This window comes from Rhipicephalus microplus, chromosome X, assembly GCF_043290135.1.
Source record: "Rhipicephalus microplus isolate Deutch F79 chromosome X, USDA_Rmic, whole genome shotgun sequence".
In the NCBI taxonomy this organism is placed as follows: Eukaryota; Metazoa; Arthropoda; class Arachnida; order Ixodida; family Ixodidae; genus Rhipicephalus; species Rhipicephalus microplus.
Window position 1 is genome coordinate 253981039 of NC_134710.1, and position 72089 is coordinate 254053127.

The window sequence follows — 72089 nt, forward strand, 5'->3', positions numbered from 1 at the left end:
TGGATCACCTCTTCATAACTACGAATAAAACGAGTGATATCAAAGTTCTGTTGTGTGTATTTGACTCAAGCCTATGGTATGAAACACACCATGTCTAAGGGTGTCTGTGCTGAATATTGTGGATTACTGAATAAAACGTGCTAGTAATCTGCTGAGCACATACGTGATTTGTTGGTTACAAACAGCTGCTCGATTGGCCTTAAGATGGCTTCAGTAGGCATATTTTGTGGCGCTCAATTTTTTTCATTTATGCTGTCATCATTTGCCATCAGCACATCTTATGCAACATCCCCATCTGCATAACAAAATACAGAAAGCACAACCCATGGATTTTTAAATGTTTTCATGAGTTCAAATAAATATCTTGGAACTTTGCTTGGCATATACAAATTCACTTTCTCTACCGTGCCAATTACGTCGCTTACAAGGACTCAAATAAAAAAAATCACAGCTTTGTCATAAAGGCGAAGTAATGAACGCAATAGCAACAAACTGGAAGATGACGCGCAAAATGGCAAGCAGATTAATACATGTCCTGCGTTTCCCACGCACAAATGATGCATGAAACGAACTCACAGGTACAGATCAACGCGAATAAGTATCTAAGTTGTTACTTCGCTGTGTCTGAAAAGCGCGCCCTTTTCGTAAACACGAGGCTGTGCAATCATTGCTGTGACCTTTGTGCACCCCGTAATTGCAACAGAATCATTCCAGGCAAGCCCAACGCCAGCCAAGAAGTATGATCCTCCCCACTGGGAGATAAGGGCACGCGAGAGATCGTCCACTCCCCTCCTCTCCTCCGCGGGAAAAGTAGGCACAACGAGCTCATTGCGCGATCTTGCTGAAAATGCTGAAAACATAATCCCTTCCCCCCCCCCCCCCCCGAGATTCCCGCCAACATCGGTAAGTGGTAGAAATAAATAGCATTACCCTTTGAGTGTTGAACGAAGTGCCTCTCGGTGGCATAGTGGTTAACGCCTCGCAATTACGACACAGAATTTCCACGTTCGATTCCGTACGCCGGAGTCATTCTCTGGATTTTTTTTTCTTTCTTGCGTTTTCATATACATAGATACGTATACATATACGGTATTTGACGCCGGCGGCAAGTCAAATATATTTGCTATCGCAATAAAACTGTGCATCACTTGTCATTTGCTTCTCCACCGTCCGGGATGCTCATCGATGTGGTGGCCGAGTCCCACACATCGCGTGCACAGCTCTCCCAAGCTGCTGCTGATGGCGTAGCTGCCAAAAGACGCACCCCCTGGCTATTGTCTTTGCGGGGAACAGTTCAGGGCACGTAATAGGCGCTACGTATTGGGTCGGAGATACCCTGCAATAGGATTTCTCTTTCCCCATACTGCTCCTGGGTGCCGAATCTACGGAGACCACGATAAGTTTACGTTGTGACTGAATATTTATAACTTCGTGAGACCCGAGTTATGAATTCGTGCATATTTATAAGTAAACGCATTATTTTGAACAAATGGGCCCATCTAATCGCGGTGAAGAAGTTTTATTCATGTACGGCTTTTGGTACACCCACAAAAGCATGTGAAATATATTGCACACTGGGACCTAATTAATGAAAAAACTATATTCGGGGCAGTCACGTAGCCAAGATTTTTTTTCGGGCGGTGGGAGGCAAGGCCTATATGTTTTAAAAAAGTCTTTCCATGGCGAAAAGGTGTTCGACGGAAATAACACGTTTTCTCACGAGGATAAATTTTTCACGAGGATAAAACAGCGCAAACGAAAATACGAAACACAGGAGCACTCACTTTCTGGGGTTGACGTTGTCCTGTTGCCGAAAACACTCCACCAGTAGGTACACATGTTGTTTAATGGCGCGTATTGTGAGGTCCCATCGCGTGGCGAGACTGACATTCCGAAGAATGTCATCCCATGCCTGGGGGTTGTACGGGCCGGCACTTGTCACTTCGTGAAGGAAGCACAAATCGTCGTCTATTTTAAATCACTTTCAAGGCCTGCGCAACGTCTTGACGATCCCGACAACCCGGACGTGGCGGACGGCATGTCACCTCTGGGGTCAGCCATGTTAAATATGAGCGTGAGTGCATAGTGACCCTCCGCTTTCCACTGAACCAGCTCGTAAGTGCAGTTCCCTCCCGCTCCAGTAGCTCGCTTGCCTCCTTACCGGTGAGTGCATGCGCAGTTGCACTCGCGCTCCTCTTATCCGGTAAGTGGATTGCAAACACGCCAAACTGAAAATTTCAAATATCGCCAAGTTCGCATGGAAGCTCTAAACAGCGTGAATTTGACTTCACTCGCTGCAGTGACCTGGTCCCTTACATTTGAATTCTTAGGAGTCATACCAGTTCGCATGCTAAACTGCTCATCTGCTAGCCTTACACGTTGTGGCATCTCAATTAGTGGATTTCCAATATATTGCTTCACCCTTAGTTTTTTTTATTGTTTTGTAAGCGCTTTACAAAGAAGCTCGCTACGACCAGGGTTGCTGTTAATAGCCACTTCGTGCCAAATTGGCTACCTTGTGACCACGTCTGGCAACGAAAATTGCAGGTTGGATTCGTGTAATTTTTCCTCGACTCTTATTAACTTAAGTTCTGACACAATTAGTAGCCATTTATGTTACAAACTATACTGTTTCCATTTTTTTTCTGTAAGCCAGCGCGCGTGGGCGTTTTCTCCACTAGCCACCAGGGGGGTGCGCATTGAGGTACGCCAATGTGAGACGGGGCGCGCTGGCAAATATGAAGTGGCAATGAAGAGCGCATGTTGATCCACACTTGAATCGCACGCTGGTAATGGTGTCCTCCATCTATGCGGATACTGCATGAAAGTTTCAAAATCTGGTACGTAGAGCGTGTTCTTGTGTGAACCTGACAAAAAATTCATGCATATCTATAAGTGAACGCTGATGATGAGGCGAAGCCATGGGCATCACATCAAGAATTATCCGTGAAATTATTACAAAATGGCGTTGCCGTTTTGTTGCCGCTTCTCGAGCTCGCAGATTGGGGTCGGAATAACGGCGTCGCCAGTTCGCTGCTGCGAGCAGCACTGTACACTCGCTTTCGTCCATGGCGGTTGTCACAGAACGGGCGCTAAAAATGGGCGCGCCGCCAAATTCTTGCGGTAACGCGCGGAAGAGACGCCGGGAGGTCAAAAAAAAAAAGAAAACAAACATCCAAGGCTCCCCGGGCGCGCGCTCTCCCCTTGGAAGCGTGGCTTCGCCGACGAACCTCCTCACCCCACATCGGCGGCCGAGATAGGCCGCGAAAGTTCTTGAACGAAAGGGGCGTGGTCATACCGAGTTGAGTCATCGGCCGCGGAGGGCATTCCAACCGTCTCGCCCGCTTCCCAGCCTTCGCCGCGTATCGCGCCGAAGAAATGACGAGAACCTTCTCGAATGTCGCGCGCAAGGTATTTAACCAAGCAGCCGAGATGAGAGATCAGGAGGAGACGGAAGTTAGCGTCAGAGTGCGTAGGGTATACCGCCGTGTAGTCGGCGAAGGTTTTGTCCGTAAAGACAAAGTGGGAGAAGAAGATGATTTCCACCTGAGGGGTGACGACTCGAGCTACAGGCAAGAGTGTGTGTGTTTACCGCTATCGAGCGAAGACGCGTGGCAACAGCTGCGTGTGGGAAGCTGACGTGTTTCCGGCGGAGAAGTTTGAAGCTTGGAGAGTGGCCGATTGAAGACGCGAGGTTTCCTGGAAGAGAAACTTCGGCGAGGTTTCCTGGAAGAGAAACTTCAGGGGGCAGCGGAACGGCAACAACGCTGGACTTTGAGTGAGTGATTCTCGGAAGAGTATCATTCAGACTTTTGTTCCAAGGACTTTGGACTGAATAGGTTTTCTATCTCTTTAGTCTTTAAGTGTCTTGGTTGTTCAATGCATGCGACTGCATAGTATGTGTACTGTTGTCTGTGTCTGTTGTTCGAGTGTGGCTAATTGTACTGTGTAGTACGTTGTTTGATCGGTGGCATATTGTACTCAGCTATTGTGGAGTAAGCATATTTGTGTATTGTTTTTCTGATCTGCCATTATTGAGAATATAGTTTTGTTTGTTTATCAACTCTCGGCTCTGACTTGCTCTTTGGGCCACAGCCGGCGTCCGCTGGCGCGCCAAAAAGGACCACTTCTAAATTGTCCACGCTATCGTGGGGCGGTTCGGGGGGCCAATACTTCGGCCCTTGGAATTACCCCGGCGATCGCTTCCCTAATTAACGGGACCGGTGTGACAATTAATCTGGCGTCCGCGACAGGACCTTTTGGTGCACAGTGTGTCCAAAGTAGTGAGAAAGAGCCTCGAGTGGTTGATAGTGCTATCGGAACGATTTTGTGTGTTGTTCCGTGTTCTCGTTAACGAGTGCAGGGGAGTGTTCCGATAGACTGATTTAGGCAGATACTTTTTGCACGCGGCAAGGTTTTATTTGCGAGTTGCGAGACAAAATGGATCTCGAAAAGTTAGTCGCTCTTGGTGAGAAGATGGGTCTTTCTGGCGCCGAACTACGGAAGTGGGTCACCCAGAAGAAAAAAGAAGAAAAAGAGAGGGCCAAAGAAGAAAAGGCAGCTGAGCTGGAAAAAGAAAGGCTGGCGGTCGAAAGAGCCAAAGCGGAAAAAGAAGCTGAGTTGGAACGAGAGAGGTTGGCAGCTGAGAGAGCCAAGGAAGAAAAAGCAGCTGAGTTGGAACGAGAGAGGTTGGCAGCTGAGAGAGCCAAGGAAGAAAAGGCAGCTGAGTTGGAGAGAGAAAGGCTGGCCGCTGAAAGGGCGAAGGAAGAAAGAGAACAGCAGTTGAAGTTGGAGCTGGAGAGAGAAAAGCTGGCAGCTGAAAGGGCGAAAGAAGAAAGAGAGGCAAAGGAGCGACAGCTGAAAGAAGAAAGAGAGCAGCAGTTGAAGTTTGAGCTGGAGAGAGAAAAGCTGGCCGCTGAGAGGGCGAGAGAAGAAAGAGAGGCAAAGGAGCGACAGCTGAAAGAAGAAAGAGAGGAAAGGGAACGGCAGCAACAGCACGAGATGGAACTCGAGCGGCTCTGTTTGCAACAGCGAAGCGAAACTCCGGTCCAAGTTAGAGTTGAAAGCAGCGAACGGGAGGACCACGGCTTCCGCTTGAACCCAAGCAAGCTGCTCGTGGCGTTTGATGAAAGGAAGGACGACCTCGACGCGTACCTTCACCGATTCAAGACGATTGCGAAGAGCCAGAATTGGCCGGAACATCAATGGGCAACTGCTTTGAGTACTTGCTTGAGTGGTGAAGCGCTCAGTGTGTACGGTAGGCTGACGCCGACCGATGCAGCCAATTATGCAAAGGTGAAAGCTGCTTTGCTGAAGCGATTTAGATTTACCGTAGAAGGATTCCGGGACAGATTTCGGACAGGAAAGCCAGCTGATGGTGAGACGGCTACGCAGTATGCCGCCCGACTTTCTCATTATTTCGACAGATGAATTGAACTTTCAGGGACAGCGCAGGAGTACGATGAACTTAGAGAGCTCCTAATTAGAGAACAATTTCTTACTAGTTGCCACCCAAGCCTGTCGCTGTACTTGAAAGAGAGGAAGGCTGAGTCACTTGAGGACATGCTTGAATTAGCTGATCAATTCTTGGAAGCGCAAGGTGGAACTAATTTGGCCAAGGTCAAGAATGATTGTCCCGATGATTCGAAGAAATTGGCTCCCGAAGAAAAGAAGCGTGCACCAGAGAGTATTCCGCGATGTTTTCTGTGCAACCGAGTGGGTCATCGCGCGAAAAACTGTCGAACGATCTTTACGAGCCCTACGGCAGTAAAATGCTTTAAGTGTGGTCAGACTGGACACAAAGCAGACGGATGTCAAAACGGAGCGAGTCAAACTCACCAGGTATCCTGTGTGCTAGCAACACCGAAATCCGATGATAATGCCGTCACAGATGGATTCGTAGAGTTGAAAAATGGGAAGAAAATTCCTATTGTGGGTGCTGTAATGTCAAAACAGCCAACCGGTGTCACGAAGGGAATTCCAGCGCTGCCTGGAAAAGTTGCGGGCAAAACGGTTACGGTGTTAAGAGATACCGGCAGTTCCACTGTTATCGTGCGGAGAAATTTGGTACCGGAAAGTGAGTTAACTGGCAAAATAAAACCAGTTTGCCTAATTGACCGTACGGTTCGGATGCTTCCCGAAGCAGAGATTGAGGTGGAAACCCCGTACTTCAGCGGGAAGGTTACCGCTCTATGTATGAAGACCCCCCTTTACGACCTTGTCATCGGAAACATCGACGGGGCGCGAGGACCGAATGATCCGGAATGTTTGGGAGAAGACCCTAAGATAGAGTCCTCGCCAACCCAGCGACCGCGAGATACGAGGGAGGAGCCGCCCGTGACGGATCTCACTAGAGCCCAAGGTGAAGCCGCGGTACAAGAGACCGTAAATGAGAAGATGATCGTGATGAATGAGTTCACGGGCCGAGCAACTGGACTTACGTCGGCACGACCCCAACCGACCGACAGTGTAAAGGAGACGGAGTTGGCCAGCCGGGCAAAATGTAGAGACATGATCAAGCTGGTAAATAAACAGACAGGACCCATTGAATGTTATGACCCGTTAACGGTGTCGGAAGTGACAACGATGGCTGAGACGCTGCCTCAGATACCATCGTTGGAAGGGGCTCACCGGAACAAAACGAGCACAAACAATAAGAAGAGATCAAGAGAGCACCGCAAGAAAGGACGCAAGCGCAGCTCGAAGAACACAGGATAGATGCTGAGGTCGAATCAGAATGTGTTTGGCAGTGCTGAGTGTCATATGTTGTGTTAATGTTGTGTTATCCTGTGTCACAAGTGTCGAAGTGTTGTGCTGTGATGTGATGTATAGTGTTGTATATTTGTTGTAATGAGAGAACTTTGTACATTTGTATTATTGGGAATGTGTGGTGGAGTGTTGTACTCATGTGCCAGTGGTTATATTTCATGTGTTGTGTAGTTGAATTACAATGTACAATTGTATTGAGTGAACTATTGCGAATGTGACGTGTCATGAGCGACGGACTATGTTACAGTCTTTGAGTGTGTGGGGACTGTTCGCGCTCGTTTGTGTGGTTCTGAATATTATGAGATAATATTCTTTTAGTGGGGGGCAGTGTCACAGAACGAGCGCTAAAAATGGGCGCGCCGCCAAATTCTTGCGGTAACGCGCGGAAGAAACGCCGGGAGGTCAAAAAAAAAGAAAACAAACATCCAAGGCTCCCCGGGCGCGCGCTCTCCCCTTGGAAGCGTGGCTTCGCCGACGAACCTCCTCACCCCACATCGGCGGCCGAGATAGGCCGCGAAAGTTCTAGAACGAAAGGGGCGTGGTCATACCGAGTTGAGTCATCGGCCGCGGAGGGCATTCCAACCGTCTCGCCCGCTTCCCAGCCTTCGCCCGCGTATCGCGCCGACGAAATGACGAGAACCTTCTCGAATGTCGCGCGCAAGGTATTTAACCGAGCAGCCGAGAGGAGAGATCAGGAGGAGACGGAAGTTAGCGCCAGAGTGCGTAGGGTATACCGCCGTGTAGTCGGCGAAGGTTTTGTCCGTAAAGACAAAGTGGGAGAAGAAGATGATTTCCACCTGAGGGGTGACGACTCGAGCTACAGGCAAGAGTGTGTGTGTTTACCGCTATCGAGCGAAGACGCGTGGCAACAGCTGCGTGTGGGAAGCCGACGTGTTTCCGGCGGAGAAGTTTGAAGCTTGGAGAGTGGCCGATTGAAGACGTGAGGCTTCCTGGAAGAGAAACTTCGGCGAGGTTTCCTGGAAGAGAAACTTCAGGGGGCAGCGGAACGGCAACAACGCTGGACTTTGAGTGAGTGATTCTCGGAAGAGTATCATTCAGACTTTTGTTCCAAGGACTTTGGACTGAATAGGTTTTCTATCTCTTTAGTCTTTAAGTGTCTTGGTTGTTCAATGCATGCGACTGCATAGTATGTGTACTGTTGTCTGTGTCCGTTGTTCGAGTGTGGCTAATTGTACTCTGTAGTACGTTGTTTGATCGGTGGCATATTTTACTCAGCTATTGTGGAGTGAGCATATTTGTGTATTGTTTTTCTGATCTGCCATTATTGAGAATATAGTTTTGTTTGTTTATCAACTCTCGGCTCTGACTTGCTCTTTGGGCCACAGCCGGCGTCCGCTGGCGCGCCAAAAAGGACCACTTCTAAATTGTCCACGCTTTCGTGGTGCGGTTCGGGGAACCGATACTTCGGCTCTTGGAATTAGCCCGGCGATCGCCTCCCTAATCAACGGGACCTGTGTGTGACAGCGGTCGTGAGACTGCGCAGAGCTCCCGCCTTTATCAGCAACCCCTTGGTGGTATTGTGAATGAGTCTCTACCTCCAGTAGACAACGCTTCTGGTGGTCTTGTTACGTTTTTAACTTCAATATAGTTTGCTGCTGGTATTGCCACTTTGTCGCTTCTATAGTGTGCTGGCCTTTTGTTTTGTTCGGTTAACAGCCTTTTACTTTGAACTTGTTAACCATTTTGTTCGGTCATATGCTTCAATGGACTGATTGTTTATTGTCGATGTTTTTACGGTGTTGTGGGTTTCTATTTTGCTTGTTTTGGTTAACAGACTTTCATTAACGTCTTTGTTGTTCACAGATATTTTGGTTGATTCACACGCAACTGCGCTATATCTGATGTAGACGGTGGTGGTTTGCGGAGAGGCACCGTGGGTTCTGAAGTTACTTCACTCCTAAAAGAGATACCTCAATAAAATCAAGCTGGGCTGCTCCCCTTTAACTTCATTTCACTATCTAAAGCTAGTGTGGTATTACAGAAACCTTGTTAATTAAAATCAGGCCGCGGTTTCAAGAAACTAATAAACGTTTTTTGTTACCGCTGACTTCTTAGCTGCGATATCCAAAGGTTATTCTTTATCTAGCCTGTTCACCCTTCCGCATAAAATACATTAAGGTGCACTAAAATTATTATATTTCATTTATTACTTTGCAAATCTTCTTCGGCTTCAAGACCAAGCAGTGCAGGGAAAATGTGCTCTTGTTTCATCAATTACCTCACAGCGCAAAGACATTGCAGTGAGAAAAGGACAGGAGGAGTGGTTACAACACGGAATAAAATACACCTTTGTTCACGCTGTGCCTTTGCTTTTCAGTCAAAGTTTTCCATTAGTTAGTGGTTCACATTAGAAATGAGTTAGCATACTTGCTTGTGTTTGCAGTGTACTGTGGAATCGTGCAGTCATAATCAATATACTTTGAGGTGTAGGTAATGAGGTTTCCCCGGAAAACTTTTCTTTTTAATTCCCGTTGATTGTAGTACCTTGAAAATAAAAAAAATGAATATCAGTTAATTACGATGGCTAGAAAACGGTTACTATAGCTGAGCTGTCACTGAAGAGCAGCTTTGCCACTCTCACTTCATTTCGTAGCGCCCCAAGACGAGCATGTTAGCTTTGTTTTGCATTCGCTCCAGTGCATCGGTCAATGTTATTTTGACGGAGGGCCATGCATCAGAGTCATTCTGTAAAATTCACCAAAGGCAGCTAAATTAAGTCTTAAGTTTTAAATCTTCATGCGATCGTCTCAAATTACTTCGAATTTCTCGGTTGCTCAAATCGGTGTATTTCATTCATTGGTCGACAAAGTAACTGTACTAACAATACAATTTCTGTTAAATTAGACTAAAAATTTGACAGTGACTCTAAATTTAATGGCTACTTTAGCTACTTTCAGGTTGAGTTCTGCCTCAATTTCAAATCCACCCAGCCGCAACCCTGCCTACGACCGAAAGAGGTACTATTGGCAAACAATCAAACAATTGACGAATAGAAAAACGCATAGATCAACGCGAAAAGAAGAGATAATAAAGCGTGTTAGCGATAAATTATAACTATTGCAGAAAATGGCTTTATTCCAACAGGGCATTTTTTCGTAGATGGGCATTTGTTCACTCAAACAGTTCTTTTACGGACGTAGACGTTTAAATTATGGGCACAATAATAAACCCATAAGCCTGGACTAGACAGATGTCCATCAGCTCAGCTGTCCCTTTAGTGTTTCGCCAAAAGTGCAAGCTATAATAATTTTTTATGTAATATGCTTGGCCGAGGCCCTGGGACCATACCGTGTGCTTCGTCAAGTGACACTTGTTATCTATTAAGGTGGCCCCGTCAGTCCGCCTTCGTCGTGTTATACTATAAAGAAACAAACACAACAGACAATTTGCTTACTGATGTCACGTTAACCATCGAACAATACGACAAAAAGAAAGGTAACGTGAACTTTATGTATAGACACTACTTAACACAGGTAAACTACCATAATATCTCACCTCAAAAAGCACCAGTTTAACGAATATTTCAGAATAGCAAACTTTTAGAGTATGCCCGGTTGTTTTCCTATGCTTTCTAGGCAAAACATTTGAGTGAAATGAAATCCTGAACAGTAAATATTCAGCTGAAAGAACTTGACCTGCGCACCCGGCTCATAATTTAGAAAGAAGTTTTGCACTCTGCAGCACTGGCACAGCGGGCTCGAACCAACTCTTAATCGACCATTTATCAGTGGCAGTGCAACAGAGCTCCTACACACAGCACCACCGAGGCAAAGCGGCCGTGTAGGAGTCGAATTCAACAGACAGTAACGCAGTGTAAGCGACACTGCACGTTGAATATCGCGCGCAATACGCTAGGGGTCATTCGTCAGCGCCTCATGGACGTTGTGTCCCCTCGGCTGTTGGGCGCTATCTGTTGCTCATGCGCACTTCCAGAATGCCAAATTTCTAGCTATTGTTCATGAGGAACTTTTTTCCATGTGTCTTTGCCATACGACTGAATTAATTTTCAAAAGGTGTCAACAAATGTATTCCCACAAACACAAGTGCACGAAGCAATTTTTTTGTAACTGAGAGACAATAAAGTGGCCCCTGCGCTCAATAGTTAGCTTTGGCCAACTGTACATACAGATAGGAGGCCTGCGAATCTGTGGTGTTTTCGTTGCTTTTCACTGTGCCGCATCTGTTGCTAGGTATGTAAGTAAGACCTGTTGTGGTACAAATCAATCTGGTGCTTTTTTTCTCATTATTCCCCCGAAAGAAAAAAAATTGGGTTCATTGAATTCTGAAAAATTGGTTCATTGAATTCTGAAAAATTGAATTCTGAAGTCTCCATTCAGGCACCCCAAAATCTTGAGTCAACAGAGAGTCAATAGACAGCCATGAAGGCATCACGCCGCTTGTGGCCACAACGGTTCCCATGTCGTAATCAATGTGATACAACGTGGAAGGCGCAATTTTCAAGCCTTTTATATACGTGACAATCTCCTATGCGACGAAATCAGAACATCCGCACTGATTGAAGCCAGTGGTCGAGCGGCTTCTCTAGGCGCCGGAAACCCGCGCCTGAACAAATGTCACGACTGCCAGGCGCACGAAGTGTTATTGACCTGAGGGAGGGTCCTTCCTACTGAGAATTATCGAGCGCCCTATGTGGCGGTCTTTCAGTCCGCAAGGGAATCTCCGTCTGCACTCGGTTCAATTAAGGGTATGGTTAGAACATGGAAATGAATATTGTTGCAGAATTACTGTATGCTACCAACCTCAAATTATTAAATAACGATACTGCTCTTCTGCACATTGTACATATAGAGGCCATATCTGGGGTTTTAATCTTTTTTATCGTATATAAGAAGGATGCCAAGCAATTTTTTAAATATCGTAACATAACTTTTATAGCAGGAGTTGCTGGGAAACTTCAGGGGGTGTATCGTTTGGTGCATTTTTGCACAATATTTTGGGTTGGTTTTGCAATTGAAAGTAGGATAGAAACTTATGCAAAGAAAACAAACCGTTATTTTCTGAGATCTCCAGGCAAGGAAATACGGCATTATAAAATGTCGATCTCATAGCACAGTTGTATCATCAACGGGAGATTATACGCAATAGCAAGGCTGAGCTGTTGAACGTGTTTTCATATACAGGTGAAAACAGAACAAGTATGTCTTGCAATGTCACATAAGCACATAAAAAGCTAAAAATACTAAAAGAGAAACACAACAGCCCATGACTCTCCACCAGGCACATTTGTCTAGCCTTCATTGTTCCTCTATCCTTAATGCTGCTGATCTTCGTTACCATGTCGACATATTTCAGTATGCAGCGTACAGTAGTCAGCAAGCTTAACAGGATCGCTCTGCTACGTATTCTGAAGCAGTTTGAATGAAGTGAAAGTCCCTTAGCTTTAGGTTGTGTGGCCGAGATGTTACCCATGCATGCCGCCCTACTAAACATGCATACCGAAGTATTATCTCGGCATCAGCGCCCAGCCCTTCGCGGCTGCCATCAGTCAAAGCGGTCCAGGTCATGCGTCGGAGCGTTCGCGTTAGGCTTGGTGACGACTCTACATAAGGATGTGCAGTCATGTGCATTCAGACAAGAGTTGAGACAAACGAAAGGACTAGTACAAGGGCACTTGTGTACCGATCATTGGGTGCCTGTTTTATGGACCCCAGGAGACAAAAAGTATAGTTATTCATATTCCTTCGTTATGATGGTTACAGCAAGTAAAAAGTTACTGGAACATGAACGTTACAACTATTTTATATAAATGCTTAGACATATAGCCTACACGAAATGAGGCCCATCAGAGATACCATTGCTCCAAGTTTATCAGTCCTTTTTCATGGGCTACCTGGGATACACACCTTGCATATTATGACCATCCTTCGTCTGTCTTGCCAGCGTACATTGAAAAACATGCAAACCGAAGCGTAGAGAATATGTCTCGGGCTCCCACGCTGCACTCGAAGAAAGGGAGTCATTGCTCAAGCACGTATATCTCTCTTATATAATTATTCTTTTCTTGCGAGCCCTTCCTCTTTCCTAACACGCGGAGTAGGGAGCCAGAAAATTCATTCAGGCCGCATTATTTTCTCTGGTTTATAAGAAATCTTTCGTATCAAAAGCCACACACAATGCCCTACTACTGTATTGGGGGCCCTGGAATGAATTGTATTTGTGCCCCCTGGGACTATTAGGTGGTCGAACGAAACCTGCCCTTCAATAGTCCAAAGGGGGAGGTACCATTTCACATAAAAGCAGTATAGCCATTTTTGAAGTTGTATATATTACTAAAATAAGTGACAATAATTTGTATTACATGCATTATTCGCTGCCACGAAGACCCCTCTGAATCCTCGCGCCGACATGCTATGCAATGAAGGTGAGGCAAAGGCAAACTTCCTGCTCCTTGTGGTTGTTCACATGAATGTTTTTCTCTCTCTTAAAGCAAAAACTACATTATTGAAACTTTATCTTACTAACAAAGCATAATTTTCACCTATATATAGGCAATATTTTTACTTGTACCGATACAATGCGAAAATGAAGCCGCGATATGAGTCGAAATGCTTTTTCCCCAACATTGTCACAATATTCGTCCAATGGTATTGTTGCGTTCGCTCCCTAAATGTTTTATAATTTAAGAGAGAAACATATAAAACATAACATGAGAATATATTACTAGCGAAAAAAAAATGTTTTTTTCAATAAAAAATGCTATACCGGAGACGAACGAAGATGGATCAAACATTTTATTGACAAAGTTGTAGGCCGGTTTACAAAACGTCTGATAAGACAGTTTCGTAGTCTGTATCGGTTAAAATTAGTGTTCTTTCGCTAACTACAAAAAGCTTGCGAAAGACAAAAACGACCACGTGACCAACCGGCTGGCGCGCCTACACGCGCCATGATTGTGTAGCTCTCTAACGTTCTGCATACAAATGATAAGATTCCCTATCACCGGTTCATGACAGCGATGAGCCGACACAGCGGTTATCGCTTTTGTGGGTGATAGCAAAACGTGTTCACTGCAAAGCCACCACCATAATTGCGGTCCTGTCGAGACAGCACAATCGGGCAAATACTATGTTTTTTCGTACGTGGAACGTTAGTGAGCACAATAATCATTGTACGCCCTAGCACGTGAGCGGGTTTGTCACGTGGTATTTCTTGTATTTCGCGGGCATTTGTATTTAGCAGAAAAATACTAATAATGACACATATAAAATTCGAAACTGTCTAATCCGATGTTTTGCAAACGGATTTACAACTGTCTCATTGAAATAATTTATCCATGTTCGTTCTTCAAAAAGTAGTGTACTAAACAGACCTAATAAGGCAATATTTTATAACACAAAAATAGGTGACTAACTGGGGCACCCCACAATATATATATATATATATATATATATATATATATATATATATATATATATATATATATATATATATATATATTGTCACAGGTAATGGGTATGAGCCATCAACTGTAGCGTGAAATCGCTTGGAAGTGGAGAAAGAAGGCAATATTGCTTTTGCTTTCTGGTCTGGGGGCGAGCAAGACGTCAATTCCTGGCTGTCTGCAATTTCGTTCGTGGCACTGGTGGAGGTGCTGGGTAAATGCGCCTCGGCTCCGGATTTTCAGCCGACACACCGAGCTACTTGGAGACAGCTACAGCTCCCACGGCAAGAAGCAGTCGCCGCCTGCGAGGACTATCTCCCGAACGCGGTCCTCTCTCTCAAGACGAAATGGCAATCTCGACTACCGACCAGGCCAGTCAAATCAACGGCGCCTATTCTTTTCTCCCGCATGTTTTCATGTGCCGCAAACACCACGCTCATTTCATAGAGACATTTATGAGGATGTTGATGACTGGCTTGACTACTTCGATCGAATTGACAACATCAACGAATGGGATGAAGCTCGCAAGCTGCGGAGAGTTTACTTTGCGATGGAAGACTCTGCGAAAACGTGGTATGAGAATAACGAGGGTTCCTTTGCGACGTGGCAACAGTTCAGCCGACAGTTTCGCGATGCGTACCGCAGCGCCGAAAGGAAAGAGAGAGGGGAGCAGGTCATCTCGTCTCGGAACCAATAACCTAACGAGAGAGTTTTGATGTTTGTCGAGGACATGCTTCGACTCTTCTAGCGTGCCGACCCTGCAATGTGCGAGGAAAAGAAGGTGCGGCATTTAATCCGTGGGGTAAAAGAACAGCTCTTCGCCGGACTCATGCGCAAACCACCGGCGACTGTGACTGAGTTCATAAATAAGGCAACCACAATGGAGCGTACTCGCGAGATCGGTCATCACAGTATGAACGCCACGACGTCATCACTGCTGCATGCTCTATCGGGGCTGACAGCGAGAGGCATGCCCTCGCAGAGTTCATAAGAAGCGTCGTGCGGGACGAGCTGCGCCAACTCCAAGCAGCGGGACTCCAACCACCCGTAAATCCTCTCGCAGACCTAATACGAATTGAGATCCGACAGGTGGTCACCCCACTCACGACAACAAGGCCTGAGGCCCTTGTGCTGACTTATGCGATGGCTCTGCGATCTCCTGCACCACATGTTCCTGATCCCACTATGCGGACAGTGGATCAGGCCAGCCATCGATTCCAGGGCACCTCTTCGACTCCGCCACCCGCCTCAAGGTTTCCGAGTGCACCAACTTATCATCTGTCTGGATCGCGACAGAAAGCCACAAAGGCCAGCGTGTGGCGTACGTCAGATAACCATCCACTCTGCTACCACTGTGGTGAAGCGGGTCCCGTCTACCGCAATTGCCAGTACCGCCAACTTGGTCTCCGTGGCTTTCACCCTGATGCTCGGTGCCCGCGTTACGGTGAGCGTCCCCGTGACATCGAAGCGTACCTTACGGGCCAGCAAGCTCCTCGCCTTGGTCAACGCCCCCAATCACGATAACCATCACCTTGCCGCCCCACGTCACCTAGCATCCACTCCTCATCTTATGCTCCTTTCAGAGGCCAGTAACCGAGTCCCTACAGGGGAAACTAGACACCGAGGCTCCTGGGGCTGAAGCCGCGTCCTAACTAACTGTCAAAGAGCCTCTCTCGATGCAAGGACCCGACAAGGCAAAAACCCGACAAAGACCGTTCTGATTTTTCAATCGTTTCTGAAAGTCATAAGACTGTTTCCGCCACGTCGATAATCACGCCGTCACTGCCCTCGTCGACACCGGCGCCAATTATTCGGTTATAAGCAGCGCCCTGGCATCCCAACTGAGGAAGGTAACTACCCCTTGGCAAGGACCCCCGTTGAGCACGGCAGGGAGCCACCTCGTCACGCCGACTGGAATGTGCACAGCGCGTGTTCGAGTCCGTGCTTCGACGTTCACAGGGTCTTTTCTCGTATTACCTGTGTGCTCTCTTCCACTCATTCTGCGACTAAACTTTCTTCGCAAACACGGCGCAATTATTGACCTACGAGTCTTGCAGGGGCCGTTCGAGGACCCGTTTCATCCTGAACCTGAAAACACCCACTTATCGAAGGCTGCTCTACGTGTATCCTCTGAATCTGTTACTCTGCCTCCCCGAAGCAGCCTCCTAATTAGCGTTGAATGTGACCAATACGTCCGCGATGCTGTAATTGCGGAAGAAAATTTGTCCTTACTTTTTCTACCACAAATCTGCGTTGCCCGAGGTATTGTTCAGCCCAGCAGGAAGCAGGCTTGCCTGTTAGTCACGAACTTCAGCGAGGAGTATCGCCATCTCAAGAAACACACTGCAATCACATACCTTGAGGATATTGCCGACGTCCCTGGTCCCTCAACATTATCTGCCCTTTTGTCGTGCGATCTTTCCAAACACACTGCTATCGCATACCTTGAGGATATTGCCGACGTCCCTGGTCCCTCAACATCATCTGCCCTTTTGTCGTGTGACCATTCCGTCATGACATTTGCAAGCACTCTCGACGCAAACCAGGGTCTACCGTCCGCACAACGGGAACGTCTTTTCAATCTACTTGATTCATTTCGGGACTTCTTCGCTGCGATATCGAAAGTGAACCAAACACCGCTTTCAAGCATCGTATCATCACCGAGCCTACCGAGAGACCCATTCGACAGCACGCCTACAGAGCCTTGTAAAAAGAACAAGACGCCATACGCCAACAGGCCCAGCAGATGCTCTAGGACGATCTCATTCAGCCATCGACCAGTCCCTAGGCATCCCCTGTTGTGTTATTAGAGAAAAAAAGATGGTACCCTGCGATTCTGCGTCGATTATCGAAAGTTGAATAAGATGAATACGAAGAAATACTTGTATCCTTTACCACGAATAGACGACACGCTGGACCGCATTCGCAACGCTCGCTACTTTTCTTCCATGGAACTACGCAGCGGCTATTGGCAAATTTCTGTTGATGAGCGCGGCCGCAAAAAGACCGCCTTCATTACTCCTGACGGACTCAACGAGTTCAAGGTCCTTCCCTTCGGCTTATACTCAGTGCCAGCTACTTTTCAAAGAATGATGGACATGGTTCTTTCTGGGCTAAAATGGCAATCATGTCTTGTCTACATTGACGATGTGGTCATCTTCTCGGACGTGTTTGAGCAGAATGTCCTGTGCTTACATAGATGGCGTTGTATTCGCGTTGAGCACCACTATCACCATCATGGTTGTTCCAGTGGTAGCGCTGGCGGTGACCCCTGGTGGAAGCCAGGCTTTGGTGTCGGGCGAGAGTTGAGCGAGTCTCTTCTGCGCGTGGTGGTTGCCGCGAACGGTTGTCTCTCGCGGTGGGTCTGCCGTGCACGGCACAGCGGCCCACCTGCGGTAGGCCCACGTGGTGAGTGAAGCGTTGGCGACGCCACCTTTTGTGTGCTCTTGTGTTATGTTGTTTGAGTGTTCGGTCATTTTGTGTAATGATGTCTCAGCGTGTCGATAATGATTGATGTATCGATTCGGCGGACGATATTGTTGTTTAAAAGTAGTTTAATAAATGTGTTGTTGTTTGGTTTGTGCCGACCGCGTCTGCTGTGTTCGTTCACTCCAAGAGCGTGGCGTGTCGTTCGCTAATCAAAACCCCACAATATATATATATATATATATATATATATATATATATATATATATATATATATATATATATACACGAAGGAACAAAGGGCTTTTGGTTCCGGTTCAATATTACACGGAAAAGTCAAAACAGACGCGCGTGCGAAGCAGTTTTATGGACGTTTCGCTCAGGGTCCGAGCTTCATCAGAATAAATTGTGTAGCAACATTGTCGTTAATATATACATGTTCATATCAAGCACAGTGAAGAAGCGTTGAGCACAACTGATATATAAGCGTCATCGATGAAAATGTGTGTGAACAGCTCAAGATAATTGCTGATGCAAATGATACAATGTTGGTGCTAAAGTATACACGTGTAAAAAAAGTAAAGTCGGAAAGCTAAAAGCACTAAAATACAAAGGCACAAAAACTTCACAGTTGAACGAACAATGTAAGTACACCTAATATAACTAAATTGATTACAGAGATAAACAACCTAATTTGCCAGCGCATTTAATTAAACCAGACGCGATGGTATTGAACTTGTGAATTAGGAAGGATTCCCTGTCATAATTAGAGCGAAAGCCAGATTCAAGTAACGTAACCTGGAGGTTATTTAAAAAGTGACCGGGGAGATGCACATGTTTTGATATGGGCAAGTGCGGCTACGTGTTAGCGTGAGACTTATGATTTTTAAATCGTACGCGCAAAGGTCCCTCTGTTGGTCCGATATACTGTTTGCGGCATATTGTACATTCAAGCATATAAATTACATTTTTGGTGTCACAGTCAAAGTCACCTTTAATTTTTCAACGAAATGTTGAAGACTTACTGGCGACCTGTTGGGAAGTGCACATATGTGGACATACCTTACAGCGTGGTTTGTGGCAAGTATGAAATCCGATAGCGTTTAGGCGGGCAATCTTAGGTAATAGTGAAGATGATAGTATGTCGTGAAGGTTTCCAACTCGGCGGTACACTGCTCGGGGTGGTTCAGTAAAGATGTGTTTCAGGCGCTCACTTTGCATGATAATGTTATGGTGCTTGTTAAGTGCAGCTGATACACGTGGGACTGATGCACAGTGGGTTAGCACTAGGTTCGTCTGGGATGGCTGAGTAGGTGGCTTCGCGGTACAGAGAAGCGTCATGCTGTCCCATGTATCTGCGCGCTGGATCGCATCGTCAACTAATTGCAGTGGATACTTTTGCTTGAACAAGGCGTTTTTAAGTGTTGCCCAATTTTTTTTTGAAAGTCGGATGGTTAAGAGCAGATTCTTTTGAAGCGTAACGATTGGCTACACGGAATGCTGGTCTTGCAGTGTTTAACGGGGCTGTTGTGCAAATGCAAATATTGTTGTCTATCTGTCGGCTTTCTAGACAGCGTGGTCGACAGTTTCTTGTCTATAACAGAAAAGGTCACATCAAGAAAGTTAATGGTGGACGCAGACTACGCATGAGAAAATAGTATCTATGGGGGGGGGGGGCATTTTTAAAATCTTTTATGAAGGAAGAAGCTCCTGTCCAGCATGTGGCCATATAAGGCCACATGTTGAATCAATCAATGGAGCGTCGTCAATGAAGCGTTTGTAATTAAATGGGTTAAACGTCTACTTTATAAAAAACTTATCTTTCAAGTGGCTCATAAAAATGTTTGCGTAATTTGGACCTATGCGTGTGCCCTTTGACGTTCCACTGAATTGATTGTAGTGTGTATCATCAAATAGGAAGTTAAGATCTAAAATGAGTGTAAGCAAAATTACTAATGTGCTGCTGTCAATCGGTTGCATTTGCAGTGATGTCAAGCATTGCGTATTGCATTTGTCGTTCAAGCCCCAACCTACCGTTTCTGGCATAGTGATTGATTTGTGGGGTTTAACTTCCCAAAATCACCATATGATTATGAGAGACGCCGTAGTGGAGGGCTCCGGAAATTTCGACCACCTGGGGTTTTTTAACGTGCACCCAAATCTGAGCACACGGGCCTCGACATTTCCGCCTCCATCGGAAATGCAGCCGCCGCAGCCGGGATTTGAACCCGCGACCTGCGGGTCAGTAGCCGAGTACCTTAGCTACTAGACCACCGCGGCGGGGCGTTTCTGGCATAGTGCTGTTCAGCGCAATGATTTTTTGTGCTCCTCACTACGCGTAATGTTTTCGTAAATTGCTTCACACGAAAGAAAACTGTCAGGAATGCTTTGCAGCACGTTTGCGAGAAAACTTTTCTAGGCTCAAGAAATTGAGTCACCGCTCGCGTTGTTATGTTTTCGTTGAGCTGCTACATGTATTAAAATTCACTGCATCAGTTAGACTTTGTGAAAAGTGCAGCTATACTCAGTATCGTTGTCCCTGCCGTTCGCAAATAGCTTGACGCGCTAGCGAGAGCAATAGGAGAAAAGTGGTGAATCTAGGGAAATGTTTGCTAGCTAAGCCTACGATGAAACTTTGAGTAAACACTTCTGCCTCGTTAACGGCATGCATGACACCTGGAATTGCTTTGTTTTTGTTGCGGGGCAACTGTTTGTGGCTGTTTTCTTTTTTCGAAAGAGCGATTTAAGGTGTGCAGGAGAAAATTAGTGTGAATGTGGGAAGAAAAACGTAGGCAACAATTTTCTTTTTTCAGTTAATGCCACAGTCAAGGGCTGAGACAACTACTACCGTGTCGCGTTTTGCACTGTATGTGTTTTGTGTGCGTTATTTGCAGTTTTACTCTGCTGCAGTTCTTGTTATATTGTTGCCTACATGTTTATTTATTGTGTGTAACTTTTAATCATTATATAGCAGCTGTATCTTCACGTTTCGCAGTGCAATGAACACTTCTTTTTGCTTGCGTTTATTAAACAATAAGAAAGTGGGCATGAGCTTACTAAGAATATCAGTTGAAAATAAAAGTTTTCGCTCATCCAATGATTCTCATGTTTAAATAAATTGCGTACATATACAAACATTTGCATCGTGTGCTTGCCACTCTAGCGGTGCAGCTTACACGAAGCTCATCGGTGCATATAAACGATGCGCAAAAAATAATAAAAATTAGAGTATAGGCTCAGAGATGAGCACGCACGTAAAAGTGGTCTCGGAGACTGTATAATGATCCTAGACACTAAAAAATGGCCTTTGAGACAGTCTTTTCAGTGGTCTGCCATCTCTGATGCTGCAAAGTTTCACCACAACCGTTTGGTGCGCTACGAACCTAAATCAGCCGCAGGGGCTTATGGAAGTGTCCTTTCTCTATGGTCTAACTTTGTCCTACCTCAGTCGTAACCGGCAGTGTCAGACATGCAGACCGACAGGCAGATGGACGGACGGATTATTGCACGGACGGTCGCATGGACAGATGAACAGTCAGACGCATGGACACACAAACAGTCAAACAAACGGACGCTTGGCCCCAGTCATCATCTTTCACTCCGGGGATATGCTGTGATTTTTTATTTTTCCAATGGTGGAGCGTGCCGCAAACAGTAAAAGGAACATGGTCCTGTACTTTGTCGTACTTTATGAAAGCAAACACGGGAATGCATAGCTGGTGCTCTGCCGTGACCACCTACAGCAACATAAACAGACAGCGAGACAAAACATGTTTGCTTTCGGCGTCATCTAACTGCAAACAAAATAACCACTCACGGCCAAGCGCTGCTGGATTACACTTCTGCTTCGATAAAAGTGACCGGCAATGTTTGCAGCGCATCGTCTGTTGCAAAGAAATCGAGCTTGGGGCACGAGCAGAGTATACGTGCCAAAGCATTGTCTGTCTGCTTACGCGAGTTGCGCATCTGTGAAACTAGCGAAGTATAGGCGAGAGGGATGCACTCAGATGAAGGTGTGGTTTGTCGCTGAACGATACAGAGTGCCACTTAGTGAAACTCTGCATCATCTGAGCTCCATGGATCCACCCTAAAAATCTAATATTTTGATAAGCCACCAAACAATACGTTTTCGAGAATTTGATCCAGTGAACAAAGATGAGATTGTCCATGTTAATATCATTTAGCTTCAGCTATGTTATCTTTCCTGAGTCTTGAATAAATATCTAAATAATATTTTGTTGTGAGACTGGAAAATAACCCTAAGTTGGTTTCAAGGAAAACTCTGAGACTGACCGACCTTGCCTGGTCCTAATTCCAGAATGTTAACATGCCTGTTCGCCCAAGGATATGAGTGTACACGAAGAAGACGATGGTGGTAATGGTGACGAAAATATGTGCAGCCCCCCCCCCCCCTTCCCTGAAAACCGCTGCAAGATTTTGAGGTGAGCGGCAGCGTTGTTATCAGTTTAGTTGGTGGACCAATTTCAAGTCGAGAAATAATAAGAAATAATAGTACAAAAGTATCAGTGACTGTGCTAGTTTACACGAGTAACGAATAGGCTTCAAGAGACTGCGAAAGGAAAAATTCGGGATGATCAACCTGTTGCCTGCTGGCTTGATATTGTCGTGATCCCACCGCTGATCACCAGTTGTTGTGATCCCGGGGTGCTGTGGTAGCGTGGTGTAGCTTCGGGTTGAGGAAACGAGCGCTTACAAGATGGGGATATGAAAAAACAAACAGGTTTATGGCACTAATTACAAATATTTACAGCATGAGGTTAAGAGTTCACAAACCACGAGCGTGGTGGTTAAACCGTTACATGGTTTAGAGCCTTCACAAACTACGAACGTGGTGGTTGAACCTTTACTTGGTCCAGAGCGACGTCCTGCACTCTGCGGCGCCGTTATAAGCCCTGTCGGGCTCCTCCTTCTTCAGTGGAACACCAATCACACATACACACAACAGGTGAGGGGTACGAGCATGCACGGAGCACGTGAACATCCAATTTTGAGTCAAGATCACTGCACTGAAAGGTGGCGCCGGAGGGGCTCTTGCTCGTCGTGTGTGTCACTGGTCGAGGGGTCCCCAGCTTCGGACAGCAGACATCAAACGGTCCGCCAATCTGTCTGCTCAATTAGCAGGGCACTTTGTGGCGGCGGTCGCCGTTTCTTCAAAGGAATACGCTGTCTTTGTTGTCCCCTCTGGAACGGCTTACCGCCTCGTGGCGACGTGACGTCTCATCCGCCGGCTGGCAGGGACAATACCTGGCGGGCATGGCTACCTCTTTGAGGATTAAAAGAGCGCCGCTCCCCCGTCATTTCTGGACGCTGGTTCCGAGAAAACTGGGTTCTAGGCGTGGGAACGCTGCCCGGCCACGCTTCTCAGCGACAGCATGGCGCCTACCGATGGCGGTCGTAACAATATGAATGGATATGGACATACGACCACGCCTTCACCTGAATGCATCTCTCTCGCCTATACATCCCTTGTTTCGTCGAGACGCAACTCACGTAAGCTGAGAGATAGCGCTACTACCAGTATAATGTACTGGCGTACCACGCTTGATCTGTTCGCAGCACACGACACCCTGCAGGCATTGCCGGATGTGCTATCGTAGCGGGAGCGTAATCCAGCAGCGCTTGTGTACCGGCCACGGCCAGTCTGGTCGCAAGCGAGCGCCTTGAGGCCGGCCGTCACTAGTTATTTCATTCGCCGATAGATGTTGCCGAAAGCGAACATGTTTTATACCGCGCTCGGTTGCTGGCGCTGTAGATGGCCGTCTCAGAGCACCGGCAGCGCGCTTCCTTGTTCCCTTTCATATAAGACGACAAAGTACATGCAGCTGAAATACGCCCTAATTGATAGGCGGCCTATATGAAGATGACGATGGCCGCAAAAGTGTCGTTAAAAGATAAAATTTGGGCATTATGGTTTTTTGCGTGGTGTCTTCTTTTGTTTAGGTTATGACAAATATTTTTGAATTGGAAGTAAAAAGTTTCTTGTGAAAGCAGGTTTGGCATGGAGGTTATTTCATGGTGATTCGGAGCGGGATAGCCTAGTCTTTTCGCAGTTATAAATAGTAATAGTGCCGTTTTGCGCAGTTGTATAGACGCCCGTTCCATATGTTTGTTGCATCCCACGATAGAATAAACTTTTTCTATATGCGAGTGCGGTTTTTATCAGCAGGGCCTCAACAAGTGGGAGGCCCACGGGGGACGGCTGTATTCTCTCCCATTGTAGAGTGCGTATAGTGCTTTAAAGCATTCACAATGTATTGTTAAAATGGCTCGATCTCGGCCGAGACAGCATGTGGCTCTCCCCAACGTTTCTAGAATAAAGTCAGTATGAAAGGTCCGCTCACGAGGGGGGCCGCGTGTCGGTAGCGAGAACTAGAGGCGCTTAGTCTCCTGCGGCCGGCGCATGCTGCAGTGATCGGCGAAGGTCTATTCAAAAAGGTCGCGAAAGTTTGGGCAAAAGGCATAAGGGAACCAGCGGTGGAGTTTCTGCAACCACCCTGGCAGTGAGAGTATGCACTTCTAATCTGCTCCCGCAGCCGAGAGTGGCAGCTGTTGGAGGTAGTGCGTGCGCATTGCCGTAAAAAAAAAACGAAAGGGCGCTGGTGGTACTGATGCGTATTCAAATGCAACAACAAATAAAAAAATAAAAAGACGGAGGACGTATAGAGGAAAAGAAGGACCGTAGAAAAAAGAGGCGGTGTTGCATCCACGTGGTCAGGCGAGCAAAATTCTGCTCGCGCTCTTCTGCTAGTGCTGTCGGGCTTGTTTCTAAAGCGAATGGCGCCTGTCTGGTATAATATTTCAATAGTGAAGAAAGCCACCAGTGAAAACCAGGGCCAACCAGTCAAGTTTAAACAGTGTTTTGCAGAAAATCAAACGATTGTAATATGCAAAATATGGCCTATGTAAACTGTGTTTTTTAAGGGGCCCGCTGAGCGTTGACTCGTGCACTTCAGGACTAACAAAGTTTTCATGCGTACATCAATCTGACCACTACCACCAAGCTCCATCTGATGCCACCGCAGGAAATGAATGTTACGATAGGAAGGTATTCTTTTTTTGTCTGTGCAAACAGTTGTGTCTAAAAGAAAACTGCCTTGTCCACAAGACTTGTGCGGGGCCCTGTTCACCTACGCCTCTGAGCTGTTATAGAAGATACTCTCGGAACGAACATTCGATGCAGAGATACCTCTGCTTACCTTAATTTGTGCAAAATACAGGGTTCATATTACGAACAAAACAGCGCACTACTTGAACCTTAGCTTTCTGGAGTCAGCCGAAGCGGTAAGCATTTTTCTCACTGGCTGCCGGGGCTAAGTAACATAGGAAATTATGCATTTATAGAGAAGTATCAAAGATCTTTGATTTTAACTCGTTGTTTAGTTCGCCTAACAACAAAGTTTCAGTTTTTCCGCTTTCTTCTGTCGGCTTAAAATGAAGGTGTCTGTTCATAATTGATTATTGCATGTGCCAAACAAGATATTATTTTGTGATACGCTGTGGTGTGCGTATCAAGATTGCGACGGCTTGGGGTTCTCCAATACGCTCATATATCTTGGGTCAAGGTTGTTCTTTGTATTTCACCCCCGTCTGAATGCGGCTGCCGTGATCAGAAATCTCTCCCACGCCCTGAAAAAGAGCAGCGCGGTACCATACATTTTGTGCTGCCACATTGGTTTGCTTTATCAACGTCTCTGTGCATACTTACCACGGACAGGGCTTGCATAAGGCGCCAGAAAAAAATTATGCCGCAGCTACTACTTCCTCTGTTTTGATTTGTTGTTTATTTACTACAGATGCGGGCAGTGCGGTATCGTTGCCGCACGGTTCTTATCAATAGGGGCATATCAGATGGCACTATAGCTTAGCACAAAATACAGCACGCAATCAGAATGTGATGAAGAGAGAGCCGCCGTCACTGAACAGCACTGTCTATTCGATGCCACATGCATAGACATAGTCCACTCGGCAGAGCTGCTTTTCGTTTTCGAGTGCTCTTTAAGTGTGAGTAGTATTTAGACAAAGTTATATTTCTAAACCACAGTGCAGTATTCCTCGAGTAATGGCTTTTCGAGCTGTTCGTTCCCGAAAGAAGCTCGGCAGCGGCGCACGAGCGTGCTCTCAGAGTGGTACACTGCGGCCGGTTGTCTGTGCGCGAGCAGCTGAGTTTGGGTCGCGTCTCTCCGCCACTTGCTCCTTTTTGGCGCGCCCCTATCCAGCACTGGTCTCCCATGGGATAGGTGGCACGCCGAATAGACAAACTACAGGCCGAAGGCTACTCTCACATAAAGAGCACTCGAAAACGGAAAGCAGCTCTGCCGAGTGGACTGTGTCTATGCATGTGGCATCGAAGGGACAGTGCTGTGAAGTGATGGCGACTCCCTCTTCACCACTTACTGATTGCGCGCTGAATTTTGTGCTAAGCTAGTGCCATCTGATACGCCCCTACTGATAACAACAGTCCGGCAACGATACCGCACTGCCCGCATCTGTAGTAAATAAACAAAAAATCAAAACAGAGGAAGTAGTAGCTGCGGCATAATTTTTTTCTGGCACCTTATGCATGCCCTGTCCGTGGAAAGTATGCACAGAGACGTTGATCAAGCAAACCACTGTGGCAGCATAAAATGTATGGTGCCGCGCTGCCCTTTTTCAGGGCGTGGGAGAGATTTCTGATCACGGCAGCCGCATTTAGACGGGGGTGAAATACAAAGAACAACCATGACCCAAGATATATGAGCGTATTGGAGAACCCCAAGCTTTCGCAATCTTGATACGCACACCACAGCGTATCACAAAATATTATCTTGTTTGGCACACGAAAACCTAGCAATTATCGATGCTGAACAGACACCTTGATTTTAAGCCTACACAGGGAAGCGGAAAAACTGAAACTGTATTGTTAGGCGAACTAAACAACGAGTTAAAATCGAAGACATTTGATACTTCTCTATAAATGCATAATTTCCTATGTTACTTAGCCACGGCAGCCAGTCAGAAAGAAGCTTACCGCATCGGCTGACTCCAGAAAGCTAAGCTTTGAGTATTCCGCTGCTGTATTCGCAACAAGAACTCTGTCTTTAGCACAAACTTAGTTTAACAGAGGCATATTAGCATCGAGTATTCATAGCGAGCGTATATTTTATAGTAGTTCAGAGGCTTAGGTAAACATACCCCCGCATAAATTTTTTGGACAAGGCAGCTTTATCCTTCTATGCCACTGTTAGAAAACTATATACACTACTTACCAGTACCACTCCCATCCCGGGGGGGGGGGGCATCAGATGAAGTTTGGTGATGGTGATCAGATGATAATTTTTACATATGCCGTACGTATGCTGCATAATATGCTAGTGTTATTTCTGGCAAACAGCATACAAATTCGCCTGTTTCGTTTTGGTTTTCACTGGTAGCCGTCTTTATTATCGAATAAACCTAGCAGACAGGCGCAATCTTGTTTAGAAACCAACCTAACACCACAAGACAGGAGAGCGAGAGCAGTACACACTGTGATCGTCTGACCACTTGCGTGCAACGCTGCCTCCTTTCTTATTTATATGATAAAAAAAGAAAAACACACAGAGATACGTCGTGCCTCATTTCTAATTATTGACGCACTTGAATACCAACAGCACCACCAGCGCCTTTTGATGTTGTTTCGGCACTGCGCGCCCGCACCACCTCTACCCGCCGCCACTCTCCCCTTGTGGGAGTGGTTGAGAAGTGCGCGCTTACGCCGCCAGGACACCACGGGAACTGCAGCGCTGGTTACCTATTGCCAGAGAAATAAGCATGGGGAAATATGGGAGCCGCGATTAAAGCTTGTCTATGTGGGAGGGGGGGGGGGCAAACAATATTGAAAAACCAAGAGGAATTCAGAGTCGAAGCAATCGCGATGTTTTACAAATGACATTTCTTCTCCTTAACAATAGTATGGTATGTAATGATCAAATATTTTATGACTGCTTTTATCATTACAGAAAATCTTTTTTATAGCATCCTCTGCCCACGTTATTATTACTCAGTTCAGCCCTTGTACTACATGGAAAGGCACGCAAGGTCAATCTAAATAGGTAGTGAAAGTCGAAGCGAAAAGGGTCTCAGACCCACTGCGACAGACATGAACAACCGCGTAACGGTTGAAGCGCAACTAGGTGAGGAGGGGACAAAGAGCGAAAACAAAAAAATGATATAAACGTTTATTATCAATAATTTTAATTTTATGTGTTACAATAAAATTGTAGATTACTTGAGTAAACCTTTGGTATGGTGGTTGAGCATCCATTTTTTTCGTTTTTTTTTTGTTTCGGCACATGCAAGCAGTCTGGTGACATGGGCCAATGGATTTAGGGGCGTACACAGGCAATACGCTATTGTCTCACAATTGCCTCTGCGAAGTTTTTTGTGCATATTGCAAGTACAGGGCTGTCCTCTCTTATTACGAGCACGGCACCGCGTAGCTTCGCTCCGCGGGCCGCCAGCGCTAGCGGTGCGGCCACGCATCGAAGCTTATCGACACAGGCGCACAAGAGCCTAGAGGCGGTGCTTCGTTTCGATTAAAAGCGCGGGAGCTCACTGTGCCTGTTTTGCCGCGAAACATACTTAAAGCACCTGAAACCACGAGTCCTGCGGGACAGCGGGCTTACCTCAGCCATAGAGTTTCTCAAAATTAACTATAGAGGGCACTCTGACGCTGCGATCGTTCAGTGACCATGGAAATGATGGTTAGTACACACATTTGCCTAGTCTTTGTACTTGTGGGGGGCGAATCGTACTTGCGCCTTCGTTTATTGCTGTGTTTCGGTTTTGTTTTGAAAGAAAGTTTGAAGCCTTTTGGACTTTGTGAGCCGATTCGGAAAGTAAGTCTAAAAAAGTAAAATGATGAAGCGCAACAGCTGAACATTCGCTAATACTTGTTTCGTAAGAAAACAGCTCCAAGTCACACGAACACACACGGAGCCAAAAGCTGGCCAGAAGTACAAATATTAGATTAATGTGTGTACTACCCATGATTCCCATGCTCGCTGAAGCGCCGTGCGTTGCAGCTCCCATAGACACTAGCGCTAGCGTTCCCTCTAGTAAGTAATGTGGGAAACTCTATGACCTCACCGTAACGTGTTGTGTAGTCACCATATTTGAGACGTCAGTGATCTCTCTTGTTTCAGTACCAGATTACCGGTTTAGTGTATACATTGTTGCAAACTGTTTAGTATTGGTTTTGCTTCTTTGTGGTGTTTTAGTTTGGGAGAAAATTTCGCCCCTCAGCGTTGCTCTGAGAAGCTTCTATTACCTGAAAGTATTTACCGAGGCCGGAAATTACGTGTGCACTGGTTTCTGCTTTTCTCCCGCATTTAAACACGGCCTGTGTGGCCGCGATCAAACTTGTGTCTCCCGACTAATTTTAGCGGAGCTGTCGACCAGTAAGCCTCCGCAGCGTGGCATTCCGGAGGCTCTGCACACTCTGCAAGTATCGAAATTCATATGTTCAAGACATTGTTTTTTTCGCCTGCTTTTTCTGAAGCATTAGAATGCTTTACAGTTCAAACAACGTAAAAAATGCAGGCAGTATGATACCAAGTTCATTGCTTGCGTTCCGCGTTTTCTAAAGTTAGCAACTATATGTAGCGATTAGTATCCCTTCTAGCTCCAATTATCGCATTCATTCTATTGGAGATGCTGCTGTATAGGGACCGACAAATGTTGGTATTGGCCTTAATTTGCTCTCACTCTTCCTGCACAATGACCGAAAGTGCATGCGCTGAGACTGCACGGTGTTGTTGGTGGGCCAGTGCAAGCTCAATGTTCTCTCACGCATTTTCAATGATGTTTAAGTCAGGCGACTGTGCAGACCACTTAAGATCTGCCACGTCATGACTCTTTAAATACTAAGAATTTTTCTTAATTATGTATAGTGGAGGTATCATGCTGGAGCATGAAATTGTTCTCTGGGAATGGTCCCCCAACGAGATATGGGAGCAGCACGTAGTCTAAGAGCCTACAATAGGCGTCTTCCGTGAAACAACTTTCAATTCTGACAAGGAGCCCCACTCTTGGAGCGGTAACGGCGTGATGCTAGGACACCAATAAAAATATTCTCACTGAAACAACGTCTTGTGACTTCAGCTTATAAAAGTCTTTAGATCAGGCAGACGGCACAGATAACTTGAGAATCATGTCATCCCTGTGTTCTTATCACCAGGAGATAAAAATGTATGATGCCCATTCGAACCGCAAACGACCCGCTTAGGGTGATCTTGGAAGACCCGAGTGACAGACCAGTGGAACTTTTTGGCCGAGTTTTTTTAAACATGTACAGACAATCAAGGTCGAAAAAAATGAACTGGATGCTGCAGATGCAAGCGCCGTCCAATCAATTTTCCTGTTTGTGTTCCTTAGAGTGGCTTAGGTTTTGGTAACGTGCACGCAGGTGAGACGGTAGGCTTCTTTAGCAGCGGCCCAAAGAATATTGTAAGATATAGTTCAAAAATCTGCTTTTTAACCTATGCTGAAGTCGTGTAAGACACTCCCTGAAAAAAATGCCCCACGTATACATGCGCTCTCTCGCCGTGTAAGGCTTGTCAGCTGAGTGTACGGAAGAATCAAATTAAATCAGGAAAATAGGGTACTAAAGTACGGAGCAGGACGTGAAGAACGTCAAGGTGCAGATGTAGTACTTAGAATTTTATCACATATTGAGAACTTAATCATTGCTGCGTTCCTTGCGTTTGGCTAGGGGGTAGAAAAGAGCAGCTACCGAAAAATGTGAGCCTCAAAAAAATAAAAATAAGACAAGATCTTATCCATCGTTCAGGCATTTAGGTTGTGACCACAGCATTATCACACGTGCAGGCATATTGCAATGCAATACGTGTTTGAGGAAAAAAAGTGGGGCCCCTGTTCCATAATAATAAGCTAGATGGCTGGAGACTAGGAAGATATTTGTATAATAAAACAGCTAGCTAAAAGAAGAGGCCAAATGCAGGTCTAAGAAGAGTAGGGTGATTGTGCCTGAATGCCGGCCACTACAAACGTCCCAATGTTACGTGATGTTCATATCATTGAAAAAAGGAAAATGACCCCAATACCCACGTCAGGGAACGAATATCCAGATGGTGTTTCTATATTTCTATGGACAGAAAATAAGACATTTCCCGTGCGTACGTAATTTCAGACCATGGTAAATACTTGCCGGTAGTAAAAACTTGTGAGAGCACCATTCAGTGGCGAAATGTTTTCACGAACTAAAACACCAAAAACCAAGCAAACCCAATACTGTAGAGTTCGAAACAAGGTATACATTAAACTGGAATAGTAATACTGAAACAAGAGGGATCACCCATTTTTCAAAATTACCGTAACTACACAACACGTTGTGCTGGGCTAAGCCCGCTTTCCAGCAACGTTCGTAGTTTCTCAGGTGCCTTAAGTTTGCTTCATGGCAAAACAGGCGCGGTGCGCTCCCACGCTTTTAATCGAAACGAAGCCCCGCCTCCACGCTCTAGTGCGCCTGTGTCGGTAAGCTTCAATGCGCGGCCGCAACGCTAGCACTGGTGCCCCGTGTTGCGAAGCCACGTGGCGCGGTGTTCGTACTAAGAGTGGACGACCCTGTACGTCATTTGGCTAAAATAACAACTTTGCTTCTCCAATCTTTGTTATTCTTATTTCTTTTTTCTCTCGCGTCAATTTGCGAGACACAACTGAGGCGCAGTAAAATCGCGTATAATAAAGGCACGTAGCAGACGAGCAATTAAGAAAAAAGTTCAAGTTCACGCTGTGTGGGGCAAATTCACGACGTCGCTAGCCCTTCTGGTTGTGACGTTATATTTACTTTTTATATGTTAGTTGTGCCCTTCTCACGTAGATCGCGACGGGGGCAATGAGCCGCCGACTACGGGATATATGTGTTTCTATGAATGTTACGCTTGCAGTTTACATATACCTTGAGGCACGCTCGTAAAATTAGTCTCCGATGACATACCACCTGTGGTGTTTTAGTGTTATGACTTGCTTGCGTTCTCTGCTGTGCGCGAACTTGTGAGGTGCGTTTTATTGTTGATTATAATATATATGTGGGGTTTAACATTCTAAAACCACCATATGATTATTAAAGACGCTGTAGTACAGTGCTCATCTGGAAATTCTGACCACCTGGGGCTCCTTAGCGTGCACCCAAAGACACAAAAGCAATTGTTCGGAATGCAGTGCTCGCTGGACTTTCATTCATCAGTATTCCTGCAGCCCGGTTTCCTCCTTGAACATTCAGGGCCTAATATTATTCACGTTATAAGTCAGCAGATTGCCAAGTCATCTATCACGCTACAATTCGCATATCAGCATTCGCATACGTAGCGGTAATTTATCAGAGCATGGCACAACAACAACAACAACAACAACAACAAAACTCTAAGGAAGTAGTGTCCACAGATTTTTGTGCTTATTACCATTGTGTGCAGTTTCAAGTTTGAGTTATTTTCACCATTGAACGAAACGAAAATGTCATAATTTTGGCATGGATAGACGTCATTTCTTCCTGTTGAAACCGAAGAACACAAGCATTGGGCATGCTAAAGAACCTGTGTATTTGTGAAGCAAATTAGCAAAGCGGCCGATATGATAGGTATACGCTGTCGGTTACGTTAATCCATCTGCGGAAGATGCCAGGAACGCTGAATAAATGTTCGAAGAATAAGTATTCTTGTAAAAGCGAGGCAACTTGAATGGTAGTACACTTAAACATCACTATCTATAGTCATGAGTCAGGATTTTATTACCTGGCGTTGAGTTGAAACGCACTCGTGGAGGACTTTCCAGCAATCGTTCTAGCGAGAGCCCTTAGCGATAGGGGGCCTATGAGAAGTAATTTATTATTGCCCCGCCGCGGTGGTCTAGTGGCTAAGGTACTCGGCTGCTGACCCGCAGGTCGCGGGTTCAAATCCCGGCTGCGGCGGCTGCATTTCCGATGGAGGCGGAAATGTTGTAGGCCCGTGGGCTCAGATTTGGGTACACGTTAAAGAACCCCAGGTGGTCGAAATTTCCGGAGCCCTCCACTACGGCGTCTCTCATAATCATATGGTGGTTTTGGGACGTTAAACCCCACATATCAATCAGAAGTAATTTATTATCTAATTTCGCGCTAGCGCACATGAAATGACGTCACGTAATTAGCAGTTATTGCATCACCTCCACTTTATTTTTTTATTCTCTCTTGACATAGATGGCGCTAAGTCTTACGAGCAGCTGATGAGGTGCCATTTTCTGAACGTACGTTCTTCTTCGAGCGTCTATTTGTCATACAGAATCTTACCTAGAAAGAGGGTTTTCTGGAGATTTTTGATCTAGGGATTTTCAATGGTGGCGCCGTAACGACGCAGCAGAGCTATTTGGAACGCCGCTTTGCCGGTCCAGAGAGCCCGGTGAAGCCTGATTCTTAACTTCACGGGCTGCAGAGTTTAGGCGTCTATTTCTTCATATAACCACAACCACCATTCTCAAGGTAGCGCCCTAATCGAACGATCGGGAAGTACCATTCATTGTGCTTTGCCTCTGCAAGTCGTGCAGCTTCGCGTAGACAACGCGGTACATGAACCGGTGTCTCGTAATGATTTCGTCAACGTCATGGTGGCTACGCTTGCTCGATCGACAGACAATGTAGTAAATCGGTGCCCGTAGTGATTTCGTGAACATCGTGGTGACTGCTCGTTCGACAGACGTCGCAGGCTGCAATTCGCTGCCTTGCAACAACAATTAAGCAGTCGTTTCAATCATTTGTAGCTATACTCTGCCCTGTCGGTCGCTATCCCATATGTATTAGCCAGAAATACTTGTACAGTACATATCAGACAGCGTGATAATATAGAGCTATGCTGGCATGATTCGAGAAGCCTTTCGCAGAGACTTCCCATGTAGATAAGCTTTAAAGTGCTGAATTATTTGGCACCTGTTATAGAATCTTGAAAAGTTGTGTAACTTGCTCTGAGTCATCCGCTCATTAAGCTAATATGCTGGATTGGCGAAATTAAATTGTGTTTCATGTTGACCATTTGGAAATAAGAAAATAACACTGGTGTAATTGTAATGACCCAAAATCCTTAGGTTGAAACATGCATTCGCCCGCTTTTGTGGAACTGAACTGCGATTAATTTTTATCAAAAAAAACATTGCTTCAAGCACGTTAAGAGGTATTGCACAAACACCATTGGTCTCAATAGCGCACGTAGAAGGCAGTGAGGCCGGACTTGTGAATATCAGTTTGGTAAATTCGTATTTGTTTTTACTACGTGCTTCTCCGCAGTGCACTTGTAAGGCGGTGAAGCACAGCTTGTGAGTATCAGTTTATTTGATTTGGGCTTGTCTTTACCGCGTGCTTCTCCGCAGCGCACAAGCATGGCAGTGAAGCTGAACTTAAGTATGCATTGCATTGTTTGTTTTATTTGCATGCATAGAGATGAGTTTTGCAAGTTCCAATCAGCACGTATTTTTCCTTTGCGGTCATCCAACGATTCACTTTTTTTAATTATGTGGACGTGCTTGTCATGGACTTGCCACCAAAATCTTAAGGTATCATATTATGGCTGGGCATGTCATCATTTGGTACCTTCTATACACTGCTGTACCATAGAATGATTGATATGTGGGGTTTAACGTCCCAAAGCCACCATACGACAACGAGAGACGCCGTAGTGCACAAATTTCGACCACCTGGGGTTCTTTAACGTGCACCCAAATCTGAGCACATGGGATTACAACATTTCCGCCTCTATCGGAAATGCAGCCGCCGCAGCTGGGATTCGAGCCCGCGACCTGCAGGTCAGCAGCCGAGTACCTTAGCCACTAGACCACCGCAATAGGGCACCATAGAATGAACATGTCAGCTGTTTATCATGCCAATACAAACTGGGTGACAGAAGGGCCATGGGATGAGTTTGTATGCCACTATTCAGTAGAGCTGACATCCCCAAAGCCTAGAGATGGATCATGCACTGTGGCACCACTGCAGACTAACACATATACAAACTTACCGACATACTCAAAGCTACATTTCGCAGTATGCTGAGACGACTACCCTTGGAGGTTAGCGTTGCGAACACTGACACACATGTACGAATATCCTTCATGTCCCTGTGAGGTGAACACAATACGGGGTATGCACTGCACCTTGATCCACGAGGTGGCGAAAACATCACCGGGCAGCGACGCCATTTTGGCGGTCTGGCCATTCGTGAGCGACGTACTAGGCTAGGCTACGTTCTGTGTGCGCTCTGTCTTCACTAAGTCCACACGTCATCAGAGAAGTGTCAAAGATCTCTACTGTGCAAGCCGTTCTCCTTAATTCACATACAGCAGTATATTGTGCGCGGTGCGTATATTTTACGTAAGAAGTCTTCGAACAAGTTTATTTGCGTTTGTGAAGAGGCAGTACGCGCCATTCTTGCACGTCAGCCAGCAGTGACAGTGGTGAACTCTGCCATATTTGGTTGTAAGAGCCACGCGAAAAAGAAACCAGGGGATCAGAATGCTGCCTTGGTAGGTTTCTTTTCTACGCCAAAGGTGCGAAATCATGCCAGAAGACCACAGAGGTAACAGCACGGTGATGGATGTAGCGGTTTTACCACATTAACTGCCGAGACATCCTGCATTCCCCTGAACGTGTTTACCAGATTCACTGGGGCTAGCACGTCAAAAAAAAAAAAACGGCGATTAGAAAAGAACGGAAAGTCAGAGTACCTTTCAGACAACAGCAATCGTACTGTACGGCAGAACTTTCCCACCTGCACTAAAAATCTGTGATCACTCGGCCACAGAAGCTCTAAATAACGCTTCAGCTATATAAATGTTTCCTCTAGTCTTGCAACAGCCCAACATATGCAAGCTTGTTTGGACAACTCCCTTTGCTAACATCTGTGGCATCCCCTCCTGGTCCTTTAAAGCTGAAGCCTTCAAGAGACAATAGACAGCTTTTCCTTCTCAAGTTTTGTTTACTTTCAGCTTGAATTTGATTCTTCAATATAATTCACTCCGTAAACTCCTTGAAGTAAACTGCTGTACTAAATTAAGAATATAGCATCTTAGCCAATCGAGAAAAACTGCACCCAAGAAGCAAATAGAACAGCTACTGCAAAATAGCCTTTCATTATTAAAGTGGTGAGATGGACTAGTCGGTACAATATTCTGGTGCACTACTTTTATGTACTGAAACATGTCTTAGAGTCAAAATCATGCGTGTCTAGAGTCTGAGCGATTTATCAGGCTGCAGTCTTTTGAAAAGGTATGCGAAGTGTGGCGCTCCAGTGATAGCGCACACAGTCATATGGCAAGATGTTAAAATTCCAATGTACCAGAGTTTCGAAAACTGCAATATTTCACTAATGCAAAATAATAGTAAAGATAATAATAAAATGAACACATGAAAGAAACTTACTAGACTGCTCAGTATGGTTAAACGCTGGGCTAGTTTGTGACTGATCATTATGCAGTATGGGGAAGTAGCGCACTTTCGACATGGGCAAAGGAACTAAAAAAAAATGCTATGCCTTTCTTGTGCCCTTCGTCTATGGCAAGAAAGCGCTATTTCAATATATGGTATAAAATAATGATTAAACTGCTCAGCCTCATCATTGTGCAAAATATTCAGGAAAATATTTTCGAATTGAATAAAAGCCACACACGTGACATTAAATGGACGTTGAAACTGTGTTTGAAATCTTGTAAGAATTGGAGCTACACAGTCATTAAATAGTATGCCCTACTAATTAAGCAACATACTTTGTATCAAGGCAGCTACAAGCAATTATACCATCTTTCATGACACTGATTTGCCGCTTCAACTGGTAAAACCAAGATTTATGGCTGGTGACTGCAGGGCACTCGATGGGTCAGGCTCCATTGAGTGCGCCGTCGGGCAAGAGAGAACAAACACTAAGAGTGGTTAAGATCTGCTCCTTCACACTACCAGTGGTTCTTATTTTATATTGTTGAATGGCTACACTTTGCAAAGGCAGGCAGACAAACAAAGAGTGTTTACGAACGATTGACATGAACTCGTGCAATGTAGTTGTCTCTAGAGGAGTGACGCTACAGCTGCACAAGCATGGACCTTGCAGGTGTTTCATGGATAGCGAGAGCCCTACGCTCACTGCAGTTGAGCTGAAGTGACTCTGCTCGCCAGATGCCTTACACAATGTTGAAGCGTTACATGGCACCACTTGCTAGATTTATGGCACATAACTCCGCTAGGACGATCAGTGGTGTCAGAGAAAAGCAAGTTTGGCGATGAGCACTCTTAAGCACCCCCAATCAACATGGAGCACCTTGAAAAACAAACACATGACGCTTGTCCCCAATTGGAGGTTCAGTGAATACTGTTGTTTACAAGTAAATCAGTTGTTCCAGGACCAGCAGCAGTCACCCATACATTGTATTATTGACAGCTGCACTCAATAACCATAAGCATTTTGATTCCGTATGTTTAGGCAGTGGACTTCTTTTAGCAACTTCACCGTGGTCTACCTTGCACAGATATTCCAAAGTATCACCTGATAGTCACGCAAGAAATATGAAGATGCACACTGCCGTAATCACCTTGCATGCAGACTACAGCAACTTGAAAAGATTTGCCTCTTTACAATTCCCCAAACTCTTTTTACTTTAGGTACAAGCAGTTTATTACCAGTATGACAAAAGTAAGCGCTAAGAGTGACTACATTCCATTGATGTAGCCAAGTTTCTTCAGCTGCATTGGCGCGGGAGCTTTGATGGACCTCTTACAAACAAGTGTTAGAAATTTTTATGCCTTCATAATTGTTTGTCTGATAATTAGGAAATTGAATTGAGTGCTTCACTTGAACGCATAATTAATTCCAGCATCGATGAGATACAATTTTGGCATTATTATCGCTTTAAAACACCCACCATAAGCTTAAAAAATCAGCACAAAAGCATGGTAGAGCACCATGTTACAGTAACAGCTGCTACATTTGAACTGAAAGAGTACTATAAGGTTGTTCGAATTAGCGAGCAGGAGCTAGAATGAACAGACATTGCGTCACACGGTGCGGCCAGAATCCAGACGGGACACTTCTACACTCATTCTCGCTGATTAGACGGCAGTGCACATTTGTGGCAGGTAATTTCATAAATTAAGTTCAAGCTATAACAGTGAACAGAATTTTTTTATTAGTCAGGGACACTCCACTAACAAGCAGAGAGGCATTCACGTGAGTAGTGCCCTTAGTGTCAAAATATACAAGTTATTTGTGTTCCAAAACACAAATATTTACATGGATAGTTGAGTCAATCAAGATTTAAAGTCGTTCTTTTTTACTTTATTCAGAACAATAGTGAAGTTTGTTAAGAAACATGGCTAAAAGCAAATATTGCCCGACTGAGCTGTTCCACCAATACAGCAGTAGCAGCAGAAAGACTGAATTTACAACCATAAAATCATACATGGAAATCAATTACTGCACTTGTTTTACACAGACAAAAGTACTGAGTGATTTGGATTATTATTCTAGGCCAATTTCTGCGATTTCGGACGAAAGCGAGGGGGCTCCCAGTATGAATTAACTGTTGTTGATATCGACGTGTTCAAATTATTTGTAGTTTTCCCCCATAGAAATACATAAAGCTGTGCCAAGATTAGGATGTCACATTTGATTAAAACGGCCCTGCAACACTTTTTGAGCATGGTCAGAAAACGCTGCGGATTGGTAGTAAAGGCTCCCTGGAAGCTGTGAGCCATATATTATAGTACAGCGCACTGCCTGCACTTCACAATGAATTGCCTAAGTCAGATGAAAAATGCTTTCTTTTTTCTCGTCAAATGATAAAGAAAGCTCAAAAATCACTCGTAAAAGGTCATCTGTCAACCATTGGCTGATTTGAACATGGTGTATTCAGTCGTTACAGGGATCAACGCCGGAGGTAGCGACTTTTCTACGCATGTAAGCACGATCACACCGGAAAAGTTGCGTATTCAAAGAGAAAAAGGAAGAGAACGCACTCATGGCCACGAGGAACACGGGGCGTATTTTCTTTGCCCCTGCCAACCCTCCCTGCTGCGCTTTTGTCGGGACAAGAGAAGAGCGATTGTGATTTCAGCGTGACGAATCTTTGTAACTCCGCTCGTACTCGACGAATTCTTAAAACTTTTGTGGCATTGAATTCGTCACACAAAAAGCTGTTTTAATGAATCCATTTCATGGTTAGTAGAAAAAATGTTTTAGGGTCCCTTTAATGCTTAAATGAATAAGCTTGTAATGTACTATGTGCTAGGCTATACTTTAGTGATATAGAGAGCCTCCTGGGAGAACTGAAATGATGTGGGTGATTCGGCATCAGGCACAGTCCTCCACCAAACTTTGTTTATAGGTGCTGGATGGGCATTTGTTTCACAATATCGCTGAGAAAATAAAACAATTTGAATGATGGTGTATTTTTTGCAATGTTTAACATAAAATACCACTAGCGTAAGCAGCCAGCACCACCTAGAAAGCAGACGAAGAACACAGCAAGAGAGGTGAATGACGATCGCCTTCGTCGTAGACCCTACAAATTCGTCTGTCAGTTTGTCTGCTATACTCGCAGAGAAGGTGAACGGTAACATTCGGCCTGAGCAGCCACTAAATTCATTATACTGGAGATGAGTTCACGAGGTGTCATGACTCGATTGAGTCATTTGTGCTTACTTTGAAGTCATATTTAAGTGTGTTTGAGATTACACTAACCAGTAATAAAAGGTTTGAGATACGTACGTGTAATTTTAGAAGCACAACATACACTCTGAATATTTTTAAATAGAGAAACAGAAGCAAACTTACACATTGTAATTTTATTGCCATTTTAGGAACAAGGCCAGATGACTAAAATACGTGCAACTTCTGGATAGAAATTTAATTTTCAATAATGATTGCGAAAGATAAAATGAAGATACTGACATTTTGCTTGCACCATCAGCTGTCCAACATCGGCAAGCTGCAAAGGTGAACACACTGTCATATAAACAGGGCCATGTGCCTGCACTTATACAAGTTTGTTCGGCTGTGGTAGAAAGGACCAAAAACATTTTAGTTCGCATGCACCAACAACAGAAATGACGGTCAAAGATAAGCTCCAACTGTTTAAACAGGTTTCTAAGAGGCTTCATATCAGCATTCAGTCTGTTTTGCTCGAACATAATTGCTTATTCCTTTGCTCTATTTTGTGAGCATTTACCTGCCAGGCAAACATCATCTAAACAGATACTTTAGTTTTCTACCAATATCAAACAAGAAAGAACTAGGCGGGTAACTAAACAGGGCCGGGCTCTAGCTCATCCATGGTTCTCTGCCCCCCAAAAAACGAAATATGGGCTAGTTAGTACTTTACATGTGTACTTCTAATAAAACCCCAAAAGAGCCTACAATAAACTTTAAAAAGCCAACCTTTCGCTGTGATAGTCTGCTGCGCTTCCAACGGCGGTCTGCCGAATTTAGTTACAGCTAAGCGTAGCTCTTTCAGCGGAAAGCTCTGCAAAGTGGATATGTGCCAAGCAGCTCTCAGCATAGCTTCGCATATAGTAAGGGTGGGAAAAGGAAACAAGGGTGAAGACGATCTTAGGAGGAGTAGAAAGCATGAAGCATAGTATAGTATATCGCAGTAATGGGGGCGAGAAGTTATGGAGTCGCCCCCTAATGGATGCATCTCACTTGCATACTAGGGCGGACAGTGTCTGCAAACTCCTCATGCATTGACCATTTGCATAAATCTGCAAGGCGGCTTGCCTGCAAGATTGTTTTCCAACCAAAAGGAAAAAAAAACTTTTGTGCCCAGACTGCTTTTCTTGCTCACGCGTGCAACAAAATGACTTTTTCCCCAAACAATTACTGTGTGGTTCTCCCACCTCAAACGAACCCTCAGATTGCATGGTGGGTGAGGCACCTGCCATTCGTAAAGGAGAGAGTGAAGTGAGGCAACACAATGAGTGAGAAAAGCAGTCTGAAAATGAGACCTTTTTGCTGGAAAACAACTTTATGAGAAAGCCAGCTTAGAAATTTACGCAAATGGTTTATTTGGCTATCAGTGCATTATAAAAACATCACGCGGAAGCCCTGATGGTTATTTCTGTGAATACTTTCGGAGGAAAAGAGTTTTTACAGTCAGAATAATAATCTTAGATACAAAAAGGACAAAAGAACAAGTTCTGACCCCAAACAAGCTTCTCTCACAAAATGCCAGCAATGCCTGAAAAGTACACTCTTACACTGGTTCGCCTCCGTTAAGGAATGGTGTGGCACAGCATAAATAGGCATCTATAACTGTGTACGCACATAGCTGTTTTTGCATAAATAGTCTCGAAGCTTTTTGCAAATATATTTTTGTTACAGTGCGAAAACGACAAAGAGGGAAGGCACAAGGAACACAAACGAGCGCTGTTGGTGTCCCCCAGTACTCGTTTGTACCCTTTCTAGTTTCCGTCTTTATCGGTTTTGTCCTGTAAAAAAAATGTCTCCATACCAACTAGCCGAACTTTCAGTACTATTGCAATATATTTTTTAACGTGATTTTCCTGAAAAAATAAAAAAAATTGCACTTTCTTGTACTCAATTTCGGCAAGATTTCTTTTGAATGGAAATACATACAGCTCCATTGAAAGCAAATAAGGTTGGAATGGGGGCGACCAACTTCAATTTGGGAGTGAATATCAATCTATAACTTTGGGGTCAATATGGAAGTAGGCAATATGGGCCAGCTTATGCTAGAAAGACATCGATTGTTAGCCAGCAAGCTTTGGCAAGCATCTCATTGAACACTTTCTGCTATGTATTGAACATCGCAGCCCCACGTGGTTGCAAAAATCGTCCTCACAGAAGCATTGACTGCAACCAGGTGTTGTAGCCACAGGTTAACAAAAAACTTCGAGCTCACTCAACTCGAGGCTTGACCTGAGCCTGAGTGAGCCAACTCATCAGTCCGTTAGTGTAAAACGAGCTTTTTGATTATCGTGTCAATGCTTTCTACCGGCAATATCTCTTATAATCGGGGCTTTGCGATATGCCTTTTGGTCTTGCCCGTTTACATATGAGTTAACAGTGATTTAAATATGCGACTGACGATATATATTTTTACCAAGAGCTCCTAGTGAAAGAATTTGCGGTGGGAGTTCAAGGCACCTTTCTTCTAACTCATGTCTCTGATCAATAAATATTGAGGCGGTGCATGAATGCTAGTGCATAATGTGTGCGAATACACTTGTAGTTCTAAACAGACATAATGCTGAAGTTCATTTGATAGAGCCATAAGGCCAGTGATAAAAGGTGGAGCTCACTCATGGCATCTTCGGCTAGCGGCACCAGTGGTGTTTTCTGTGCACTCATATGGTGGAATACGTTTGCCGGGAAACCACGCGTGCGAAGCCGCATGTTCGGCTCGGTCGGACTAGTGCACGCCACCGCTGAGGTCGTTGGTGGAGTGTGGTGCATCAGGCCGTGTGCGCTGGTAGACGACGTGGTGGCAGTTCATTTCAGGCGTAATTTACAGTTGGAACTGCCACACAAAACATGGCCGCACGGGATGGCAAAAAACATGTGTGAGTTAACATCGTTCGACCGTACTCGCAGAACGCTACTTTTGGTGCCAGGATTTCAAGGCAATGAGAAAAATACCGTAACCATCCTCGAGTTGATACAGAACCGATGCAGCACAACCGCCTGGGGAACACATGCGCACCCACTGGACACGTAGCGTCTCGCAAGTTTCTCTCATTGTATGGTTTTTCATCGTTTGATTTTTTATTCTTAGTGCAAACAGGATGCTGGGAATCGTCGTCTGCTGAATGGCGTCTCTCGCAGACAGCAGTGTCTTCGTGGCATCGAGTCTTGTGGCTCACACGTTTGTCTGACCCGTTGCGGGGCGTGAAACTCGGGCGGTGTTTAACATAACTTACCTTCCACTGTCACGGTGCCAGTGCACCTCAGCCCTCAAAAGACTCACTCGGACTCACTTGCCAAGATATTGCTCAGTCGGTCTGCGTGGACAAGTTGACTCTTGTGTGAGTTGGTCAACTTACGGTTGTAGCCAGTGTCACATTTCTCAATCCAACGTTCACTCATACCCTTGCCACACAGCCTTTCTCCGAAAAATAGATTCACCCTCAGACACTAGACTGAGAGTGATCTTTTTTCCAGAAACAGGGTTCGTCGCTCTTTTTCACAACCATGAAACAGTAGCTGCAAAACCAGTGGGTACCACTAATTAGAAACTCAACTTATGGATAAATTAGTAAATGTTTATTATTCTGTTACCTAGGCTTACTAAAGATTTCATATCTCGTAGAAGATGTAAAGAACCCTGTAAAAGTTTTCCTTGTGAACTCTCTAAGCAGGTCGAATGCATCGGGTATATTACACGAAGATGCAGAGCACATCACATGCACGCTCTCGAAAAACGTGGCGCTGCACCGCTAGCCAAAGAGACCTGGATGCATGCAAAAAGCAACAGCTGCAATTGTTGCAGAGGGAACAGACTTCATAGGCCGAGATACGTGATATTCTTTTGTCTGGTTCTGTTTGTCAAAGCTATTCCCATGCTATTGGTAGCATGTTTGAAAAAAATAGAGGTTTTTGGTGCAATGTGCCTATGAACCATTCCCTCCCCATTAAAAAGTCTTTCATTAAACTCGGTAAAGCATTGCTTAAGTAAGAGAGTTTTGTGTGCTGATGTAACATCTTTTTCACACCGATGGTGGCACCAGCCTTTCTACCGGTAGGTTTTCTGCTCACTACCACACCGGTATGGAGGGGTAATATTGAAGTTTGGCTGTTATATACTCAGGAACAACTTATCTTGATGTTGGAGCACAGGCTATGAATGCGGGGTTTCCGCACATTTGTGTTTTTATTTATTCATTTACCGAATTCCCGCAATGCGTACTGGCATTACTGCAGGAGGATATCCATACGAAGTCCAATATGGTTGCTAATATTTCTGCAACAGTACACCTTGACATTCTGGAAAATTATAACATACAATAATTACAGCACGTAATCAAAAATATTTTTGTACAATATGGCAAGTGGCAAAAAAGTACAAAAAGTAAATAGGCTCTGCAAATTGATAGATAAGTGCGGTTTAACGTCCCGAAACCACCGTATGATTAAAAGAGATGCCGTAGGAGAGGGCTCCAGAAATTTTGACCACCTGAGAATCTAACGTGCACCCAAGTCTGAGCACATGGGCCTACAGCATTTTTATCATCATCAACATCATCATCAGTCTAACTACGTCCACTGCAGAACAAAAGCCTCTCCCATGTTCCGCCAGTCCCACATAACACACAAGTCCCACTTTCCGCCTGCAGAAAACATTTTGTCCCACGTAACCTGTTGCAATTAGCACAACGTTAAATTAGTCATATCTTACTCTAGTCTTCGTAATATTGAGGAAAATTATTTTACCACGCTTTAAAAGAGTAGATGTAGTGTTACAGTGGTGTTGAATTTCGGCCGGTTATTTAAGATAGCTTCTGAATTTTCCGATTGTTGTAGATATAACAGCACTATAACTCTTTGTGCAACTGCAGAATACATACGCCCGACTTTTCTGTATGCGTGAAACCTATCAATAAAAATGCTGGATGAGTTCCTCTTTTTTTTTGGTTTTTGAGAGAAGTGATGTTAGCTTCTGGTAATTGTGGGTTTTTATAAAGTTTTGTTATAACTTGACTGATAAATGCATCGGAACGATTACCTGCAAAACAGTCCGCTCATTCCTCAGCGCTATTGCGGATAGTGATGCTTCAAAATATGTTCTTGATATCATATATCTCTTAAAAAGTAGGCATATATTCAAGAACATCAGTACTCAACAATTTCAACACATAAGCAAGAACAGCCAAACGGACAAAAAAAGAGTAGTTGTATCAAGTGACGAAAATGTTAGAGCTTGAGAAGGGATACTCATTGCCACTTGCTTTGGACCTTTCATCCAGAAATCTCTGCTGACACAATCGCGAGATGGTGCCTTCATGAGACATTGTTTTCCCACATTTTAAAAACACCCTCATGAGTCAGTGGGACATTATGTTTCACTGGCCTGATTTTGATGAATTTTTTCATGAAAAGATCAACGTCTTTCTAAAAGGCAGAGGGTACTGCTCTCGGGCAGAATAGAAGGCAACGATAATTTCCTTGTAGTTTAAATCAGTATACCACTGCCAGTTTTTATATCACTGTGTCAGAACAATTAGGCGAACCTATGTAGGATTAAATTGACAGGATGTAAGAATAGACTTGTTGGTGGTGATACATTATGAAAACGTGTGGCTCACAAAAAAAAATGCCAGGCCTGCACGGAAGGCGCAGCACAGTCACAGCGGAAGCTGGAAGAGCCTTTTCAAAACACTCATGGGGTAACTACGGCAAGCACACTTGCTTGATACCCAATAGGGCATTAATAATAAACTTCTGGATAGTAGGGTGCCATTCACTATGCTATTTTTCGTCATTCTTCTGAGAAGCGCAGTATCCGCTAAACACTTGCCAAGAATTTCGTGCTAACTGTTCATGCTGTGGCTGACGACGATGAGGAATCATGGCCGAATTGGGTATGCACCACAGTTTATAGGTTAACAAGAACAAGCTTTTGTAATGTGTTGGAATACTTGTTACGCTATTCGCATTGTGCGACGACTGGTTGTTGTTTCACTGTTCTAAAACGCTTTATAAGTCGTAATAACGCGATTGCTTTCCCGACATTAAGCCTGCTTAAGGCAAGTTTGCCAACAAGTCACAAGCACCAGCATAGCTCAGTGGTAAAATACTGAGCTGGCACCCAGTGGACCCGGGTTTGAGGCCCACTGTGTCTTTAGTTCTAGGTTTGCCAACAAAGCACAAGCACGGGTGTTATTCAGTGGTTGAATACTGGAGGGACACCCAGCAGACCCTGGTTTCAAGGGCCACTGTGTCTTTGGTGCTTCTAATTTCGCGCAATTTGGTTACGGACACCAGCGGCGGCAGACAACTCTGCGTGACCCGAATTATGATTTCATAACAGCTTTCGCTGTAAAAGACATTAAGAAAGACGACTAGACGATGCGCTGTCCCGCGCATCGACCTGTTGTCTTTCTTAGTCCTCGTCTTTGTCATGCGCCACAAGTTTTTGACGTAGAAAGGGTTAACATTTTTTCCCAATTTTTTCATAGGTGTAAAATTGCTTTTTAACTGGTTTTATCACTTCTAGAAATGAATCGTTCCCCAATCGCTTTATTTATATTTTGAATTATACTGTGGAAATACAAAAAGAAGCATACGATCTTACCATACACATGACCGCTGCTTCTTTTCTTTGCCCCAAGAAAACACGTGGTACATCTAAGCGTAATAAGAAGCTGGCGTCTGAGGGCGAGGTGGATGTTCAACATAAAAAAGTTTCTTGCTTAAAACAAGTCACTCTAATTAAACTTTGCTCAATAAATTTTTTGTATGCCCCTCCAAACAAGTGCAAGCATGAAATACTAATTTGACTTCATCCCCAAAGTGCCTAAACATAAATGGTTTATTTAAATTAAACTCGCAATGCCAAACATTGGGCAGAGGATAGTAGTTAATACATTTACGTTATACAATGTTATGCAAGACAGCTTGAAAAGAATAATTTTCTGAGTTGTTGGCAACTGATCTGAAATGTGGTTCTATAGGTTAGGTGTAAATTCTCAAAGCCTTATGGGATGCACGTGGTCCACAGTGGTTTCCGGTTTAATGGCTCTCTGTCCGTCTGCTGCGTCACTCCTTGGGTATCGATGTGATCTCTTTCTTCATGGCAACCCAACGCGTATGCTGTGAATTTCCAGAGCACGTTAGCATAGCCACACCTACGACTGATTACGAAAGTAAAGCATGTGCTGTCATTGTGAAATAATATTTTCATTTCAAGTGGCAAACAGCAGACTGTACGTTCTATCACGATTATGCGTTCCTTCAGAATAATAAGTTGCCTGTCATTGGCTGTCAGGTATTTTAACAATTTTACACTTGTATATTAGTGCAGGTAGCCCACAAACGTGCTTATTTTTGTGTGTCTCCATCTTTGGGGGTGCTCAGCTGTTTTTGCATTCGTAGTTGGACCAAAGCTTGTATCAAAGGTAACTGTGTGAAAGGGCTATCCTATATTACTAAAGCTGCGCGTTCAGTGGCAACGGCCTGGAAACCTGTTCAATCGTTTGTTCGTGACGACCTCAACTATAATGCAGCACTGACAAAGCTTTAAAAAGCGGGATATGTTGGCGGTAACTTTTTTTGGTGAAGTCGAGCTTGTTTGGCGTTTACGTATTGCATCGTATTGGTAAACAAGCTGGCCAAAACGACACTCACTTCATAGTCAGGCGGCGTGCTTCTTGTGCATAGTAATTTGTTTGCTCGATGGTCACTGGATCAGATTTGAATAAATTGACTACTAAAAGAAAGAACTGCTTGGCAAACCCCTGAAATTACCAGCAACATATTGCATAGCGGTTCTATAAGTAGAATAGTATTTTCTTGTCTCCATAACCTTACTGACATCATTTTCTCCCACTGGTGCGAGGTCATCACCATCAGAACTATGATTGTGTATGCATTGCCGCTGTTGATGTCATTGACAAAGCTGCGTCCATAGATTCCGCAGTTTCACCGCTGGCCTGATGTCGCGTGGCTGTTGGCTGCTGTGTCACGCATTTTTCGGTCAGAGTCTGAGCTGGCTGCACGTTGCGCGGTGGCCGTGCGTTTCAGAGCAACCGCCATATACTTGTTCTAGATGCGTATAGAGTGATTATAGTTTTGTTGATGAAAAACTGCACATCCAAATGCCTTTCGTGCTTCCGACTTGACGCCTCCAGTCCAGTTTCGTCATGCCGAAATATCGACGGCACGTAGTCAACCTGTCGTGGATCTTAGCTGGGAGTGCCAGTACGTAACTACCAAATGTGTCGGACAAAGAAAATCATCTATGCAGGATTTTGGGCAAATATCACCCACCTGACACTAGTCATACTAAGGCAATAACACTCTCCGTGGGTGTCCTTATTACGAGAAAACTGACTACCGTTTACTATCTTCATTCCGGGGAATGTAGAAAACTCGAGAAACCAACAGCTGCCAAATCAACCATGATTGCATGAGTGATTAGCTTGCAACACAATCGAAAGAAAAGACGTGTTTACAGCTCCAAAAACGCGGCCAGCAAAACAGGGCGCCACGCATATCTTGAACAGGAAGCCGATGCAGACGGTGCCTGCCATGAGCCTTTGCGAGTTGACGCCTAACTTATTCAAATTCTCGCTTTCGCACGATTGAATTCAAGAAAAGGTTCGCTTGGCAACTTGGCACTTTGACTTTGATGATGCCATCATTTTGTATTCATGTGTAGCAAGAAGTGTGACACCCCCACTCATACATTTTTCTACGTTTACGCTTCTTATTCTTTGATTAAACTACTTGGTCATCAACCTTCATGCTTCTTTGACACAGTTACTAGCAACTATAAAGGCATGCGACGCTGTTGTATATCTTGTGGAATTCAAAAAATTGTCAGAATAGATGCGAAATTGCTGTTTTGCTTTCAAAAACTGTATATCGTAACAGAAAGGCGCATGCTAGTGAACTGGATAAAAAGTACCATTCCTTTTATAGCAACCAGCAGTAGATCAAAACAATCCATGCAGTGTCAAAGAAAGAAGGGTATTTTAAGAACTTGTTCTTGTTTGTTAGATACAATAATAATGAGCACAGGAAATAATGGCAAGGAAAGTGTAGGAGACGTTATCTGTAGCAATTATCGGTCGCAGCAAGTTGTCTTTTTGCCCACTTCGCACTTGTATAATAATTTCAACAAATAACAACCCCTTGGATGTTATTTGGCATTAGCGTCTGTTTTCATTAATTCGAGCAGTATTGCATTGATGACTTTTTTTTAAAAATCAACCAAGGCTATACCCACTATTGCAACATTAAACCGCTTCTGAAGACAGCAAAAACATTTTCTTGTAATGATACTGAAAGAGGTCGAATATTGCACTAAAATGAGTGCCCACAATTTTTTTGACCAAGAAACTGATTGGTTTCCATATAGTGTCATTGTGAATAAACAAGCATGCCACTGTATTTTTCACCTGTTTAATTGCGCATGCGTGCGAACTAATTTATTTGCAATATAAAAAAAACGCAACGTGCTTCTGTTTTTTTAGCCACCGCGTTCATGTCTGCTGTCCGTAGAGTCTCAACAGTACAAATGTGCTAAGAGTGGCAAAAACAGAAGCTCGCTTGCTTATGGCTAACAGCCAGTACAGTAACGATAGCAGCCGGTGGGAGCCCACAGTGGTGAGAGCCTGATGGCTTTGTGCGGTGCGAAAAACAAGTCGACAACGCAGTTCATGCCTGCAACTTCAATTTAAGACAGTGAAAAACGGAAGAAGACTGGTCAACACAAGCTCTGTCTTTAATGTGTTTAGTATTTGTGCTATTTCAAAATGAACCCAAACCAGCAACCCCAACTCTCGCTTTGGCAGCAGTTTATGCAACCACAGGCCGCTCTTCTTCTGTGCGAAAAAAAATAAAGCAGTGGGGATGGGTGATCCTGGGGGTGAACGCGTGCGATGTTGCTTTAAAAATGCAGTCAGAAAGTTGCCCTGGTTCGCAGGAATGCATCGAGATGTGAAAACATGCGTCGAAGAACCAAAAAGGTACGTCGTCTGGCTCTGTGAAGTCCGTGTTTGTGCAGCTCACGTTCTTCCACATTAAATAATAATAATAATAATAATAATAATAATAATAATAATAACAACAATAATAATAATAATAATAATAATAATAATAATAATAATAATAATAATAATAATAATAATAATAATAATATAATACCTTTTATTTCTTCAAATAAAACAGTACATGTGACTAGGCCTGCCAAAGTCAATTGGTGGCTTGAGTGGCAGAGCCTGGCAGACAGCAAAACAAACCGGACGCGTTACGAGATTGGCCTAAGAGGGATGATAGGACAAATACAACGTGCATATAAGATTAGAAACAACAGGGCATATAAGCAATAGTTACAAGCATTGTACAATAGTTACAGAATTGAAAGTGAAAAGGTGTAAAGGAAAAAAGAAAGAATTATAGCAAATGCTTCTTAAGCAAAGTAACACACAGGATAATTGTGCAGCATTATGCTTGCGAATGAGTATATATGAAATAACACACGGCATGCATTACAATTGTAGACAGATACGCCGTAGCAGTTTCTTTAATTTGTATTTTGTTTTTGTGCGAAAAATGTTGGGGGAAAGTACATTGAAATAGGTTGGTACATAATGGGCTTGTATTCTAGTTCCATACTTTGTTGAAAACCGCGGCCTCCAGTAACGTACTTTGGGCCTTAAAAAAGGAGAAGTAACATACGGAACCAGGAATTCTTTGGACCAGAAATGTTTTAAAACAACCGTTTGAATTAACAGATCAATGAAGTTTGGCATAAACAGCGTTTTGAAAATGTCTTTCTCAGAATAATATTCAGGTCGTAAGATATATTTTTTTTAAAATCGAACGCAATATTCTGTTTATTCTATTGTGCCAACGGACAGCACAGTGGCCGTAAATGGTTATTCCGTAACGCAGTATACTGTAAACTAAAATGTGTGCTATCATCTTATGTACTGAAAACGGCATGTTGATTGATTGATTTGTGGGGTTTAACGTCCCAAAACCACTATATGATTATGAGAGACGCCGTAGTGGAGGACTCCGGAAATTTCGACCACCTGGGGTTCTTTAGCGTGCGCCCAAATCTGAGAAAACGGCATGTTGTATCTTATGTTATATAATAGACATGACACAGCGCGAAGTCTTTTGCAAACATAAGCGAGATGACTATTCCAGGAAAGGTCGCTGTCAATGTATAAGCCAAGGTATTTCACAAAAGATGAATACTGTAATGGACTACAAGAGCAGGATGAACAGTCAGAACAATGCAAAATGAAAGGATAGTCAAGGGTTACTTTCTTCAATGGATTGTGGAGGCAGATTAGATTAGTTTTAGACACATTTACATTAATAAGGTTATCTCGAAACCAATCCATGGCTTTAGTGGCAGCTGACTGAAGAAGAGTAATCGCCTCATAAAAGTTGTTTGCAGTCGTCACGATCACAGTGTCGTCGGCGTATTGATATAGAGAAACCGGTATCGCGATGTGAAGGTCATTTACAAAAATATTGAATATCAGTGAACTAAGAATTGATCCCTGTGGAACACCGGTTATGAAGATTTGGAACGCGTTGCTAGATTGTTCAACGGATACAAGTTAACGTCTGCCTTGGAGGAAATTTGCCAACAAAGACCAGAAAGCACCCCTAAACCCTAACTGAAAAAGTTTATCCAATAACAAGGTATGATGGACACTGTCGAAAGCCTTGCTGCAGTCAACAAAGAGCGCACAGGCAACTTTGTTGTTATCGAACGCCTCGTTCAACTGATCAGAGAAGTCTTCCAATAGCGTCTGAGGGCTTTTCCCCTGTCGAAAACCATACTGGCAAGGCGATAAAATGTTGTGACTATCGAGAAAGCTTGTCATCGTTAACAAAAATTGTTTTTCTAGTATTTGTGCTATAGAAGGTAGAATTGATATCGGACGATAATTTTCAAGTTCATCACGCGCACTGCATTTGTGTAGAGGTGTAACTATTGATGTTTTCAAGTTTATGGGAATTTCTCGACCAGAAATAATGCGATTTCTTAGTGCTAGCAGAACTTCATGGGTGTATTCAAATGTACAGTGCAAGTCAGTTATAGAAACACCGCCAATACCAGCAGATTTTTTACACTTCAAACTGAAATTGATAGATCGTAAGTCCTCATGTGATTTTGAAGGTAGATAAGCCGATTCGCTAACACTGTGACGTAAAGTGCACAGGCCTACTTGGGAATTTGTGTTTTTAATTGCTCGAGAGAAAAAGTTGTTAAATTCATCAGCAATCTCCTGTGCGTTATTGGCTTGACTCGCAAAAAAGTTATTCAAAATATTGACGCGAGTGTTTGCGTCTCTAAAGGTGTTAATTAAAGCCCAGGTTTTCTTGCTGCTGTTACTGGCATCCTTAAGTTTGGCTCGGAAATGGGTTCGTTTAGCCGAGCGAATCATAGCATTAACCTTGTTTCTGCTTTGCTTAAATTTGTCTCGCAAGCCTGAACAGTTAGAATAACGCTTACATTGTGTCCAAAGCAAGTCATTTTCTTTTATTGCAGCGAGTATATGTGTTGACATCCATTTATTATCCAATTTACGTTGTTTGATGTGTATCATTCGCATCGCACTTTCTTTTAAGCTTATGAACGCTTCTACAAATTTATCATGGATATCACTAGGAGACGTTTATGACAACAAAGAATTCCAGTCATAATGAGCTACCAGATTATGAAACTTTTTTTAATCTAGCACCGAAATCAGTTTATTTGTATCGGTTGGTGTCGTCGTCATATGTGGACAGCTGATTGAGCCGCAAACAAAGTAATGGTCAGCTATCTTCGTCTGTACTATTGCAGTTTTTGTGAGCAGGTTCTGCGCACGCACGAAAACGTGGTCAATGCACGACACGACGAGCTTGCCAGCCGAAAATTCCTCTCGAGTCGCTTGATTTATTCGGCACTCTGAGCCCCATTTAGAAAGGCTGTCTAGATAATCAGCAACGAGGCCTACAGTGGGACGCAAAAGGTCAACGTTGACGTCTCCAATGATGCACACATGCTCTTCTATCAATAAGGATGATAGTGTGAACTCAAGTTCAGATAAGAAAAGGTGCGTATTGAAACTGGGAGGCCGGTACACCGATAAGAGGCACCCTTTGGCAGTCCAGTTGTCTCCATCTCTCTTGTGCCGGACGCGCCTTCTCTGATGTCTTCATCTAGTTGGCGCTAGAACCCTGCACCGCCTTGGAAACATACATTGGCTTGGTAGAATATTTGAAGCAAAAACAAATGAAGAAAGATTGTAAGATTCGATGTATTTTTGGTCATAGTTCTCTTTAGACCACATGATAGAATGCTGCATTCGCTGTAAATGAAATGAGACGCTGATGCATTGTTAATATTTACTATAGTAATTTATTGCCTCATTCATATGAAGGAATCTTGTTTGCACTGCAGAATTATTACAGCATAGAGGGCCAACGTCATCCTTATCTTTCAAGGGGGTTGCTGTGATGCATTTGCAAAATAATATTGAAAATGGTAAATTTCTGAACAAGGTACCACTGTAACATTAACTAAAACGGCAAGACGCATATACAAAGCTTAGCAGAAAGCTCTAAAAGGCATCTTTATTTTGAGACGATGGAGGCATAATAGCGAACATGCAGCTTTCTTAACGTATGAAATTTCGCCCAGAGTTCTTTGTACTCACTCATACCTCTCACCTTCTATCAAAACAATCTCACAACACAAGGGAACACTAACTTTATCGCATATGTTCTTTCAAGGCATTACTATGAACGTTCTTTAGTTGTCAACTACTTCACTAAGGAGAAAAGTGATAATGAGCACAATCTTTACAAAAAAACTGACTAGTAAATGCACACCAATACTTAAAAAGTAAAAGGTGGTGTAAAACTTCTCTTTGTTTGGCTCAGCTGACAAGACATCGGAAGCTTTTTGCAGATTCCGATGTCATGTTTAACTCTCATACACTATTTACAGATGGAAAAGGTATGAGAGTTAAAGGTGTTTGTTTTACCACTTACTGGAAAGATATGATATCTACACTTCATAACATAAATGGTGAGCCTCAAACACTTTGGTGATGGTCCTGGTCTGTGAATGTACATGTTAAACAATATTAAAAGTTTTGTGTATTACAGTACAGAAAGGCACAATGAACGGAGCACAAATGACGAGAACAAGCGCTGAATTTTAGACAATGCTTATTGTGAAATAGCACGTTAATTTATACCGCCCTGAGACGACTGAGTACTTAGTGTAACCCATGCACGTATGGTCACAACGCTATGAGCACATCATTGGTTAGATAACTTTGCCAGCCGGTCTAACCAGCGTTCTTTGCCTTGGACCAAAGCTTGCTGTGGCTTTCAGGGAGCCGAGGCCAGCACAGCTTTCTTTTGTACGCAAGGTTTCGCATGAATTCCTTGGCGATTAGAGTGAATGTTGTATTTCAGAAGGTACTAACCTCCTTAACAGCTGCAGAAACTTAAAACCCGGCCCACCCATTAGACGAGCGGCTTCTTTTCTATGTGACTACTTCATCCACGTTCTCCTGGTCGATAATAGAGGTGGTTTCAGGGCTTTACTCAGGAAAAATACTTTTAAATTAGAGTCAAGAGAAACGATTTCTGCAGTCGATTCTTATCCGATGTTTCATTGAGTAAACAGAAGTATAATGAAAAAATACTGTGTGACAAGCCTAACCTTTCTGATCTGGTTAAGGTGACTGATAAAAGCAAGAACAATTTTTCAAATGTCTTTTTTAGTGCAATAATGCAAAAATCTACGTATCTTTTCAGAGCATTGTCTATGAATCTGAATCGGCGTTAGCTACAGCTCTTAGGGATAGATGACACTTTTCTTGAGACTAAATCTAACCAAGCTTTAGACGTTTTTAACAGTTTCGTTAAGTAGTGCTGTCAAAATTTATCGATTGATATCGAAGATCTTTTTTATTCCTTTCATCATAGCCGAATGCTTGATTGTGTTTAGCATTTTATTGACAAACACAGATCCGTAGCTTTTCAAAACTCTGCGGGGATTTTGCTGGTGGCTTCTTAGAACGTTTAGGCTTTTATTAGTCGTTTGCGTACATAACGTTTGAAGGGATCCCACACCTGCAGAACCAAGGTGTATGTACTCGTTCCTGGATTACTCGGTTCATAAATACCTAGTTCTTGCTCACTTCAATGGTCAGATCAACAGCTTGCTCACCAATAAAAATGTTCGTAGCATATTTTGATATGTTTACAATTACTTATTTTTTCTATAATGAGATCCGTACGACTTAGACATACAAAGCAAAGTGCTACTTGATCTATTTTTTGATGTGATGAGCCCATTAAGCCTAACCCGTGAACTCCCGGTAAATTACCAAATGAGATGTTTAAACATTCGGTTTCGTTTTGCAGGTGTTCGCGTATGCTGGTGCTATGATTCATGCACTAACAAACCGCTACTACCTTTAAAGTCCGCCCACTCTAAGCTCGTTGAAGGAGCTATTGCCACTTCGACCCTCAAGAGGGCTTTGGGCAAATCTTGCTGACACTGTACTTCTGAAGCATTTGAGCGTAAAGATAACAAGCTGACAGGTGCTGGGCATGTCGAGCCACTCCTCATTTCAGTTGCAGTGCCTGCTACTAGAAGGTGCGCCACCGCCCGCAAGATTCTGAAGCCATCGCACCGCGCTGGCAGAAGGTAGCGTTGATACCTTATATGCACAAGCTGTCACCCAACTTGAAAAAAGTGGCCAGTGGTAAGACGTGAAACTCGTATTTTCATTACCAAACAGGTTGTCTATGCTCTGCGGATTGACCAATGCGGAGGCAAAGAATAAACAGGTCTGTGGCACATATCACAGGACGCCCTTTGCTGATTGTGCGGAAGGGATAGTGTACGAAATTTCTTTAAAGTGAAGGCCAAGTGTACGATGGCCAAACCGGGCGTTACACAAACAATAGGCTAAGATAGCATGCAAGCAATGTGAAGAATGTGCATGACTGAAAATATTTTGAAAATTTCCTTGCTAGCCATTGTAGTACCTGCCAGGATTGTTCTCCTAATCAGCACTCGTCATTTGCGTTTTCTTTATTGTGTCTGTTTTGCACCGTAGTGCACCAGAATAATGTATCGACAAGCCCAACTCCCCACTTTCGTATTGAAAGGCTATATTGCAGTATCTGTCCCATTTGCTTCTTGCTTGCAGTTTTGTAAAAATATATATTAAAATGTATTCCTAATTTAATACAGCAAATTACTTCAAGTGGTTTACCGAGTAGATTATATGGAAGAATCACATTTGAGCGGAAAGTAAACAAAACTTGAGAAGCAAAAGCTTGCTAGTCTCTCTTGCAAGCTTCGGCGTAAGATGACCAGGAGGGGATGCCACAGGTGTTAGCTGACCAAGCTTGCATACGTTGGGCAGTAGTAAAAATATATAGCTGAAGTGTTTTTCAGGGCTATGTTTTGCAAGATCCGTCTTTGGGCTTTAGAGATATCAGCTCGACTGGATAGTTGCTTACAGACTTATCCCATGGCACATTTGTCGCCCAGTATGTATTAGCATAAGAAACAGCCGACTAGTTCATTTTCTGGTACAGCATTGTGTAGAAGGCACCAAATGATGAAATGTTCTTTCATAATATAAAAGCTTAGGATTTTGGTTGCAAGTCCATAAAAAATATGTCCACATAAATAATGAAATAAAGTTGTTGGATGAAATTAAAGAAAAATACGTGCTGATTTGATCTTTAAGCACTCATCTCTATGCCTGCAAAAATGACCGAAATTGCCTGAGTGGGAACACTGGTTAGCAAGCGGAGCATAAATGTTGAACTGCGATAAATGTGGTTTGTAGTTTGCGACATGCGTGTGTTATGAGTGAACACGAGTGAACACGAGTGAACACGCGCGAACGTATGCTGCGAAAGACGATGTTTATTGATGAGACGCTTTGGGTATTTTGAGCAACATGGATTTATGGTCCGTAAAATGAAGGATGAGTGGGTCTGGTTGCAGCGGTTGAAGGTCGAAATTCGCAAAGACGTGGTCGATTCACGCCCCGCAAACCATGGTTGGATGATGCTTGCCGTTGTGGGTTGCTCGTTTCAGCGAATGCCGCGACTCCATGTAGTCGACCACCCAACAGTCCTTCATGACGTCGACGTTGAAGTCGCCAACTATCACGAAGGGTCGTCGTTGCGGTCGTTCTTTCAGGTATTCTTCCACGGCTTCATCGACGTACTTCTCCACGGCGGCACGCGATATGTTGGGCGCGAGGTACATTGTCATGATGTCGACTCCACAGACGCTAGCGACGCAGTGCTCGCCGTTGGCACGTTGTTGAGCGCTGGGCCGCAGTTGGAGGTCTTCGACGGAGTCGACGTCGTCACGCTTGACGTAAATTTTCACGCCACCCGCAGGTCGTTGGAACCCGTGCGTGCACGCGGCCGGAGCGTATCCCGCAACGTCGACGTCATCGGTGGCGTTCCACGTCTCGGTGAAGCAAAGCACGTCCACACTGCGGAGTACGGGATCTCGCACGACGTCAACCGCGTGAGCCAACCAACGAAGGGCGGCGCGCCCCAACATTCGGTTATTTATCGTGAGCGCCGGCCCCGGCCTGCGCATGCACGCGTTAGCATACAGCTGGCACACGTAAAACTAAAGGTCGCGTGGCGCGCGAAGGGAAGAAGCGAGCCAGCGCGCGCTGTGTTGAGAGAAGGAAGCGATGCACAGATGGCTGGCGGAGGAGAAAGGAGGCTGCGGACGGCGACGGCGCATGACTAGCCCATAGTGTAACATGCTCCGCATTTAAAAACGATGCATTTAATGATCAAATTCGGCTTCACTGAACTAGATTAATGCATGACCAAACTGGTATCACAAGTTGTGCATCACCGCCATACACAAGCGCCGCGAAAAACCACACAAAAAGACACTGGCAATCACACGTTCGGCTTCACCGCCGTAGTGTGCGCTGTGGAGAAGCAGGCGTTAGGGGTTATTAAAATTACACCAGTGTTGTCTTCTCAATCCCATATGGGCAACGTGAATCAAAATTTATTTTATCATTCCAGCATATCAGCGTAATGAGGGGATGACTCATTGCAAGTTACGCAAGTTTTGCAACTAATCCAGTGATATTACAGGTGCCTAAAAACTTAGCACTACATGGGACGCGTCTCGGAAAGTGTTCTCGAATCCCGGCAGCATAGCCCTATATGATCACGCTATCTGATCTGGACAGGTATTTCTGACTATTTTATACGGGATAGCGACCAACAGAGCAGAGTACAGCAACAAATAATAGAGACGACTGCTTACCTGTTGTGGCAAGGCAGCGCACTTCAGCCTGCGACGTCTGCCGATCGAGCAAGCGCAGTCACCACAATGTTGGCGAAATCGCTAGGGAGCACCGATTCATCTACCATGTTATCCACACGAAATCTGCATGACTCGCAGAGCCAAATTATGGCCAATCGATCAAACTTGCTCGAGCAAGGCACTAGCATGAGAATCAGGCTAGAGAACACCTCAACAGCCGGTGAAGCAACGTTTCAAAATCTCCGCGTCGTCGTAACGGCACCATCTAAAATCCCTCGGTTGAAAAATCCCCAGAAAACCTCTTCCTAGGTTCTGTACAATAAATAGACGATAATAAGACTACGATAAATAGACGCTCGCATGATCTTCTATGGAGCCTTCGCTACCAGTTGTATCTACATTAGACGGGGGGTGGTGCCGTGCCAGCGGTTACCGCAAAAGGGGCGTTATGTTCACTCGTTACTTCTCGAACTGTTTTTGGCACTGTATAGTTTTTTGTATGAAAAGGCGTTTGTCATGTACGAAACGTAGCGAGGAGAAGCAGATTTCTCTATAGCAAGGTACGGCAACTTGCTTTGCGCCGAGCTACAGCAGCGGTGACTGCAATGGCGACTTCGCTTCACGCCACTTGTTTCTTTGTTTACTTTATTGATTAATTATTTCTTTCCTTTGTAAAAATGGTTACACAATGGCAGGGGCCAAGGTAAAAGCTGCTAGAAACAGCTTCAGAAGCTCATGCTTATAGCTCCTGGTCTCTTCCGCCATGCGATAACGGGCGATCATATCATTTATTGTATGGTTATACATTATTATTATTATTATTATTATTATTATTATTATTATTATTATTATTATTATTATTATTATTGCTTGCAGCAGCATTTGGTCAATATATGGTGGAGGTGACGCCACTGAGTGTTATATATATATTGTGTGACAACAATTACTAAACTTGGACGACGCTTGAGCTTCGCTTACAAAAGTAGAACGTGATGGCAAAGTCGGGCTCCGTGCGAATCACGTTCTCAATTACTAACTTAGCGTCGATATTAGTGCATGCCTCAACCGTGCCATGAAGGAACGAACAACAGTGCGTGCAAAACTGATTAATTCAAACTATTCGTAGAATGACTACTGCAAGCACAGTTGTTAAGTGCCAACTACGTCATAGTTGTTCCTTCGATGAATCAGCTAAGGGCCCACTTCACGTGAGTAAGGCAACACGCGAACATATGTTTGAGTGCCATGTAATAAGTGGGTCTTTCAAACACCCACTCGTATAGCGCATCTCAAGTGTTTTATCGCCTGATGCGATTCTACGCTACTGCCACGTAATATTGCATGTGTTAAGGATATTCCGTCTACTACATGAAGTAAAAAAGTGTAAACATATCGAATCGTTTTTTAGTTAGGCAGCATACATAACAAAGAGAAGTTCCAGCATATGAAATTCATATTGTTTTTTAAACAATTAATTCAATTGGCGTGTCTCTGCAGTAGAACACCTGATTGCTATCTAGACAGTCTGAGCATGATTTTCACTGTTACTAAAGTTTTTATTTCTTATTTTATTGGCAGCTTTTCTAATTTTAAGGTCACGGATAACATGATTTTTTTTCGCTCACAATAGACGCCGACACCAACATCAGAATTTCGGCGAAACGAGCTCTTTAACTCCTATTTTTTCAAATTATGTAAAGTGCACTAATATGTGAGGTTTAACGTCTCATGTATGCAGTGCCTAAGTATTAGTATCGGTGAAGAGGCAGACGATAATACGACAACGTAATTTGAGACCATGATAAAGTCACACTGAAAGGTATTCTAACCTCCGGCAAAAATAACCCAAGAGAGTGACCGATTGAGCGAAACAAGGTGAGACGATGTTATTATTGTCGTGGTTTCAAATCTGCCATGAACAAGTAAATCATTTGCATGCCATAGTTTTTTCTCGATTGGGGTATAAACCAATTCTGTTTACCGTGGTAGGCCTCCAAAGAAATTCGACGAAATTCAAAAGGTGGGAGCAAGCTTTGCATCGTAAAGATAGAAAGCTCACTGTTAAACACAGTCTATGACGTTTGAGAATGACGACATCGTAATGCACTGCCTTCATGGTTTTGCAGGACAAGAAGTTTTGATCGGGAACATGGTTTACAGCGCAACACCAAGCACACAGACACAAGGAAGAAACAACAATGCAGCATATTTAGAGTGGCTTGGCTCATTACAAGCATGGCACATTTACAAGCAACGCGCCTATGCTACAACTCTGTTCCTAATTGACTGTGTTCCTCTAAAGTTTGTCCATTTTTTGCTCAACTGCGGTCCAGTGTAACTACGGTGGCAGCATCCCCGCCCCCCTTATGCCTTCCGTTTTTTTTTCTCAGTGGCGTCCCAGCTACCGTCCTCAGCCGACTGCTGTCTCTTGCCCCTTCACTTATTTGTGCTAATTATTGCTTCTGTCACCATCGGTGACTCGGACGCTTGTCCGAAAAAAAATGACAGGTCAATAGCTAGCTTCATATATAGGAAATGTGGTGTTACCTGACGTGAATGGATGACGAAGGTATATGACTGGTGCAAACATGATAATCATGACAGGCATGTCATAGAAGAAATATAGAGGAAGACACAGAAGCCACTATCTTTGCTGAGGGCTTGCAGTTCTATTCTGGCCTTCTCTTCCTCTGCTTCACCATCTAGCCTCTAACGCGCGCGCGCACCCCAGCGGTGCTGTCATCTTTACACTCGGCCATGACTGTGACGTACCATGACGAACAGCCAGAAGGTATCAGAGAGAGGGGGGGGCGGTTCTCTATGCCTGGGTGGTCATTGTTTTGCCCACTAAGACGCGTCTTTCAGAAGGGCCGAACACTCAGGCGGCTGACATTAGCTGCCTCATTGTGACCGAAGCTCTAGGCCATGCCATCATTTGGTTCGGGTATACATTAGAACAAGCACTGGATGTCAAGACTGTCTACATCACGGAGGTGGGCCGCGGCCACGCTGCGGCTCGGTGTGGGAACCGGCTACAAATGTGTAAGGAAGTCGAGAGCAGTTGCATCACACAGTGGTAAGTCTTGGCAGTGCGGAGACGCCATGAGATCACTCAGAGTTGCGTCCGGTGGCCGGCTTGGGCTGTGTCGCGAAGAAAAGGCATTTGCCTCATACCAGCAGAAGATCGGTGGATTGGTATACGTGAGGGCATCAATGGGGGCGTGGTTCCTCGGTACTTTTTCTCTCTCACGTCGAAATGCTATGGGATTCATTACTAGGAAACATTGGGGAATGTCTCTGCCTCTGCGAGCGTTTCATTCGCACAAATGTTGTCTCTGGCCATGACTGGCTTTATCTCGGCCAATGACTACATGAAGTCTCTGACAAAGATGTCCGGAAAGTGGGTCCCGACGCGCGATTCGACATCTGAACCACGAAGCCCACCTCACAGCCTGCTTCTGTGTCTCCCGCGTGGCGTTCCGCCGTGATGTCATTACGAGCGTTTCAAAGCACAAGTGTTGAGTCGGAATAGTTACCTGTGGATGTGTCGTCAAACTCTTCACGAGGCCCGTCTTTGGTTGTGATCACTAGCTTTGATGAACTTGAGTTGGACACCGATGAAGAGTCCGGAAGCTCAAATTCTAAGCTGCAGCCTTGAGGGAGCTCCTCTCCTGAGCTCCATCCCCGATAGTGGTCGGGTTCGACTGAGTGGTGGCCGAGGGGTGGGGGTGGGGGAGTCCAACCAAAAGCTGATATCAGCTTCAAGCTCCATTCCACCCAGCATTGCTTCTACATGCATTCGCGCCTATGCCACGCCACGACAGTATTTTGAAGGTAGTTCATGGCTACGCAACACTTCTCGTGTTCTGTTCATGCCTTGCGAGTTACCGAGAGTATTGATGGTAGCCACTAATTGTCGGCGTCATATGGGAAGCCACGGAATGGCGGTAGTGTGCAGGCAGCCAGTGATAGCGACACAGCCACCGAAACTCCGGAGCATGCCGACGCCAAGCAGCTCAGTTGCTCCGAGAGCTCCGCGAGGGAACGCCGAAGTTTGCGACAGTTTTCGGGTGATTTGTCCTAAAAGTCGTGTGAGGCAGCAACACTCAACATGCTATCGATGGCGCACAATTTGGGCACAATCGCAAGAAAGAGCGCCTGATTCGATGTTTTTAAGGCATACACAGTCACGTGGAGTTACATGATCACACTGAAAATTTTAGTGGTTCTTTCCGGTGATCCACACGCGAAACCAGAGGTGACGTCCGAGAAGTACAAGGTAGTCCCTGCGCTCACGTCACGAGATTATCAGATAGCATGAAAAGACCCCTCGCAACTCAGGTGCCGTTAAAGGGCTGATTTAGACGCAGCCACCAAGGGATAGATGAACCGCGTTCCCGGGAAACAGGAGGCCTTGCGCTACCATGGCGACGCCACGACGTACCTGCCCTTGGGCCATTCAAAAGGTCTGGACGCGGTCCTTGAACAGTGGCACAAAAGCGTTTGGCAATAGACGGGACATTGGTTGCATAATTGTGGGCGTTCTTTTTACGGAAGGTATACAGTGCCGAAGGACGTCTAGGACGCACTCAAGGTTCTCTTGTCGTAGGCTGCGCCATTGTAAAGGAAGACACAAGCGACAGCACCCTAGCTGTGGGCGCCCTCGTCTTCCTTTTCGCTGTCTAGTCTGTAGTAGGGCGCGCCCGCGCTCCAGCGGTGCTGTCATCTATAAAAAAATTGCCCGCAGCTTCCCTCGGGGGAACACTGAGGAGGATGCAGAGCATATAATTGGTTAACGGGGTGTTAAAGTGCGACTTACTTGGGTCGATGGCTAAATTGGTTAACGTGGTTGTGAAATGGGGTGTTAAATTGCGACTTACTTGGGTCGATGGCTAAATTGGTTAACGTGGTTGTAGGAGGGGGTGTTAAATGAGTGAACACGTACACACGTATGCGAAAGGGCGGCGCTGGTCGAAGGGACGTCAATCATTGTGTTTGTGGATTCGTTGGAATTCATTTCACCGCGACCTTGGACGTCGACGCGCCGTACAAACCAACCGACGAGCGGCAACTGAGCGAGCGAGCGCCGACCTTGAGTATATATGCAGCGCGACGGCGCATGCACTGTCAGCTGTTGAATGTTCTCGAAGCGCGACGCCACATGCGCGTCCACTGGAGAATCAGGAGAATTGTAGATGTCGAACGCAGTGTGTAGAGGAGGAAGGGTGCACAGATGGTGGAGGAGTGAAGCGCGCGCGGTGTGTAGAGGAGGAAGGGATGCACAGATGGTGGAAGAGTGGGCGACGGCGCATGCGCGCGCGTCAGCTGTCGAATGTTCGAGAAGCGGTGCGGACGGCGCGGACGGCGCACTACAAGGCGCGAGTATAAGATGCTTCCGCATCTAATATATATATATATATATATATATATATATATATATATATATATATATATATATATATATATATATATATATATATATATACTGGACGAATTGCAACTCATGATTACGGAGTTAGACAAGGAGAGCAGAAAGATGGGTCTTAAAATGAATCTGCAGAAAACGAAAGTAATGTACAACAACCTCGGAAAAGAGCAGCACTTCGAGATTGGTAATAGTGCACTTCGAGTTGTAAAAAACTATTTCTATTTAGGGCAGGTAATAACCGCGGAGCCGAACCCCGAGATTGAAGTAACTAGAAGAATAAGATTGGGGTGGAGCACATTTGGCAAGCACTCTCAAATTATGACAGGTAGATTGCCACTATCCCTCAAGAGGAAGGTATATAACAGCTGTATCCTGCCGGTACTTAGCTACGGAGCAGAAACTTGGAGACTTACAAAGGGGGTTCAGCTTAAATTGAGGATGACGCAGCGAGCAATGGAAAGAAAAATGGTAGGTGTAACCTTAAGAGACAAGAATAGAGCAGAGTGAATTAGGGAAGAAACGGGGGTTAAGGATATCATAGCTGAAATCAAGAAGAAAAAATGGACATGGTCCGGGCATGTAGCGCGTAGACAGGATAATCGCTAGTCGGTAAGGGTAACGAACTAGATTCCCAGAGAACGCAAGTGGGTTAGGGGGAGAGAGAAGGTTAGGTAGGCAGATGAGATTAAGAAGTTTGCGGGTATAAATTGGCAGCAGCAAACGCAGGACCGGGTTCACTGGCGGAACATGAGAGAGGCCTTTGTCCTGCAGTGGACGTAGTCAGGCTGATGATATATATATATATATATATATATATATATATATATATATATATATACAGGTATGGGATATGGCACAACGGGAGCGTTGTCAACAAGGATAAATATATTTATTTCCCAACAGTTTCGGGAGGGGTCCTCCCTTTATCAGGGGATGAGTTATACTGACATGAACTTCCAAACTTCGTTGCTGCCGCGTCCCTCTCGCCTTGAAACATCTTTCAAGGCGAGAGCCACTACCGCTGCCAGTGGCTGCCGTGTGCCACAAGCGCACCCGCGATCGTCATTGTTCACTTCCAAAAATTGGCACGCTCGCGGCCGCGCTCCCATGGCCGCCGGACGCGGTAACTGTTCAGTAAAAACTCTGCTGCCGCACGAAAACGGAGGTGCTTCAGATTTTCTCAGGTTGATTACCGTAATCGTCGGCAAGAAAATGACAGAATGCTGATGCTCCTGGTGCAGCACCGGTCACGGTGAGTCGTAAACCGTTGTCGTTGACGTATGTGGTGGTCGTTGTCGTTGTAGCCGTCCGGACCGTTCACGTATCGGTGGCGACCACTCCTTCATGTGGCAGTCTTCGAACCCTGGCAAACCCGACTGCCAGAGAGGTGTGACGTCCCCGTAGATGCTATCTCTGCATACGCCTTCGGTGCTGGGTCGCCGTTCATACTCTTTCTCTCGACGTAGCTTCGGTCGGTGAGGATATCCACCTGGGCTCGCCAGGTCATACCCGATGGTGCAGTTGCTCGCTTTAGCCACAGCTTCCTCGAATGGTTGCGCGTTTTCTGTCGCCATCTGCGCGAATTCCTGCAGCTGCGTCACCACTTCTACCAGTCTGAATTGTTTGTACGCTCTTTGCTGTCTTGCCTCAAGCTACTTCACCAGTCTCTTGCTATTCATATCTGCCCAGGCAATCTCCTGCTTCAGTTTTACAAACTTGTCCTGAGTTGTTTTTTGTTCAGTCTGACTTTTCTTCAGACTATGTTTTCGGGTTGTCTTAGAGTGCGACGCAAGACTGAGCTGCCTCTCTAGTTCGGAGACTTTTGCCGACAAAGTCTTCTGTTCAGCTTTAGCATCCTGGATCCGCTGCTGGTTCTGTTTGCACTCTGCTTTCTTCTTGCTAAGTTCCAGAGTTAATGCCTGCGCTTCACTGGACTTTCGGTGACGGTCTTGCTGGGCCTGGGCGAGCTGCGCGTGGAGGTCAGGTGCCTGTATGCGTAGCTCATCCAGCTGAAAGTTTTGGAGTACGTGCTATCATTGGAGCTATTTTTCGTGGCTGCACCGCATGTTTAGAATACAATGTCCATGTGGAACAACTGCCCTTTGAAATTGTAATGGTGCTGCTGCTAGTTATTGAGGTGCTGCACAGCATCTGCAAGCAGCTTTTCTATGCGACTGGACTCGAGCGTGTCCTCGGCCAGTTTTTGGTTCAGGTTGAAGATCTCAGCTTCAAGGGTGTGCATTTTGTCACTACAGGATATCTTGGCCTCAAATAAACGTGGTTGTGACTCATCGACCTGCTTTTTCTTCAAGTGCCAAATGTCGCGATTCCTCTCAGCAATAGTGAGTAAATGCCTTGGATTTGTAGACGTCGTACGCGTGCTTGAGACCATCATGTTCATCAGTCAAGCTTCTCAACTCCTGCTCTAGCTGGCTGATATGGGTAGCCTTCTGCAATATATCCCGCTTGAGGCGATCTAGTTCAGCTTCAAGTGCAACCTTCTCCTCCTCAAGGTCACGAGCTTGAGCTTGCTCTCCTACCTGCCTTTAATGATCTACTGCCACCAAATCCTCTTTTTCGCCGTCCACGCTATTGTCTGCTGCCTCCTAGAGTGCCTAGATGCCCGCTCCTCCACTCAGAGTGAAGACATCTGCGTCGTCTGCCATGGCAGCCGCCATTAAAACTCCCTCTTTATACTGGTTTTGCTCTGGCGGGAAGTGACTCACCAGCTTAACGCGAATAGTTGTAGCACTTAGGAAAGGGGCACGTGAGCGCTACAGCTGGGCGAACACACTGCCGGCGCTACAATGGTGGAGAGAGCAGTACAAAAGGTGGCAGCACTCCAAGTGGGAAGGAGGCATATCAAGGCACCCTACTGCCTGCCAGCCTACAGCGCCGTCCACACAACCGTCACGTCCCATGTGCTGCTCCTCTTCGCCTCCCCATCCTTGCGCCACGCTTCGTTCTGTCTCTTTATTTTTTCCTTTTTCTCTTTCACTCCACTAAATCGTCATTAGTGCCATCAGCTGCTCTTTCTCAGGCCGCAGCGCTGGCTCACCTCACGTTGTCTTCTAATGTGACGTCGACTGCCACGCATACCTCGGCAACGTTCGGGTCACTGGTTCGACATTTACTGGTCTCCTCATCACCTCCCTGAAACTCGCCTCCATCCTCGCGATCATCGGCACGGCCATGGAAGACGGCTCAGTACTCAAGTTCCCAATGGCTCACTCGTACATGCTCGTACCAGGTCGTACAGCGGGTCTCTCACTGGTAGCCGTGAAACTGGGGTAGATGGTGAAGCACAAGTAGGCTCGTGATGGAACTCGGTATGTGGTGGCTCGTAGTGGTGCTTTCGAAAAACAGGCTCCAACTTTTTGAGCACAGTGGGCAATGTCCTAGAGGGAAGGGAAGAAGCAGCCCAATATATGCAGCTGATAGCGAGGATAGCATCGCCGCAAAACGTGCAAGATCTTTACAGTCTCTGGAGCACTGGGCTCAGCTCGACGGAATAGCTCCTGCATGGCCCGAAAATAATCTCGCAGACCCTCCTCTGGATGTTGCGTTCGGGCGTCAAGCTACCAACGATTACGGTAGTCATAGGCTACCGGTAGAAACTCTTCACAGTGTGCCATGACAAACAGGTTCCAGGACTAGAATGGAGGCTGGAGACGGCGCCCTCGTTCTGCGGCACCGCGCAGGGCAACTGGCAGGACTCGCCGGAGCACGTCGGACTACGAGAAGCCGTGAACGGTCGTGTAATCGAAAAGGTTGTCAATGAAATCGAAGACCAATTGCCTCGCGTCCTGGCCGGAAAAGGTTGGCATGGTCAGCGTCGTCGTCAGGGCCATAGTCACAGACTACCAGGTTGCCTCGTCCGTAGCCCATGGCGGAGTTCTTCCCGCTGGGCGCCAAATGTAGGAGTTTCGATGCTACGGCTAGCCCGAAAACCCCTCTGGGAAGAGACGGAGACCAACCGAGAACCATGTTTACTCTTCTCAGCGAGATACGGTGGGACTCATCTTACATCTGGGCTTATAGGATGAGTCAAATCATAATTAGTTTTTTGTGTGTGTGCATTAAATTCCTTCATGTCAATTAAGGAAGCGTGCAGGGAGGGAGAGGGGGTAGTAGGTAAGACATGGAATACATAAAACTACGACTAGATACAAGTTTTCTACTCACTATTCTCAGGGTTGTCCGGAATTCATATTGAAGGCAATTAAGGTCAATACCAAGAAACAAGAGCCTAAGTAACGCAAGAGGTGGAAGTCAGAAATGCTTCTTTGTTTGCACAAGATCTCGGACGGTTGGAAGAGAATGGAAAAAGGTTTCATAGAAATATTTAGTTTTTTACATATTGTAAACTGTCCTTTCACTTGTCGTCAGAAACAGAAAGTTTTCAAAGAAAGAAGGCTGTGGAATTGCTCACAGAAATATGTATGTGCCCTGCAAAACAAATCTTGTCAACAAATCTCACTTTGCTCTGGTTCAGTATATGTCGAGCCGAGCTGCAATAATAGTCGTCTCCCAGACCAGTGCTATCCTTTCACTCAACCAATTCAGATGCACCTGCTTAGGCATTGCCCGTTGTGTAAAATCACAGGAAAAGAAGAGGCATGCCGCTGTTCAGACAGGTCAAGACCATCGCCGTGCAAAAGACAGGAATGCACCATAAATAATCAAAGCCTTGCATATTATGCTACAAAAGCTTGATAAGTGTGTCAGTGCAGCTTCTTTTTAATCCTGTACAATAAAGAACTTAAGTTTCATGTTTTTCAAATTGTCATTCACGACGAACGATTTTGTTTGATGGTGATCATGTGCTTTGCTGCTGTCGGAAAGAGGTGTCAATCAAATAAAGCAGTTATTCGTCTGCGATGATCCCGTCCACTTCTTTCTTCTTGTGTCCTATATCTAGGCGTATTCTTATACATTTCATGTCATTTTCATGTATTGGCCGTAAAGATCATGTCAGGTGCGAATACATTCTGTCGTTTACTCAATATAGAATTTTTCCTCGCTCTTTTGGCTGCTCTAAATATATGGTTTGCATTGCTGATATGCATACATCAATTGCACTTAAATATAATATATATATATTAATAACGTGGAGTGCTCTCTTTGAGAATTGCGTACCGTCAGTTGCAGCACACGCAGATCGTTGAATGACACCAGTAATTCACGGAGGTCGATGACTTCGCCGTATTGACGAAGAAAGTCTATTCCCAGGATGATTGGCTGAGAGCACATGCGCAATACAAGGAAAGACCCCGTGAATGTCAACATAAAGATTCAAATGCACGCCATGCACATACCAGTAGGCATCACCAGATGGCCACCTGCCGTGCGCAACTGGGGTCCTTGCCACTGTGTGGTAACCTTCCTCACCTCAGTTCAGATGCTAGTGCGGCGCTCATTACAGAATAATTACTCCCACTATATATATATATATATATATATATATATATATATATTATATTTATATATATATATATATAAATATATATTATATATATATATATATATATATATATATATATATATATATATATATATATATATATATATATATATATATAGTGGGAGTAATTATTCAATGGGCCAGTTAGTCTTTGTGAAGGTATAGGATATGGCACAACGGGAGCGTTGTCAACAAGAATAAATATATTGTTTCCCAACAGTTTCGGGAGGGGTCCTCCCTTCATCAGGGGATGAGTTATACTGACATGAATTTCCAAACTTCGTTGCTGCCGCGTCCCTCTCGCCTTGAAACATGTTTTCGAGAGTGAGAGGGAACTAGAAAAAAAGGGGGAGAGAAAAAAAAGAAAGAGAAAGAAAAGAAAGAAAGTAAAAAAGAGGAAGAACCACTGTCAACACTGAGAACGAAACCAACTGTCCGTGTACGTCGACATACGTTTCTTATCACGTGCTGTTCAGTTCTCGACGTGTATCGGGCCACCCAAGATTGTCGCCGCGGTGCCGGGAGGGTCCATGACGGCGTGCGTAAAGAAAGGGTTTCCCCGTAATGGGTTGGTCGGCGGGCGGCGTGCGTACAGGAAGGGTCTCCCGTTAATGGGTCGGTCGGCTCTTTTTACCTTTAATCTTCGTCCGTTTCCCTGCAATGGTCATCAAGTGGTAGGCGAACGAAAACACTTTGTATGTGCATGTGGAAAAAAAGGAAGAAAAGAAAAAGTGAATGAAGAAAAAACGAAAACAAGAATAGACAGTGTACACGTACGAGTCAGTCAGAAAAAAGCATGGTCTCCAGCTATCAATTTTTGCCACCAATTTCCTCCTGGCTTACTTCTCGGAGGCAGTTGAGTTTACCGGGGTCCTCGTTGATGCCGGCTACTAATGTTTGAAATTTAAAAATAAAATATGCCTCACGCTGTTCGCGCTCGCGTCTGTTTGAGAAACCGGACTGCAAAAGAGTTACGCTGATATTTTCAAAACTGTGGTTTGGCAGGCGCAGATGTCTAGATAAAGGTAGCTTCGGCAGTGAAGTGGCGTGGTACCGGTGATTATTGAACCGCAGCCGAAATGGCGTGTCTGTTTGGCCGATATATTCTTGTCCACAGATGTTGCAATGTAGCATGTATAATACGTTACTGGAGTCACAATTAAGGCTTTCAGTTATGCAGACTTTGAAATCCGAGAAGTTCGCTTTGGATTCCTGTGTTGTGACCATCTGTGGGCATACCTTCCATCGAGCTTTTCCGCAGGGATGGCACCCTGATTGAAATTTGGGGGTGGTTGTTTTTGCTCTGACAAGAATGTCCTTCAGATTTTTATCCCGGCAGCACACCACGTGAGGTGGCTTCGCGAAGATAGAAGTTAGTCGTTTGCTTTGCCTGATTATGTTGAAATGGCGGGACAGTATGTTGTTGATTCGTGGGGCAGGAGTAAGTTAGTACAAGGTTCCTTTGGGAAGTCGTTTTAGATACTCTGTTTGGTCCCTTAATATTATCATTCCTGTTCACGTTGCGAGCACGTAGTATGGCATCGTCAATAATGTCTTCCAGATAATTTTGTTTCAATAAGGAATGCTTTAGGTGTTCCGCGTGTCTGTCAAATTCCCGCATATCGGTGCATATTTTTCGGTACCGGTAGGCCTGAGAATATGGAATACCCGTTTTGCAATGCTTTGGGTGGCTGCTGTTGAAATGCAGGTACATTTGACGGTCTGTAGGCTTTCTGTAAAGGTTTGTTGACAAGCGGTCATTTTCGATCGTGACAGTGACGTCCAAAAAGTTAATGCTAGTTTTGGAAATTTTGTGCGTGAATTTTATTGACGGGTGGCACTTGTTAAAATCCTCTATGAAGCGGAAAAGACTTCCCTCATCATGGTTTCATATCATAAAAATATCGTCTAAGTATCTTCTGTAGTAGAAAGATTTCAAGGTGCGTCCCTCAATGAATGGGATTTCAAGTGAAGCCATAAAGGTGCTCGCGAAGTATGGGGCCATTTTCGTGCCCATTGCTGTGCCACTGACCTGGAGGAAATGCTTGCCATTGAACTCAAAATGGTTATAATTTAGTACAAGTTCAAGAAGTGTAAACAGTACCTCGCCACTTACACTAGTTGATGAGTCAGATTTTACATATTCAGAAACTATAGCCGCTATTCCGTCATGGTGGGGTATGTTGGTGTACAGTGAGCAGACGTCCATGGTCACCAGAAAACTGCCGCCTGGGATGTCGAGACTTGAAGTTTCGCAGATGAAGTGGTTTGTGTCCTTTAGGTAATAGGGAAAATTTGGGGGGATGTTTTTTATTAAGGAATTGATGAATTCTAATATATTTTCTGTTGATGTGCTGTTACTGGATACTATCGGACGTCCCGGATTACCTGTCTTGTGTAATTTGGGGAGCAAATAGAATCGACCGGGAACGAAATGGGCCGGTAACATTGCTTTTGACATTTTGCCGGTAATTTTCTCGTCCCGGTGGAGATTGTTTAGGGTTACTTTTATCTCCCTTTCAAGTTCGGGAGTCGGGTCAGTTGGAAGTTCTTTGTAGAATTTTGTGTCTGATAGCTGTCGTTCCCCTTCTTTTAAGTAGTCCGACGTGTTTAGAATTACTATGCAGCCCCCTTTATCAGCCGGTTTGATAGTAATTTCAGTGTTTTTTCGTAGTTCATCGAGTGGCCTTCGTTCTGACTTTGATATGTTGTTTCGAAATGGCCGATTTTTTTCATACGCTCTGATGATATCTTTTTGAACTGCTGATATATACATATCGAGGTGTTTGTCCCTCTGCTCACCCGGACACCATGATTTGTCACCACCAATCACTCTGGTCTCGTCCGTACAGTCCTTGCGATCATGAAAGTATTCACGGAGGCGGAGATTACGCGCAAAGTTATCGAGGTCTTGGTACAGTTCAAATTCATGAATCCCGGATGATGGACAAAAGGTCAAAAATGTCGACAAAAGTTGAAGCTGAGCGGGTGTGAGTGTTCTGTTTGACAGATTGAGTACATTTTTCTCATAAGTTTTCGGCTGCTTTTGGCTATCACGTGGCACGGGAGTGTCAGCGTCATATTCGAGAGTAAGGATGTTTTGATTAGAATTGCACTGTAGTTTCGAGTTCCCATTTTTCTCCTCAAAGTTAGGTTGTGGTACGGGTGGTCCCTGGCGTGCTTGTATGGCCTCATTCCTATTTTCCTGTTGCAGAGCAGTGGAGCTACTGCAGTTCCGCTTGAATTTTCCATCTTTTACTACTGAAATTTCGCCTCTCTTCTTTAGTTCACATCTTTCCAGTTCTCTTGCCTCATGCTCTCCGAGATTAGATACCAATTTCTGCGTGGCCTCCGTGACACTGTATTCGGCGGCCTTACGCTCACTATGGTCCGCAATGACCCGAGTCAGTTGCAAGGACGCTTCTAGTAATATTTTTTCCCACTTCCCCCTTTCTGCTTCCCTTAGTGTAGACATTGAGGGGTTGCAGGCTAGGCGGAGGCCCTTAGGTGCAATTTCGTGAGATTGATAT